At 43.0% G+C, this 63,372-nt stretch overlaps 1 protein-coding gene across 1 annotated transcript; it reads right to left on the bottom strand.

Annotated features, from left to right (window-relative positions):
* Positions 1-2,735: 2,735 nt before the first annotated feature.
* LOC126234709 (glutathione S-transferase 1-like) lies at positions 2,736-23,365 on the bottom strand. Its single transcript, XM_049943455.1, has 6 exons — positions 23,291-23,365; positions 17,277-17,428; positions 14,041-14,099; positions 4,556-4,694; positions 3,305-3,466; positions 2,736-2,876 (listed from the first exon to the last, which is right to left on the bottom strand). The coding sequence occupies exons 2-6, from the start codon at positions 17,418-17,420 to the stop codon at positions 2,736-2,738; spliced, it is 645 nt and encodes a 214-aa protein (XP_049799412.1). The 5' UTR covers positions 17,421-17,428; positions 23,291-23,365.
* Between the last annotated feature and the right edge of the window lie 40,007 nt (positions 23,366-63,372).

Below are 63,372 nucleotides of genomic sequence, written 5' to 3'. Positions count from 1 at the left end.
GCCATCACTATGGCGAGAAACAAAACGTTGAGTATCAGGAGCCGGAATCATCATGGGCAACATACTGAACACAGCCAGCATCAAGTCATTCAGCACTGCTTTATCGCCGTCGCCACTGAAGACTCCTTTGTGGATGAATACTGACTTGTCACGTCTATGCACTATTTGACAGCTGATCGCAGATTTGATATTTTATATAAAACAATGCCAGGTACAGACCGTTTGCGACCACTGCGCTGACTGTAGCCATTTCTTCACAGTATTCTCACGACCCACTCTGCTGAGATATGATGACCTGTGTGTAAGCCACTTCTTAAGTCGCCGAAGTGGCGTCAACTCGAAAGACTTGCACCAGGCGAACGGTCTACCCGGCGGGAGGCCCTAGCCACACGGCATTTCCATTTCAATGTTCACGTTAATTGAGTAATCATCATCCATATGGCAACTGAACTCGTTTACGATGAAAGCCTTAGCGAAGCGAATACCCGCCGCTTTCCAGCAATTATCTATCTGTGTATCTGTGGTGGGTTTCAAAAAAAAATGGTTCAAATTGCTCTGAGTACTATGGGACTTAACATCTGAGGTCCTCAGTCGCCTACAACTTAGAAGTACTTAAACCTAACTAACCTAAGGATATAACACACATCCACGCCCAAGGCAGGATTCGAACCTGCGACCGTGGCGGTCGCGTGGTTCCAGACTGTAGCGCCTAGAACCTCTCCGCCACCCCGGCCGGGCGGGTTTCGATAACGGCAAAGTCTACCGAAGCACCCTCCATCAATGTGCGCGATTGATGCCCGAGATGTAAGCGTCGGATGGCACCACGACGTTATTTAATGGTAATGACACATATTATTCTGGTGCTGTCACGTTTCAGTCTACGCCTGTATTTCACTGTTTCTGTATTGCCTTCTAATATGGCCTCCTCATGATCCATAAACTGTTGAGCTGTCGCTGGCCGCTGTGTGCCCGATGGACCAGCTACGTAATCGATTTGCGCCGTTTCTTCATTTCTTTTTAGACGCTGTAGTATCGGCACTGGACGTTTTCGGATTCTTGGATTCCTTTCGACGCAAGCTTTCGACTTGTGTTTCTATAATTCCGAGCACATTTACGAGTCTTATCAGACGGTATCGTTCATTATTCTGTAATTTTCAGTTCAATATCGATTTCCACTTACATTCAGGCAAATGTTTTTATTATCTCATTTTATATCCTAGCAGTTATCCGCAAGCTCTTCATAATCACAACCTAATCAGTTTCCTAGCTAAATGATTTCCACACTGCAGCAGTTCATAACTTTAGACAAATCTGACTCATAACAATCACGCGCGTTCGTACGATGACGTCACAGGCAAAACAAATACTGCACTACAAACACATGCAGAAATTATGTATCCGTTATAGGCTGAACTGTTCTTTACCCTTTACTAGTCTTCTAGTTATCAACGATTCAAATCTGACGGTATTTCGTCACACAAGAATATTCGACCAACGAGCGGACAGGCGTTTTCATGTCAAAAGTAATTCCGCAGTCACGCGCTGAGGACCACACAATACCGACCGGCCACTCTGCCATACATGTGGTGTCATTTGTAAGTGATTTGGGGAGGGGGGGGGGGATGGAACAGTACACCAGTCTCCTGGTCTTGGTCAGCTTCCAAGATCTTGGAGCTTATATATAACAGTTACGTAGCTTTTTAGGTAGAAACACATCTCATTCCTCAGCAAAGGACAAATCCCTGGCAATGTTCGGGGAATGAGCCCTGGTCTTTCGCGTGGCAGTCAGACACACTGAACACTCATCTATGAACTTGATATTTTTGTCCTAGAGGTGCCATTATTCCGAAAACTATGAATTAGAAACATTTGAGACTATATGAAACTTTTCTAGACTAGTAACGAATATTTAGCTTTGTAAGAACACTATTTTTGATTTGGGATAAAAGAACCATTAATTTTTATTTCAGTTACTATGCAAATTTGTAAACAAATATCAACCAGAAATCAAAACGAAACTAAAGAAAAATGAAAACAACCAGAGAAAACAAATACTAAAAACACCCACATACAAGACAGACACTACAGTGCATACAAACTTAAAAACTGTAGCGCCCATGACATGATTAACAAAAAGAAATGATGAAATTTAATACGCTAAGCCCAATCAACTCACATAACAGCGGATATACTGATGATAAAGGTCTTACACATTGCTGACACAACAAAAAACACACTGTAGTCGTATTTACAAACATCAACAGGCAAACCACACAAACATCAAGCAGCTCGCACATACCAGTTAGAATGTTAAGCATGCAAATCAGTGTATCTTATAATGCCTGCAAAATTAGATATAAAGAACACTTAAGAAGCAGGAAGTATGAAAGTCATTCTACCTTTGTTTATAACTTGATAAAACATAGATATGAACTATCTAACACGGAACTGTATTTGAAAATTATTAAAGTGAACAATTACAAGAGCCTTTCACATACAAAGAGCCCCTTCAATGAATAAGAAAGTAATGCTAATTTCTCTGTATTTAATCACACAAAGGATTTGTCAAATTTTGTTTTGAACGTTGCCATAGCTGACAGAAACAAGGAAGAGATGAGAATCACTGTTTAGATGTAATGGTGCATGTTAATGAAATAATGACGTTACTAGACAGAATTGTTTTAACATTTTTACTATTTTCGCACATACACAAAATTCGTACATATTAAATGCATTTATTTCTGCCTCATTTTCTGCAACGCTTCGCGAAGTTCTTTCAGGTTATCTCCGTATTTTGCGTGAGAACCTTCAACACGTGAAAGCCACAGCTTAATGTTGGGCTGGTTAGTGGGATTAATCCCACACTCTGGATCAAACTAGAAAAAGAGATAACGGTAACAACATCAAAAAGAAAATAACTCATCAATATAATCAAATGGCTTGAATAAATTAACTAATTTTTGTTTCTGGATTTCTCAGGCATTGTATCTGGTGGTGTCAATCTACCATTACGATAATTTAGCTGAGCCAGTTCCAAACACACACTTCAGTCTTTGTAAGATATACAGCGTTGGAAAAATCTCAATTTTTTAAAACCGGAAACATTAAGAAGAGCTACATAAATGTAATACATGGCTTGAAGGAACATAAATTATACTTAATTGATATGATTAAGAAAGCAAAAGTGGAATATTTCCAATAAGTCGTCAGAACAAAATAGCCTTTCGACATTACAATTAAAAAGTTTATGGATCGCTCATATTTTCTTAAGTTTCTGAAAGTAATTTTTATAATTTAACTTTACCTCCAGTGCTGACAAGGAAACTGCGACAGCGTAATCAGCAAGTGTAATATTGTCTCCTGCTAGCCACTGTTTGCCATCCAACATTCGGTTCAGCGTTTCCAGGCTGTCGTTTACTTTTTCAATATTGGCGGGGTCTGACTGTTTGCCATGTAGTTTTGGCAACTGTTGGAGTGAAATTAAAGCATGCAGATGTAAATAATTGCAACGAACTGGCAAGAATATGTCATACAAAAGAGGAAGACATCAAAGGCACGACAACACAATATAGGCCACATCACAGAGACGTGTCCTGGGCTAGATGATTTCTTGCTATACTCAAGGCCCATAAACCTTCGCATCACTAAATAGAAGCAAAGCACACTTAAAAATTATGAACATGATTTATACATCGTTTTAAAATTATGAACATATAAACAGTATTATTCATATAAGTTGTGACGAACAACTGAAACAGGGCATGATGTGTCTTCAATGCAGAGGTTTCCATTGCCTTCTATGTCCTCATTCCGCTAATCATTGCTGATTCTTTCGCTCAGAGTTACGTTACACTGATTACGCGTCGAAATCTTTAAGAACTTAGTGAACTTCTTCCTTGTACACCTACCAACAACAAAATGCACGAATGTTTTGCCAGGATCTAGGATTGTTTACTAATTATTCCTGGATTTTTGACATATATGGAATGCCTGTGAGTGATCGTTGTTAAGGACTGATTAATTAAGACGGTGGGTGACTGGGGGATTTGTTTACAGACATCGCTCATCTCTAAACACTAATTTCTGATTTAATCCCGGTGGTAACTGTCTTCTTAATTCTGAGAAATCGAGAGTGAGAATTAGTGGCAGCTGAAAGCCACGTTTTCATTGTCTTAGGAGTCGGACGTCAGGATGGACATTCCGAATATAAACAACACATACTCATGTACTCAAGTGTACAAGCAAAGCAACCTGGTTAGCATCTTCAAGCAAACATTGTTGACGGGAAAAGCGGTTCTTTGTAACACTATGGGAATTTCTCGACGAGAAATCATAAAGGAAGCAAAACTTGACTCCATCAACGCTAACAGCGTGGTTCCAACAACTGTTTTCAATTTCCTCACTAGCGGAATCAAAATATGCACAGAGATCAAACTATATATATATATATATATATATATATATATATATATATATATATATATATATATATTAGTTAATAAAGAAAAGAGAATTTTTTTTTCATTTGTAAGACGGTTAATGACGTAATACTTACAAGAATACTAGCAATTCTCTGATACAAATCTTGATCAAAAAATAGTCTTTGGTCGACGAGAACACGTTTGTTTACATCCTTCGGGTAGAGAGAATCATCCTTCGCATACTTTGAGACGAGGTACATGGCAATGGCACGGCTGTTAACAAGATACCAAAACATTAGCGACAAACAAGCTCAAACGCGTATTTAACGCTATCACTGTAGATTCTGGCACTTTCTGAGATCAAGGTGTCCGTTTGTTATGAGTATGTGATCCTCTACCGAGTACTGAAATAATTTGGACGAACTTTCTAAAAGTCCAAATTGCACTGAATCATTTTTCTGCGGAAGACTATGGCCCAGTAACGGTATAATATTACAGAAAGTGTCATCCCGAATGCCATCAAGACAGTAAATATTGTTTGAAGCAAAATAAATGTACTACAGAAGTCTTCTTATTACCCGCCTTAGTTGGGAACTAGTATTAGTGTCGCGCAATAAAATTATTTTAATGTTATGTCTATTTGGTTTCTGTTAACTGGTGTACTGATTGTCCTGAATCATTTTGTGAGTTACAAATGACACAGTAACGATTTGGTCTACCACAAAAGTATAATCATAATAAATGAAAAGCACCAGTTTGCTTTTGTTCTATAATATCACTTGTATTGTTAACCGGCTTACAAGGACATCTTTCTCGGTAAATGTCTGAAGATGGCCTTGTAAGCCGAAAACCGGTTAACAATAAAAGTAATATTGTAGAACAAAAGCAAACTGGTGCTTTTCATTTACTATAATGTTGTTCTACCAAGAACCGACGGAAGATTCTGTTAACAGTATAATCATAACATTATAACCATGCTTCCAGAGCTTGTTTTAATTCTGAAATTAACACATGGGGTACATTGTCGGCAGAATTACGAAGTTATTGTCACATAGACCCTTCCATAAGTTTACATGTCAAATATTTAGATATTTAATCTAATTATGATTGTAATTAATCTAAATTCAATTTAATTTTAGCATTTAACATGCACGGCATCTTCATGTTCCTTTTAACGTTTCAGTTGAAACTAGAGTAGTTTTTTATACTGACAGAGTAGAACTAAATTATTATCACCTTACTTTCTCTCTACTGCGAAGGGTATTTACAACTTTCTCTTTGTTCCGTACTTAGGAAAAAAGTGTTCTAATGTCATAGCTTCTACACCTACAGCTATACACATACATCGCGACCCGCCGTACAAGGGCGTGGTAAAGGGTACCCTGTTCCATTACTGGTCATTTCTTTTCGTGTTCCAGAAATAGAGCGAGGGAAAGTGGTTCAAATGGCTCTGAACACTATGGGACTTAACATCTGAGATTATCAGTCCCCTAGAACTTAGAACTACATAAACCTAACTAACCTAAGGACGTCACACACATCCTTGCCCGAGGCAGGATTCGAACCTGCGACCGTAACGGTCGCGCTGTTCCAGACTGTAGCGCCCAGAACCGCTCGGCCACATAGGCCGGCTGCGAGGTAAAAACAACTGTCTTGATGCACCCGTACAAGCCCTAATCTCGCTAATCTTATCTTCATGGTCCTTTCACGAAATGTACGTTGGCGCCAGTAGAATCATTCAGCACTCTACCTCAAATGCCGTTTCTATTAGTTTGCCCAATAGTGTTCCTCGAAAAGAAAATAGTATTCCCGCTAGTGATTACAATTTGAGTCCCCGGAGCAGCTCCGTAATAGTTTCGTGTTGTTCGAAACTACCGGTAACAAATCTAGTAGCCCCCCTCTGAACTGCTTCGATACCTCCTTTAATCTGATCTAGCGCCGATCCCAAACATTCGAACAGTACTCAGCAATAGGTCACGCTTGTGTCCTACATGCGGTCTCATTTACAGGTGAACCACACTTGCTAAAATTCTCCCAGTAAACCGAAGTTGACTAACAAGGGAACCTCCCCATCGCACCCCCCTCAGATTTAGTTATAAGGTGGCACAGTGATAGGCCTTGAAAAACTGAACACAGATCAATCGAGAAAACAGGAAGAAGTTGTGTGGAACTATGAAAAAATAAGCAAAATATACAAACTGAGTAGTCCATGAGGAACATAGGCAACATCAAGGAGAATGTGAGCGAAGAAGCGCCGTGGTCCCGTGGTTAGCGTGAGGAGCTGCGGAAGGAGAGGTCCTGGGTTCAAGACTTCCCTCAAGTGAAAAGTTTACTTTCTTTATTTTCGCAAAGCTATGATCTGTCCGTTCGTTCACTGTAATAAGTTTAGTGTCTGTGTTTGGCGACCGCACCGCACAACCGTGCGATTGTTATTGAAGTCGCGAACTATATTTGTTGGATTCATATTGCCCACGGAATGCATCTCACGTATTTAATGCACTATCGTCGAAAGTAGCGAACAGTCAACTGCCAGCCAGGGAGCCCCGTTAGCATGAATACTCTCTTCCGTGCGCTGTAGTCGACTGACGTCGTGTGTTTCGATCTTTGTTTAGGTGTAGCGTCCCCATACTACGGCGCAGTTACCTCGCATCGGATGGACGGACCGACAGATAATAATTGTCTGAAAATAAAAAATTAAACTTTTCACTCCAGGGAAGACTTGAACTAAGGACCTCTCGTTCCGCAGCTGCTCACGCTAACCACGCGACCACGGCGCTCCTTAGCTCATACTATCCTTGATGTTGCCTATGTTCCTCATGGACTACCCAGTTTGTATATTTTGCTTATTTTTTTCATAGTTCCACACAACTTCTTCCTGTTTTCTCGATTGATCTGTGTTCAGTTTTTCAAGGCCTGTCCACTGTGCCAACTTATAACTAAATCTGAGGGGGCGCGATGGGGAGGTTCCCTTGTAAGCACCTTCCCTACTATAATCCTTACACGCTCATTCCATTTCATGTTGCTTTGCAACGTTACGCCTGACATTTAACGACGTGGCAGTGTCTTGCAGCACACCGCTAATGCAGTACTCGAACCCAATGGATTTGTTTTTCCTACTCATATGGATTAACTTACATTTTTCTGCATTTAGATGTAGCTAACATTCATCATACCAACTAGAACTTTTGTCCAAGTCGTCTTGCATCTACCCATAGGCACTCAACCCCGACACCTGACCCGTACACCACAGTATCATCAGCAAACAGTCTCAGACGACTGCTTACCGTGTCCGACAGACCGTTTATGTATACAGAAAGTAACAGCGGTCCTGTCACATTCCATGGGACACTTCTTGTCACTGATGAACACTCGCCGTCGAGGACAACATACTGGGTTCTGTTACTGAAGAAGTACACTCCTGGAAATGGAAAAAAGAACACATTGACACCGGTGTGTCAGACCCACCATACTTGCTCCGGACACTGCGAGAGGGCTGTACAAGCAATGATCACACGCACGGCACAGCGGACACACCAGGAACCGCGGTGTTGGCCGTCGAATGGCGCTAGCTGCGCAGCATTTGTGCACCGCCGCCGTCAGTGTCAGCCAGTTTGCCGTGGCATACGGAGCTCCATCGCAGTCTTTAACACTGGTAGCATGCCGCGACAGCGTGGACGTGAACCGTATGTGCAGTTGACGGACTTTGAGCGAGGGCGTATAGTGGGCATGCGGGAGGCCGGGTGGACGTACCGCCGAATTGCTCAACACGTGGGGCGTGAGGTCTCCAAAGTACATCGATGTTGTCGCCAGTGGTCGGCGGAAGGTGCACGTGCCCGTCGACCTGGGACCGGACCGCAGCGACGCACGGATGCACGCCAAGACCGTAGGATCCTACGCAGTGCCGTAGGGGACCGCACCGCCACTTCCCAGAAAATTAGGGACACTGTTGCTCCTGGGGTATCGGCGAGGACCATTCGCAACCGTCTCCATGAAGCTGGGCTACGGTCCCGCACACCGTTAGGCCGTCTTCCGCTCACGCTCCAACATCGTGCAGCCCGCCTCCAGTGGTGTCGCGACAGGCGTGAATGGAGGGACGAATGGAGACGTGTCGTCTTCAGCGATGAGAGTCGCTTCTGCCTTGGTGCCAATGATGGTCGTATGCGTGTTTGGCGCCGTGCAGGTGAGCGCCACAATCAGGACTGCATACGACCGAGGCACACAGGGCCAACACCCGGCATCATGGTGTGGGGAGCGATCTCCTACACTGGCCGTACACCACTGGTGATCGTCGAGGGGACACTGAATAGTGCACGGTACATCCAAACCGTCATCGAACCCATCGTTCTACCATTCCTAGACCGGCAAGGGCACCTGCTGTTCCAACGGGACAATGCACGTCCGCATGTATCCCGTGCCACCCAACGTGCTCTAGAAGGTGTAAGTCAACTACCCTGGCCAGCAAGATCTCCGGATCTGTCCCCCATTAAGCATGTTTGGGACTGGATGAAGCGTCGTCTCACGCGGTCTGCACGTCCAGCACGAACGCTGGTCCAACTGAGGCGCCAGGTGGAAATGGCATGGCAAGCCGTTCCACAGGACTACATCCAGCATCTCTACGATCGTCTCCATGGGAGAATAGCAGCCTGCATTGCTGCGAAAGGTGGATATACACTGTACTAGTGCCGACATTGTGCATGCTCTGTTGCCTGTGTCTATGTGCCTGTGGTTCTGTCAGTGTGATCATGTGCTGTATCTGACCCCAGGAATGTGTCAATAAAGTTTCCCCTTCCTGGGACAATGAATTCACGGTGTTCTTATTTCAATTTCCAGGAGTGTATTTGAGCCACTCACGTACCTGGAAATCTTTGTTAAAAGCCGGCCGTGTGGCATCGTCTCAAATGTTTTGCAGAAGCCCAGAAACACGGAATCGCCTGTCGCCCTTGATCCATAGTTAGCAGTATATCATACGAGAAGCTAAGTTTTGGACGGATGGTGCTTTCTCTAACAGTGCTGACTTGTGGACAGAAACTTTTGCCTCTCAAGGAAATGTATAATATTCGAGCTGAGAATATGTTTAATGGATTCTGCAGCAAACCGATGATAAAGATAATAGTCTGTGGTTTTGCGGGTTTTTTCTTTTGCCGTTCGTTTATACAGGAGTCACCTGTGATCTTTTCCAGTGAGTTGAAACTTAGCGCTAAGCGAGAGATTCGCGATAAATGCAAGCTAAGTGAAGGGTCGGTGCTGTAGACTACCCTTTATAAATCCGGAATGAAATTCCATGAAGACCTAGCGACTTCTCTGCTTTCAACTCTTTCAGTTGTTTGTCTACACTATCGATGCTTATTATTATTTCCTCCATGCGTGAGTCTGTGTGACCGTCAAACGATGGTATGTTTGTCCGATTCTCCTGCGTGAACGGTTTCTTAAATGCGAAATTTGAAAATTCGGTTTTGTTTCTGTTATCTTCTGCTGCCACTCCACACTGGTTAACGAGTGACTGGATAGAAGCCTTAGACCTATTTAGCTATTTTACGTAGGACCAGCGTTCTCTCGGGTTCCAGCTACTTCCACAGAGGGGTCCAGAAAAATGTAGACACTCTTTGGTAGTCAATATTAACGGAACAAAATGACATACCGTTACAAATCTCGCACTTGGGGGGAGGTTATTTTATGTGTTCAAAGTGACGCCCATTGGCAGCCAAACGACATCGATGCCGCTGAACAGTTGACCGTACTACGGCTGTCAGTGTTGCTGGTATGTCAGCCGCACAGCACGCCTCGATGGTTTCTCGTAGCTCTTTCAGAGCAGGTGCCTTCTGTTGAGAAACTTCATTTTTCAAGTTCCTCCATAGGTAGAAATCAAGAGGAGTAATGTCCGTGGTCGGTATTTAGTTCCTCCTCTTCGACCTATCCATCGTCCAGGTAGATTTTCGTCCAAGTAGGGTCTGACATCTCTGTGGTATTGAGGCGGAGAGCCAGCTTCTTGTACGTAAAATCTTTCATTTCCGGACACCTCTCGGATAGCAGGTGAAATCGATGTTCGCATCATATCAAGGTACAACTCACCAATTGCGGTAACTTCGAAGAAGAATCGCGCGATGACAGACTACACTAAACGTAACACCTGGTAGATTAACATATTTGTCCAAGTGAACGTGACGATTTTCAGGAACGTAGTACACGCAGTTATTGCGGTGTACAGTGCCGTTCAGTTTGAATTGCGCTCGTCAGATCATATAACCTTTCCTGCAAAGTGTTAATCCTCGCGAAGCGTGCCTTCATACCACTCGCAGTACTCCATCCTTCGATCCGGGTCGTGCTCTTCCATGGCGTGCAGCAGCCTTAGAGTGTACATTTTCCACTTTGCAGCCTTCAGAATTCGTCGTACGCTTGATCAGCTTACCCAGCTTTGCAGTGCATCCTGCTTCATAGATTTATGAGGTGACCTAGCAAAATGTTGCTACACAGCAGCCCTGAAAGGTGGACTTGTTGATTCCTTTGGTCGGCCAGATCTCTCCCTATGCACATCCCGAACGACAAAGTCGGGTTCAGATTGATCCTAAAGGCGATAAATTGTTGTACGAGTTGGTGGCTGAGTTCTGTACACATTACGCCACTGTCGTTGTACCTCCATTATGTTTTCGTACTTCCAGTACCACTTCAGTACGGCCTTTCATTCCTTAAACGACAGTCTTACTTTATTAATTGTTGCACTGTTATCTAGTGGAAAACGCACGCCTGCATATATTGAGAAAACAATGGACTTCGCCACCACGCTAAATTGCAGTTGTATGTCATTTGGTTCCAGAGACATTAACTATCAAAGAGTGTCTACATTTTTCTGGATTCTCTGTATTGCTAAGGTATGAAGGTGGCAGTTGTTGTAAGCTTCGTGCACAAATTTCTGTTTACATTTTCCTCGCGTCGTTTGAGCGTTCTCTTTTGATCCGAGAGTGCAACAGCCTTTGCTTCGTAAGCATTTTTCGAATTTTGTTGTTAAACCACACGGGTCTTTTCCGCCCTTAATCCACGTACTCGGCACATACTTCTCCAGGGTATGATTTACAATCCGTTTAAATTTTGCCCGTAATTCCTCCACATCAATCGCACTGAAACTAAATGATGTCAGTTCATGGTCTAAGTGGCATGATAAAAACTATCTGCTGTCTGTAGCAGAAATACTCTCCAAGCCTTCTTGATCGATTTATTAACTTTAGTAACCAAAATCGCTATGATAAAATCATGGTCAATAATCCTTTTCTGCTTACTGACACCGTCGATTTGATCATGCCTGTTTGTAGCTGCAAGGTCTAAAATATTTCCACTGTGTGTGTGTGGGTTATCGAAGCTATTACTCAAGACAGTAAACCGTATTCAAAAGGACTTGGCAAGCCTGTCTGTACTGAATCCCAGTCTATACCTGGTGGTTAACGTCACTTGCAACTAATATTGCGTAATCTAGGTATTCCAGCACTACTGAATGTGTATTTTCTGTCAATGACTGTAAAACCGGGTGGTCGGTAAAAAATTCAAAAATTAACCTGATTTCACCTAGACCTGTTTAGAGCCGTTATTTGTGACCAGATAACATCACCGCCACAGTCAAATTCGACTTCAGTAGAGACAAAATTTTTGTCAACTGCAATGAACACCGCCCCTGCACCCCGCTCCTATGGCGTCTAATCTGTCTTTTCGACCGCTTAAGGTCTCAGAGCTGTCCGCCTGCTTAGCTGAGTGGTAACGTACTTGCCTCCCATGCAGTGGGCCCGTGTTCGATTCCCGGCCGGGTTGGAGATTTTCTCCGCTCGTGGACTGGATGTTGTGTTGTCCTCATCATCACTTCATCCCTATCACCGGCACACAAGTCGCCCAACGTGGCGTCGACTGATGTAAGACTTGCACTCTGCGGCCGGACTTCCCCGGCTGGGGCCTCCTGGCCAACAATGCCACACGCTCATTTCATTTCATTTCCAAAGCTTTCTACTTCAGGTTTCAGCCAGCTCTTGGTCGCGAGAATAATTTGAGCGCGAGAAGTTTCTTAGAGGGAAGTAAATTTGGGAACTTTGTTGCAAATACTTCGACAATTTACTGATAAAATTTTAACAGTCAAAGTGCCCTTAGACTGATCGACGTCTGTTTTCGCTATCTGGGAGTCGTCTGCCTAACTCCTACCCTAAAAAACCCCCATGTAGACTACACAAGTACTCTGCCACCCGAGTAGCCATCCCTTTGTGTTGTGCATCCCTAACCTATCAAGGGAAGTCCTATAATTCCCCACCTAATACCGCAGATCCAGAAATCTGCAGTCAATACCGTCACAAGAGTCGACAAAACCTTTGGGGAAGACCCTCCACAACCAAAGGACCAAGAGCGACTCTGGGGACAGTGCTGCCAAACTACGAGCTCCGTTTGCACTCCACATGCGAGGCCAACAGCCTTCAGCACCTCCGCCAGCTGCCTGTATAAATTGAGAATGGCCTCAGAACACAAGTGACAGGCGTCATTGGCGCCGACCTGAGCCGCAACTTACAGACAACTGCAGCCCACGCGCCTGATAGCCACAGGAGATGTCTCGTCCACATCTGGGGTGAAGCTCCCCTGCAGTTATACCAAGTGCAGACTGGCTTTCTTTCCGACCCTGAAGGCTGTGCCTCCTCACATCGTGCTGAAGGAGCGGCCACCCGCTCACTCACAGGGTGAATGGGCGAGGCCAGACGGCCAGCCTCCACATTGGCCCTCCGCCCCTAGGGACAAAAATGCTTTACCACCAACCACTGACACTCCTGAGGTCGGATCCACCATGTCGGGTACACAGGGAGGTACCTCGGCGGCAGAACACTTGGGTCAGATTCTCCGCCACCACTGTGTCCCAAGGTAGCAGCCTGAGGACGACTGACCGCATCTAAAAGCACATTCAGCTGTTCGTGACCTGAAGCCACCCCCTCCTGCTTCCGCACAAAGTGTGCACAAATGCTACCCATCCCAGCATTACTAACTTGAGAACTGACTATAAAATGACAGAGACCTAGGCGTGAAACGTGCTAACTTCCTGTCGAGTCACCAGTGGAAGCTGACACCTTATGAACTGTGAAGCAGGTTGTTCAGCAGAAATGTCTGCGCTACAGTCTGCCTGAAAACACTTTACACCTACAAAACACGAGACTAAACCTCTTGTATAGGGGAAAAAACACTCACGAATTTAAGAAATATACTACTAGGAAAACACAGAAGAAGCTTGCCCTTTCCAATAGTGTACTACATTGTTTTCAGAAATCTTTAAAAGAAAAGAGTTTGTAGCTACTCTCCCAATTTACTGATACAGTTTCCATTTCATTATTTTGTGGTATACGAATGTAATTCCTTCTCTTATCGTCAGACAATAATTCATCTAAATCTCGCGATCTCCTACAACCATATGTCATTACTTGCGATGTATTTGCCTACCTGACCAAAGATTCTTCTTTTAATACTAATGCTACAATGTAAATAACACCTCAATATATTTCACAATTCAGAATTATTTTTTATAAACATCTAATTCTCTTCCGAAATAATGCTTTTGTTTTTTCTGCATCTGCATCAGTTATTTGATAACGGTGAACAGATTAATGCTTACATTTCAGTAATGCACAGACCATTATCTTCCAGTGTAGGCACTGTATGTTGCGGATTTTTCTGAAACGATCGAGAAACACAAAATACATCAAACATGACGTTAAGTGTACGTATTTACACTCCTGGAAATGGAAAAAAGAACACATTGACACCGGTGTGTCAGACCCACCATACTTGCTCCGGACACTGCGAGAGGGCTGTACAAGCAATGATCACACGCACGGCACAGCGGACACACCAGGACCCGCGGTGTTGGCCGTCGAATGGCGCTAGCTGCGCAGAATTTGTGCACCGCCGCCGTCAGTGTCAGCCAGTTTGCCGTGGCATACGGAGCTTCATCGCAGTCTTTAACACTGGTAGCATGCCGCGACAGCGTGGACGTGAACCGTATGTGCAGTTGACGGACTTTGAGCGAGGGCGTATAGTGGGCATGCGGGAGGCCGGGTGGACGTACCGCCGAATTGCTCAACACGTGGGGCGTGAGGTCTCCAAAGTACATCGATGTTGTCGCCAGTGGTCGGCGGAAGGTGCACGTGCCCGTCGACCTGGGACCGGACCGCAGCGACGCACGGATGCACGCCAAGACCCTAGGATCCTACGCAGTGCCGTAGGGGACCGCACCGCCACTTCCCAGCAAATTAGGGACACTGTTGCTCCTGGGGTATGGGCGAGGACCATTCGCAACCGTCTCCATGAAGCTGGGCTACGGTCCCGCACACCGTTAGGCCGTCTTCCGCTCACGCCCCAACATCGTGCAGCCCGCCTCCTGTGGTGTCGCGACAGGCGTGAATGGAGGGACGAATGGAGACGTGTCGTCTTCAGCGATGAGAGTCGCTTCTGCCTTGGTGCCAATGATGGTCGTATGCGTGTTTGGCGCCGTGCAGGTGAGCGCCACAATCAGGACTGCATACGACCGAGGCACACAGGGCCAACACCCGGCATCATGGTGTGGGGAGCGATCTCCTACACTGGCCGTACACCACTGGTGATCGTCTAGGGGACACTGAATAGTGCACGGTGCATCCAAACCGTCATCGAACCCATCGTTCTACCATTCCTAGACCGGCAAGGGAACTTGCTGTTCCAACAGGACAATGCTCGTCCGCATGTATCCCGTGCCACCCAACGTGCTCTAGAAGGTGTAAGTCAACTACCCTGGCCAGCAAGATCTCCGGATCTGTCCCCCATTGAGCATGTTTGGGACTGGATGAAGCGTCGTCTCACGCGGTCTGCACGTCCAGCACGAACGCTGGTCCAACTGAGGCGCCAGGTGGAAATGGCATGGCAAGCCGTTCCACAGGACTACATCCAGCATCTCTACGATCGTCTCCATGGGACAATAGCAGCCTGCATTGCTGCGAAAGGTGGATATACACTGTACTAGTGCCGACATTGTGCATGCTCTGTTGCCTGTGTCTATGTGCCTGTGGTTCTGTCAGTGTGATCATGTGATGTATCTGACCCCAGGAATGTGTCAATAAAGTTTCCCCTTCCTGGGACAATGAATTCACGGTGTTCTTATTTCAATTTCCAGGAGTGTATAATGTATGAAACGAGGAAGACAAGAAGTTTTAACTAACAAAGACATCAGTCTGTTTGGTAATTCATGTATATCTTTATATTAAACGACAACATTATGGAAAGGATAGTTGCTATTCACTATGTAGCGAAGATGGTGAGTCGCAAATAGGCACAACAAAAAGACTCAAACAATTAAGCTTTCGGCCAAAAAGGCCTTCATCGGAACGGCGCTGAGAGACTGGTTATGGAAGTGTGAGTTGCGTCTGCGTGAGTGTGTATGTTGTCTAAGTTTGATGAGGGCCTTTTTGGTCGAAAGCTTACTTGTTTGACAGTATTTTTGTTGTGCCTATTTGCGACTCAGCATCTCCGCTATATGCCGAGTAGTAACTATCCTTCTTATAATACTGTCTTTATTCCATCCTGGATTTTCCATTGTTTTGTAGTAAACGAATGCTTCAAAATATGGTGTTAAAAATACAAACTTACAACAAGTGGAAAGATCGAAACTTATAGGAATTGGGGTAACAAGAACCAGTATGCAGGAATTCTAGAAGTGATAATATTGCTGAGTGAATAATAGCTTGGAGAAACACTTTCAGTTCATCAGTAGACTGGCATTGCTTGCCTAACAAACAGGTCTGGACCTGCAGGGTCAAATAAATACCCTTTGTCTTAGGGGGAAGACCTTAAGAAAACTGATAAAAATGCAGGCTGGATTCAAATTCCAGGCCAGCCATTTAGCATTCTAAGTTAGATATACACCAGTATTCCAGGTCAGCCATTTTAAATTCTATACTTAGCACAAACGACCTACTTCCACCGTCTTGATTCTTTACTTCCTGTCAATTTTTACTTAAGACAACAAATCTACTTCCTCACTAATCTCATAGGGGTCAGGTAAATCCCACTGACACAAAAGGGCTGTTTTTGAATTACGTTCCAACTTTTGAATTTCACACTAACTTTTGAATTTCACGCCAACTTTTGAATTTCCTGCTGTATTTGAATTTCCCACCATTTTTTCCAATTTCCCGCAATTTTATATATTGGGCAACTGGCCTTGGTCACAAATCTGGCTTCATCACAAGACGTCATCAGAAATCTATCAACAATGCAAAGGACGCCTGAACCTAATAAGTCTACTTACTCCCATCGTTACAACGGTAATGTCGTGACATATCCGCTTTCAGTATTCAAACAGTAAGTACATCTGTTATCGAGAGACTGTCCGCCTTGATTTGTGCTGTTCTTGAAAGTCATTAAAATGCAAACCACGTGATCTATGTCTGAACACAATTAGAGTGCACCAAAATCAAATTTCTCTCATGGACCCTACAGAAAGCAGCCTACTGGTGTCAAAAACAACGATCACATTGACGGCATCCTATAATGATAACTAAGCATTTTGGATAATTTCTCTTTCTAGAGATCCCTAGTAAGATGGTACAGTAGTGAAACACTGTAGTCATATTTAGGTGATGATCCAAATATAGGTTTTCCAGGAATTCCTAACTCAAATTGGTGGTTCCTATTAAATGGCATCGTCGATTTAACTAGACTTCAACACAAGACTTCGAGTCTTCCTTTTTTCATAGAAAGTAATTTAAGCAGCTTCCTTCTGCATGCACTGTTGTCCTTAAAAGTATGCAAATATATTTTCTTGCACCCTGTAAGTACCGAATTAGGAAAGTTATGTAATAATTAACACATCATTACCTTCAACATTTCAGGTGTCTTCATGTCCTTAAAGACATCCTTTACATCCTCTATCTTGAGATCAACACCGATTACACCAGCAATTAGTCGCACTAGGCGACATGGAGGGCTCACATGAAGGTTGTGAAGAGTCAGTGGAGCCATATTGTCTTCTGAAAAATAAACTGAGCATTAAATAAGTAACTTTTGAAGGAGTAGCCCTTCCCCACCGCAATTTGCAACTTGGTGGACTGTGCATAAACATAAGTATAAAAGAAACATTTCTTACCCTAACAACTTTATTAACAAAACACGAAACATACGGCTAGATGTGGTACAACTTATCCTGAAGAAGCATCACAACTGGTTGGTAATTGTGGATAAATTTTCCGTTTAATTTATGTCAACATATCTTCAGTTTAACAGTCTGAGAAAAGATAATGATCATGATGGTTATATATTAACATTACTGTGGGAGAGCAGTATTATTCTCTTACTTCTAAGCGCTTCCCTAAGATATATTTCAGAAGATGCGTGTGGATTAACAAGCTATCATCCTGCACAGAATGGTCGATGAAAAAAATAGTTAAGCGGCACCTAGACGGTCAATAAAATTCCACAATAATATTGTGCTATTTTTTGATCGTTCCCTTAGACGGCTCGATAATGTCAGTAAATTGTGTAATAGTACTGTGGTTCGGAATGTTGGATGATAGAGACGCTGCTGTGTGAATTGCTCTACTTCACTGCAAGCCGAGGAAAAAGATAGATGAAAAACTGGTTCAAGGAGCGTCAATGGTTACTCACGGAACTTGATGAGAGAATTGAGGTTGAACAAAAAAAAAAAAAAATAATAATAAAATAAAATAAAGGTTATGTGATTTTTTTTGTGTGTTGATGGTCCAACATTTGATACAAGACTGGAAATGGTTTCCCAGCAACAACAAATGAAACAACAAAACATTCCATCAAGTCAGCGTTTATCTGTTACTCTACGACACCTTGCTACTTGTAATTCTTTCGATGACTTTAAATTTACACATGCACTTCCACTTTACATTGTTTCAGACAATTACGGAAACGTGTCATGCAATAATAAGTGCACTTGGGAATTACATAATGTACATACAGAGATAAATATCTGTATACACTTTTATTCGTAAATATGCATCAATAAATTTTTTAAAAAAAATCTTCTGTTGTTGGCTTTTCTTATATTTCCTGAGCAACAAATAATACGATTCATACACTGTTTTTTTTTTTTGTATTCATCTGCCCCAACATTCCAAAATGCCTCAATGATTTATACATTTCGATGTGCTCTGCTGGTTATTCTCTTTTGTCTTGTTTTGAACTCATTTTCTACACAACAACAAACATAACCTAACCGAACCTCTTTGGCGTGTGCAGCACACGAGACTGTTAGCGATATTGTGAACACTGCCCACAGACTGCAGAGTATTTCCAGGCAGCGCAATATTTTTCCAAAGTTTTTGATGTTCTCAGTATTGCTGAGCAATCTCTCAGTCTCACTCCTAGACGGTCAACATTATTGTGAATCCAGAAAATAATGCAAATGTTATTGAGGACCTAAGGGCTGCTTTAGTCAGTTTATGTGCCACTGACATTCCTTTTGATGCATCTAATGAATGTGACAACACTAGACTCTGATGTGTGCACAATTTGTTTTCATGATATGGCATTACAAAGCACAGTCATCTTGTATATACACCGAAGTGCCAAAACATTATGACCACTACCCACTGCGAGACTGTAGTCACCTGTTAGTGCTGCGGGCACCTGACATGGTAAGGAAAATGCTTATGCAAACGTAACACAGACGAATAGGGTATCATTCCAGCAAAAACATGGGCTACAGCATCACAGAAATGGTGAGCCTGGTCGGCTGTTCATTGCACCATGAGCATCTATGGAAAGTGGGTTTATGACGGTGTAAGCACAAGTAGTCTACTAGTAGTCGACCTCCATGCCCCATCACGGAACATGGAGGTCGGAAGGTTGTCCACTCTGCAAAATAGCATCTGATGGCAGAGTACAGTGCTGGTGCAGATACAAGGGGTTCGGGGCAAAACGTTCAGCGCACATTGTTGAACATGGGGCTCAGCAGTAGGTGACCCCTATGTCTTCCCCTTTGTTTACCCAACGTCTTCGTCAGTTACGATGGCAATACGCATCGAGACTGTACCGTGGATCGATGGAAATGTGTCGCTTGTTAGAGGAATCACGTTTCTTGTTACATCAGGTAGACAGTCATGCTAAGATATGTTGTCGTACAGACGAATGGGTCCTCGACACAAGCACCCAATGGAAGACATCTAAAACATTACTGGGCACCAGATTCGTGCCCAGAAACTTCTGTTCCGTAATTTATGAGAATCGCATACCGTGTGAGTGGACATCTGGCACCATCTACGGAATCCTACCAAAGATTTTTCTAGCCTGTGCACTATTGGGTTCGAAAAGACGAGCAACACGGAAGTAAGTAGGTGATCGTAATGTTTGGCTCATCATTATACAATATCCGTAGATACATTTTCAGTTGTATAATGTTGGTGCAGCTCGTGGTCTTGCGGAAGCGTTCTCGCTTCCCGCGCCCGGGGGTTCGATTCCCGGCGTGGTCATGGATTTTTCCTGCCTCGAGATGACTGAGTGTTGTTGTGTCGTCTTCATGATCATCATTCATCCCCATTACGGTCGGAGGAAGGCAATGGCAAACCACCTCCGCTAGGACCTTGCCTAGTACGGCGGTGCGGGTCTCCCGCATCGTCCCCTACGCTTCTCGCTCCTCAGAGTGTGGGTCCTCATCATCATCATCAGCAAAGTTGGTGCATAAGTTCGCAGCATCCGTAAGTTTAATGAACGCAGCAGATACACACAACAGAGATTTTAATCATCAAGATATATTTTCCTTTACTGTTTACAACACTCTGTCAACGTGACTGAATAAATCACATGGTTTTGAGGTGAAGAACGCGCCGACCTATGCTCGGCACGCATTTTCATCTGGAAAGGAAGTTCCCTGAAGCTTGCTCGAGAGAGAGTGGAAAACGTGGAAATCTGAGGGCTCGAGATCAGGCGAATAAAGTGGCTCTCTTTTCCTCTTCACCAGTAACGACACAGGATAGGAATGGTCGGTGTTGTTCACGAGTCGACTGATGACGAGCAAGCAGAGATGCACATGTGGCCACCTGCTGATTTCTCTGATTTGGCTTAGAGCTTGCGGTACCCCATACACCCGATTTTTGAGCCTTCTCCATAGCACTCAGCTATCACACGATGGTGGAATGATCACAGTTCATCCCATTTGCCAGTTCTTGAGCACAATGACGTGGGTCATTGTCGATTAATACGTTTAAACCAAAAAAAAACCCGAAGGTCTTCCTGAATCTGCAGGGTCACTACTGTCAAAACGATCGTTCTTAAGCAAGCATTTTCTTGTCATGCTCTGTCCAATGCATTATCCCCATACAATACGCAAATGTTTAAGGCTGCCTCCGTTGCTGTCATTCCTCTTTTGAACACAAACGGAATAACATGTCGGGAATTTCCTTTCTCCCACTTGTCACTCCATTTTCTAGTGTCCACACGTTCACTCATTATCTCCAGGTGACAAAATGGCAATATGTATACTGAAAAACAAACAGTGAACTACAAATGAAAAATGACAATTGAGAAATAAACCCATAGCAACCGAAATACCAAAGTGAAAACCAAAAGCACTACGATCTTACGCTAGTGCACACACACAGCCGTAGACGTAAGACAGTGAGTGTTAGAAGAGCTGAGCAGAGAAAGCAATTTGATATTTGGTGGCCATGATGGTACTGTAGCTACGAACTTCTAAATCAGTAAGACATTACGTGATCCATTACGGCTGCCAGTCATGTGTAACAAGGTATTTGGCTATTTTAACTCTTAAAATTTTAGTAATCGGTAGACTGACTGCCGCGATAATGAGTATAGTGGGCAGGGGTACTGCAAATGTAGTGTGTGGACAGTAAGGAGGGAATGTGGGTCGCAAGCGGAGTATGCCAGAGATAAGTCCTTGCCGTCACACTGTGTCCTTGGTGGCTCAGATGGATCGCGTGTCTGCACAGGTAAGCAGGGGATCCTGGGGTCGGGTCCTGGTCGGGGCACACAGTTTCAACTATCCACGGTGATGTTTATCAACGCCTGTAAGCAGCTAAAGGTCTGGATTTCATTGTAATTTCGTTCTTCGAGAACTGCAAGATCACCAGTATATATATCCATTCATGCCCATTGTGCATTCCGACGGACTTTGGCAATTCCAGCAGGACAATGCCACACCTCACACGTCCAGAATGGCTCCAGGAACAAGTGTTTTCTGAGTTGAAACACTTCCGCTGTCCACCAAACTCCCCAGACATGAACATTATTGAGCATATCCTGTATGCCTTGCAATGTGCTGATCAGAAGAGATCTCCACTCCCTTGTACTCTTGCGGACTTATGGACAGCCCTGCAGGATTCATGGTGTCAGTTCCCTCCACCACTGCTTCAGACACTAGTCGAGTCCATGCCACGTCGTGTTGCGGCACTTCTGTGTGCTCGCTGGGGCCCTACACGATATTAGGCAGGTGTACCAGTTTCTTTGGCTCTTCAGTGTACATGAAGAGGGCTACGATGACAAAGAATAGGAAGAAGGAGAAGAAGAAAGTTCAGATGACGATTTTCAGGGATTTTATAGGTCAGTTTAAAGGTTTTGTAAACTAAGATTTTTTTTTAGTTTGGCTTTGCAGTCTAATAATAAAAGTGGTAAAAATGTTATCTTAAAAAGAAATTGCTTAAAACTTAGGGTGCGTCTTATAGTTTCTAGCGTCCGTAAAATACGGTATAGTTTTCTTGACGTTTTGGAAATAACGTGAATCGGTCGGATAACGTTTCCTTTGCTTCATTTCGTATGTTCTGAAGCCCTTTCAGTTTTCACTGCTGCAATATCCATTGTTGAAGTTCTAAGCTTTGAATATATTTTTTCGTCGCCGAAAAATATTTTTTCAGTCAGTCACTGTGGACCAGATAACTTTCTACCATGCTGGGCAAATCCAGAACACATATTTTTCACTTATTCTTACAAACACTAAATCATAAATCTCGGAATAATTTCACTTTAACTGATTTTCGAGAACGAAATAGTTAGAGTATACATTCTATATTGACACAGAAGCAGTAATCACCTAATTGTTCACCCACGTTATATACTCTAGGAAAAAAAACAGCGTAAGGTATTTATTGCCTTATATTTTTTCATAACTAAAATTTGCCCTTTGAACCTCAGTAAATAGCAGTTGAAAGTCACTCTGTAACTAAAAAATGGGCGGTTTCTAAAGTGGATGAATTACTACTGTACAGACATTTCTGACGAAACGCAAAACAATTTTTTCTCATTAACAAACCACTACCGGAGATGAACGAAGCGGTAACTGAAAAAAGAGTGAATGGACCACGATCCCAACTCGACACCCATCAGAAACCAGGCACCATACCGGTACCACTTAACCACTGGCACACAAATAAGAATTAGGCAATAAGTACGTTTGAGCCTGAGTGTGTTATGCACTAATTGAATGTCAGTGTTGGTACGGGTACTAATATCATAGTACGACAAGGTGGCTAATTTTATTCGCTCTTGTGCTAACAACATACTATTTGCACACTGTACAACCAAATTGTCTTGGTACAACCGTAGATAAAACGAACTGTTATCAGTTAGACGTTACTAATGCCGTATCACAGCACAGAAGGCCTACTTCACACGGAAAGGAATAAATGGTCTTTAACTGGCCATTGTTAGCGTTTCTCTTCATTAATTGGTGGGAAAAAGCTATCGTCACCACGATTTTCATAGTTAATAGCAGAACAATCCGGAGTTGATTCTATTGTCTTTAAAATTATAGATTCGACTTACAACACCATCTTTCATCTGGGTTACCAGTACATTACATAAAATGACTGACGAAACATGTAGCAGTATACCAAGACCTACTGTTTTTCTACCTGCAAATGATTGTCGCACGGAATACGTACTGAGAGCGTTAAAATCAATCTACAACAGACCCGCACACGCTACTCCATCTGCAGTAACTACAAGCAAAGTAAAAATAATGGGGTACTGAGCTCTCAGCATATCACCGTCGATTTCACCACTCCCCTTCCACGCTCACTCTCTTTCGGTAAAACTGTACTGGTCTGTCATCTATTGACGACTGGTAACACTACTTCGTCCGCTAAGTGTGGGGTTTTCTGTAACGACGTACCGTCAAGGTCTTTGGCGGGAAGTGGTCCAGTGTTAGTAGTAGAATTGGGCAACACGATTCTTTTTCCCGATTCGATTCCTACGATTCAATCTCACATTGTGAATCGATTCCTACGATTCGTTCACGAATCTTTCACGATTCATTCTAGTCTGCAATGGCACGATTCTTACGGAATGCAAGATGGCAGGACAGGTCTAAAATTGTCAATGGGGTTAGAATCGAACAGTGTCATGATAAGATATGCCAGAAAGAGTTTATTTACGAGTAAACATGCATATGACGTTACAAGTGTGATTCTCGATTTATACGTGTAATGCCGTAATTGTTGAAATGTCACGTTTGATTTGCTTGCATCTATTGTTTTATTTCAGTATGCCAGGAAAGAGGAGTCGATTTGTGCGGAAGGTGGAGCAAAATTACGTGGTATGCCAGGTTGTTTGTGTGGCTTGAACGCACCTAACTACAGACGTCTGTTTTATAGTAACAAAATCTAGCAGTTAGGCAGACGTGATTTGGCTCATATCATCCTAAGTTGTTCTGTGCTAAGATGTCTTTCCAAGTCCACATCACCCTTGTAATTCATAACTCAGCTGACAGCCCTCCCACACCGCAAATTTAGCTTAACTTTCATTTCTTCTAAATACGAAGCATAGGTATTTTGCTTTTAATTTGTCAGAGAACTTGCCGTTGTCACTACTATTTACGTGAGAAGACGACATACTTCTAAACAATAGGATTCAATCGTATACAGCGACATTACTTCACTAATATTTAATATGAATCTGAACAGCATAACATTCTAAAACTCGAACTGGAAATTATTAATTAAAAAGCTTTTGTTTAAAGACGGTATTACGCGGCGATCCGCCAAGAAAGGTATTGGTTAGAGTGCCTACATTCTCTCTCTATAGGCTCTGTAATATTGGTCTGGTGCGACAGCCATTTACTGGCGGCACTGGTGGAACTAACAGAATTAGCAAATTAGCGGTGAAGTAATGTCGCTGTATACGATTGTATCCTACACTTTAGAATTATGTCGTCTTCTCACGTAAATAGTAGTGGCAGAAGCAAGTTCTCAGACAAATTAAAAGCAAAATACCTATGCTTTGTATTTCGACGAAACAAAAGTTAAGCTAAATTCGCAGTGTGTGAGGGCTGACAGTTGCTTTATTGTGAAATATAAGGTGCTGTGGAATTGGAAAGAGCACAGAAAAACGTAGGATGATACGAATCTGCGCATGTGCACTATATAGGGATAGTAAATGGGAAATGCCTTTACGCTCGTTCCCGTCAGCCACCGCCAATAGTCAGCTTGGTTTTCAGGATCAGTGTTGCCAACTCTGAAAAATCCGAGTCGCTAGATTAAATATCACAGTCGCTAGAAAGTCGCTAAAACTGATTTTACTAGGGGTATACTGAAAATTTCGTGCTGTGAATGGTGCAATAAGCCAGTGGGGGAGGGGGGGGGGCTAATAAAATATCAATAAAAATTGTCTCATACGTAATTGCTATATTGTCTTAATTAAATGACACATCGCTTGCATGCAACAACATTCATATAAAATACCCTAACGTTTAATTAAACATGTTATCATAATTGACACAACACATAAATTGTTGTTTCAATCACAGTAGTCAAATATACCAGAAATATACAACTATACTTGTAACAAAAGAAAGCAAGAACTCAAATTAGGTTACAAAATTTATACATACCTGTATGTGAGCTATTCATCGTCGTCACTCAGATGATCGAATAACTCTTCCGTTTCATGCTTTGAGAGAACTGTAGTTGATGTAGAGGGTTGAACGTCGCTCAAAAGATGATATTGCAATTCAACTGGTTTTGTCGCAAAAAAGTAACTTTTGTTCGTTCCAATAAGCTCCAATACGTCTGACGGTATGTCAAAAGTGCACAATCTTTATTTTGTTTCTTCAGCTGGTCTCTCAATATGATCAAAGCATTAATTGTCTTTATCGATAATCTGTTACGATGTTTAGTTTTTATAATGGTCATAGAACTGAATATTCTTTCCACTTCTGCATTTGAATGCGGTAGGCATAGAACAGTCATTGCTAGCTTCGAAATCAAAGAAAAAGGATTCTTCCCTGAGGCATTTTTTACTGCGAAACCTCACTCCAAAATCGAACTGTGTTAGTAGTGTTATTCCACCTAATGAAGTTGATATTATGCCATTCTTGCAGCATACCGTCTATGAAATCGCCAATAAAAAACAATTATTTGGCTAAATCCTCTACAACATTATTTTTATTCACTTTTAGTGTTTCTTCAACATTCAGCATTGACGTTTTTTTCAGGATCCTAACGTTACTTGGCAGTCTTTGTCGAATTTCTTTTATCAGTTTCAGACTAAACTGTATGCATCTCTTCTTCAAATAAACGTTATTTTCTTCAGACAAACTTGACTCAGACAACTTCTGTTCAAACATAAAGCCATGGTTCGGATTTGCGTACATACATTTGCGTGGAACAGGTGTTAACAACAAATCAACGATTGGAAAAACTATGTTTTGTCCGAGTGACTGCATGAGAAATACAAGTGTATCTAGTAATTTAGTGAGGTCATTGTCTTCTCCTTCAAAAGCTTTTATTGCTATTTGTACGTCTTTTAAAGCATGTTTAAGGTAAAACATGTAAAGATGATTTGAGTCGTCACAATACATCTTGTACAAAAGATCGGCAGTGTAACAATTGTCTTGAACCATGGCAAGTGAAAAATGTAGCTTTAGTTCTTCTCACTGCTGCAGAATTCTTCGTATTGCTGGTTCAATTGAAAGCCAACGTGTTGCACAGACCTTCAAAATTTTTAGTGGCTTTTTTCCACAATTTATTGTCTCATAAACCTTTTTATATTCCTCTTGTCTTTTGGGTGAAATGGAGAATCATTTGTAGGTTTCCCGTACAAGAAACTCTATGTTTCTAGGTATGGTATTCACTGAGGCGTGCGAAACTGCAAGCTGAAGAGAGTGACAAATGCAATGGATCAATACCAAATGCTTCAAACCATATTCTCTCACCGAGCGAGGTGACACAGTGGTTAGACACTGGACTCGCATTCGGGAGGACGACGGTTCAGTCCCGCGTCCGGCCATCCTGATTTAGGTTTACCGTGATTTCCCTAAATCGATTCAGGTTCCTTTGAAAGGGCACGGCCGACTTCCTTCCCCATCCTTCCCTAATCCGATGAGACCGATGACCTCGCTGCCTGGTCACCTTCCTCAAAATAACCCAACCCCATATTCTCTCTTGAGTTGTTCGAAAAGCCCATTGTTTATTCCAACCATTGCAGAAGCATTATCAGTGCCAATTCCTACCATATTAGCGATTGGAAATTTGAGATCTTTCAAAGAATTCACAAGAACAGCAGCCAGATTTCTTGCATCTGCAGTTTCTGCTACAGCGAGTTTGAGAAATGCTGATCTAATTTGTTTGGTTGTTTACACTATAGTACCGTATAACGATACCTAGCATTTTAGATATTGATATATCTGTGGATTCATCTATTAGTACACTGTATTTTTGGTTACCTATATCTTCCACCAATGATTGTGTAAAATATGGAGCCAAAACTACAGTTATAATTATAGTGCAGTTTGTACGATGTAATTGCATGTTATTAGCGCCCTCAACAGCGGAAAACACCTTCTTGCACAGTATTCCTAAATGATCTACAGCTAAAATAGAACAATGTTCAGCAATAAATAAAGAAAGGGCGACTTCTGCTCTACTTCCTATTCTAACTGTAGTTTTCGGAAGAATTTTCACAGGTAAGGTGGTTTGTGTTTTTTTTAAATCAATTTTTTGTTTATGCTTAATAGTTTTCGAATGCTTTCTAATATCACACAATTTAGCATAACACTCTGTTGCACATACTTGACATCTTGCCTTGGATAAGTCTCCAACGACTGGTTTCAGCCACCCATTGAATTCAGGTTCTGCTTCCCATGCATCCCGTTATTTTTGAGGGTACTGCTTCTTCTTCTGCGGTAAATCCATTATGTAAGCCACCACAACATAAGTTTCACCAATTTATAATCACTGAAAATACATTAAAACTCAGGCGAACTAGATGTCATGAAACAATCTACTCACTCGGTAACTCGATTTCAGTCGTATTGTTCATTGTTTAAAATGTAATAATCTCTGAGATACCCCCACCGAATTGTTCTTGCGTTACCACTGTGAATGAGTTATAATTTGACTGCGAGTTAACATTTCGAAAAATTAGAGGTTGCTGGACAGAAATGTATTTTATTATACTTAATATTACGTATGTTTTTTGTCGATTCGAAAAATAAAGGGAGTTCAAAAGTTGAAGAATTTTAGATCGATACGCTATCGACGATAACAAGCTAGTGGGTAATGAATAATGAATTGTTCTATAGTCAAGGTTTTCTTACTCTGTAGGCAAATCCCACATTCAGGTTTACTAAATGCTGAACAATGCTACATGATCTGCTAAGAACTTAATTTAACTTAGTAAATCTAGAACAAAGTCAGTGTAGTACTCATTCTATATTTAAAATCTTAGTTTTGTTAATGAAAATACTGGCCCAAAATAATTTTGATTTGTACTTCAAAAGTCGTCAGTACTCCAAAAGTCGCCAGATAAGGCGCTAAAAAATTTTTGGCGCTAAAAAGTTTTTTTTGTCGCTAAGACGAAGGCAAAAGTCGCCATTTCTAGCGACAAAGTCGCTAAATTGGCAACACTGTACACAATTAATATTATGGCCCACGAACTTAGTTTGTTCGTTCCGAGCTTCCTTTGTTCACACGCCTCCTCCACTTGACTGCCATCTGGCGGTCGTAATCATTCGGCACGACTCGGCATGATTCGGAAGTTGCCTTCGAAGCATAGCCTACTAAGAATCGATGAATCGTTGGAACTTGGAATCGTCACGACTCGGAAACACGCAATCGTTCTTACGATTCTTTTGAACGACGATTCGTCCGTATCACGATTCGATTCTTACGATTCTTTATTTAGAGTCGCCACAACTCTAGTGAAGGTACCGATAGATGTCTCTATCGACACGGTACTGTTTGCACGATGTTACTGTATTCCCACACAGAGGTAGCCCTCACATCAATGAGGTAAAGCAGAAACTCAATGCATCTTCAAGTGATACCTCAGTTACAGTTTTGGAAACTGTTTCTGGTTCCTTACAGTCAGCCTTCCAACACGAGTTCCACATACGTGTCATAAAATCTATGGTAACTATTAGCTGCCCACTAGCAAACGGCTGTGTTGTGATGTTTCCATAACTGCAACTCTCATGGCTCTGTGTCTCAGTCAGAAACTGCCTGCTTCCCAATCAAAATTTGCAACGGCTTTAAGCCTTTGTTTTCCACTTACCGCTTCAAACACCTCTGGCGACGATTTGTTAGTGTGAAAAAGACCAAACCGCGCCCACATACGAAGCCGACTTTAAATTGAGTCAGCTCTAAGGTCGGAAGAAGGCACAGGCATAAGTGATGCAATCTAACCTGTGTTCATTCATTACTTTGTCCTCTGCATCAAGGACGTATATAGGATTTTGTCATAGAGGGAGGGGGGGGGGCGATTTGTTAAAGCGGACTTTAAAAGGTCTCATTATTTTCATTTATTCTGAAAACACATTTATATATTTTTTTTTAATTTTATGTATATAATTTGCTTTCGGACTGCCTTCATGCAAAGTGTTTGGCCTATAAAATTGAGCAAGAAAAGCTTTTCTGAAAAAAAGTGTAACACATACTCTCAACGGTAAGTAAGAAATGCCCAAATGAACAATTAAATATTTCTTTATTTTATTCTATAGCCAAACGAATTATAATTCTGATATAACGTATTACCTCTTTCATGCCAAAATACAGTTCCTTCTTCTAATATAATATTTACTATCACTTCCCCCAATCTTGTAAATTGCGCGCTAACGGGCGGAGTCATAGTGTGGCTCGGACAACATTTCACTCATTCTAAGCAAACCAGCACTCTTCTCGTAGCACTGTTCTATCACTGTGAACTACGTCCAGCTGCCACTGTGTCCCTCTCTTTCTCTTTCTCTTACACTTCTATCGTCTCCTTTGTTCTTCCTAAACCACAACCTTGTCTGCACTATCATCCAGTATTTATTACTATTCCGTTTCTCTCCCACTGCTACTGTCTCCTTCTCTCTCAGCATAAAACGACTCGGACCGGACTTTACACGTACAAAAATTTTGCATTTGCTTCAGTACTACAACATGGGATTCCCATAACAATTCTGACGATAAAGGAGACGATTTCAGCATATTTCCCCGTGCCATGTTACTTTATCCTCACCCAGGATTTTTAGTGTGTATTTTACATCTACAAGTACAGTATCCCGCAAATGGATAATTTTCGTGGTTTTTAGAAATCTGGCTCTTAGGAATAAACAGTAAAAATTACATCCATTTGCTGTGCATAGCCATCTTGGAATCTGGGGCTCGGTTTTGGTACCCAAAAACTACTCGTATATGTTTGGGGGTGATTCACGATCCCCGCTAAAGATTTTTGAAAACGGGAAGATGACATTTCTAGATAAATGCTTACAGAATATAAAGTTATGATTTGACCAATTTGTTGCGATTATTTATTGTTTACATTTCTTCTTACACCTGATTTAGCGTGGGTATTTGACGTGTATATGTATGGCAACTATGAACCTTTGTATCTCGGAAACGGATGAAGATTTCAACGAAATTTTCAAGACTGGGATCTTAGGAATATATCTGTAAATATTTCAGCCATTTTCCATGAATGGCCGTCTTCGAATCTGCGGCCCTGTTTCGGTACGAAAAACTGGGGTTAAAAAAAAACAGGTTTTTCGGATTTTCTATGAAACGCCCATGAACTAACAGTGTCCCCTTAAGCCCCTTAAGATCCACCGTATAGCACAGCAAATACAAAAAGAACCAACAATGTGCTCCATTTGCAAAATGTCTCTAAGCACTACGGGACTTAACATCTGAGGTCATTAGTCCCCTACACTTAGAACTACTCAAACCTAACTAACCTAAGGACATCACACACACCCATGCCCGAGGAAGGATTCGAACCGGCGACCGTAGCAGCAGCGCGGTTCTGGACTGAAGCACCTAGAACCACTCGGCCACACCGGCCGGCTCCATTTGCCTAAGCGCCTGTAGTGTAGGATAGTGACACTAAGACGATCCTTCTGTTGGGTATACAAACGGTCCCTTGCACAAAGACTATCCTAAACAAGTGATCCTACCATTCTATCAACAACAGAACCCGGGGTATGAGCCGCGAAAGAATCCTGTTTTTTTTTTTTTATTTTATTTTATTGGAGTTTCGAAACATGTTAGGTAGAGCATGCTGTCGCATGCGTACCGACTTATCATATGGCTTTTAGTGCTGGGAGTCTCCAAGAAGATATTTTGTTCGCCTTTTGTGCAGCTCTTTTCATTTACACAGTGAGGCTGCATCTATAAGAGAATTGCAATCTGTCAGAAAAGAAAGCAGTTCTGAACGAGTTGGCTATGGCCAATAGTAAGGGACCAATACCGGCATTCACTTAAACTGAAAATGGGAAACCACAGAAACCTATATTCAAGGTTGCCGACCAATGGATCCGAACCATCTCGCCACCAGAATCCAGCGGTAGCAGGCTCTGCGCCTCAGCACACAGATTTCTCCTGATCGTTGGAGAATTTAGAAAAGCTGGTCGTTGTACATTGCTTTAAAATAAAACAAATACTTCATCAGGTTACCCTCCATTCAGAGCCTGTTGCACGCAGCGACTGTTATATTGACTTGTAAATAATAGATTTCAGCTATCAGTCGTCCTTTTGAGATTTTATTGGCAGATCTATATTTCAGCTAGAAACTAGCCATTCTCAATGCACTATCATTTTTGATCAATGCATGTAATGCCTGATGTAACTCTTCAGGCTTTCCCGGCGATCTAATGACATCTTGGGTTGTCGGGTGTTCTGCCGGATATCAGCGTCGTACTTGCACGATATTTCGGTCACGTAGCTCGTAACCTTCATCAGGTGCGACCTGAGACTGCTCCTCGAGTGGACCTGGTCCAGTATTTATGCCTATGGCCTTCCCCCTCCACCAACGGCTGCAGGCGCTTCCTCTGTGGTCCGCGCCCATTCCCTGCGATCTGCTGGGGCGTTGCTGCTCCGTTTTCCGTCCGCTGCGGTTCTAGGTGTTCCCTCTGCGGTCCGCGCCCACCAAACCCGCTCCTGGGGGTCACCGTCACTTGTACATACGTGTCTGCCCTGACCCGTGTTGGGAGCAGGCTAAGCATACACTGCTGTTCCTGCATAATCCTGTATCTATGGAGTGGCTTCCTCACGGTACGAATTGGCCTGAGGTGTTTACTTCGGTGGAGTTGTCCTCTCTCTGCCACGAGACATTAAACTCTTAACGAGTCAGGCCAGCGTGTGGTTGGCCTGTGGTGAATAGGATGACCCAAGTCCGCTAATGAGCCTATTGTCGGACTGTACAGTCCGCTCATAGAAGAGCCGCGCCGATTGTTTAAATCGGTCGCGGAGGAAGGGGATGCCGGTTTGGCGGTGTAGCCGAGCGGTCGAATAGAGCCTCGGTAGGCGCAGAGCGAGCTTGAGCGCCCTGTCTGCACCCTCTGCAGCTTGTTGATGTGTGTGTCGGCTGCGTTGCCCCACACCACGGCCGCATATTCCAGCACTGGACGAACCAGCGACAGGTACAGCGTGATGCCGTGGTGGGGAGGCAAGGCAGACGACGGGTTGAGCAGAGGGTACAGAAAGCGTAGGCGCCCTATTGCTCTGCACCTGACGTCCTCGATGTGGGCCTTCCACGTTAGCTTCTGGTCGAGAATGACTCCCAGGTAGCGGCCAGTCCTGCTCCATGGCACGGGGCTTCCCATGACGGTGACTGGCGGAAGATCTGGAGGCAGTGGTCTTCGTGTGAACACCACTGCCTGGCTCTTCGCCGCATTCTGTTTCAGGCGCCACTTGGTCGACCATGCACCAAGGGCCTCACATCCACGCTGGAGCCGGCGGCGCATCTCGACTCCCTTCATACTCCGCACGAATAGCGCCGTGTCGTCGGCGTAGAGTGCCAACTTCACTGGCGCCACGCGCGGCCGCTCCTGGGGGTTTCATCTACGGTCTGGGGTACCAAGCGTTCTCCCTGCGGTACGCGCCCGTTCACCACGACCTGTTGGAGCGCTGCGGCTCTGGATGTTCCCTCTGCGGTCCGCCCCCACCAGTCCCACTTCCGCAGAGGGAACATCCAGAGCCGCAGTGGACGAAAAACGGAGCGGCAACGCTCCAACAGGTCGTGGTGAGCGGGCGCGTACCGCAGGGGGAACGCTTGGTACCCCAGACCGTAGATGAAACCCCCAGGAGCGGGTTTGGTGGGCGCGGACCGCAGAGGGAACACCTAGAACCGCAGCGGACGGAAAACGGAGCAGCAACGCCCCAGCAGGTCGCAGGGAATGGGCGCGGACCACAGAGGAAGCGCCTGCAGCCGTTGGTGGAGGGGGAAGGCCATAGGCATAAATACTGGACCAGGTCCACTCGAGGAGCAGTCTCAGGTCGCACCTGATGAAGGTTACGAGCTGATATCCGGCAGAACACCCGACAACCCAAGATGTCATGTAATGCCTGTTGGTCACGCTTCATCCACAGTTCATTGAATTCAATGAAAATGATAGTTCATTGAGAATGGGTAGTTTCTAGCTGAAATCTAGATCTGCCAATAAAATTTCAAAAAGAGGACTGATAGCTGAAATTTATTATTTACAAGATAAAACAAAAAGGCAACACAACAAAAGAAGGAATTCTAATAATGTATATTCTTCCTTTAATTGTGCATGTCTGATAACGTAATAGTGCACAAATGCATGCATATTTTAGGATTTTATTGTCCGTGGAATTCTTGGACGAAAGGTGGGGAGGGAGAGATGCAGGGCGCAGTCGGCTCGGATGAACTGAAGCAGCCCATTGATTTTTTTTTTTTAAGAAATGAACGAGCTATGTAATGTGCTATCATCACACAGCCCTTCTGCTCTACACAAATCCCTCCCCATCGTTCCGTACCGAAAATGCTTTTCATATCTGAGTACCCAGGTGATCAGGTTGGCCGATATTTTGCCATTTCGGCTACTAATGATAGAATTTTGAACAAATTTTTTAAAGATATGCTGTCATCGATGTTTGGACGATATTTTCTTTGATAAATACGATATTTGGGCGACACAGGCAACTCCAAGAGTATTTTTATGCAGTGATTTTAATGTAATGTAATTCTGTTTACATCTCCGCTGTCGTGTGAAGTACCGAATTATTGCAACCGCAAAGTTCCACCAGGCTCCAGATAACGGCTCCAATTCTAACGTTAAAGAGATGTAGACAAATAATTAGGCTATTATAGTGGTGCGTACATATTTTTAAAGTATGGTAACGCTAGTGGACGAATCAAAATCGGTTTTCCTCTTCTCTCCTCTGACAAACTTATTCATAACCAGCCGGGGTACCCTGTTTACCTCAGATTGTGCTGTTTACTTGTCCTCGTCCGCGCTTCTCATACCTAGCGTGAGTTCGCAATCTTTTATTATTCTCGTTTATTGTGAACTTAAACGTGGTTCGAGCTATTCCTCTGTTTCGTTTTTTTTTTCCTGTTCTTTATGTTTTCGCCGTTCTCAATCAGCACTGGCAAAATCTCCCCCTCTTTTATGTTTGTGCGTTGTCTAAAATATAAATCAGATCAACCTTTTATTAACAAATACATTGAGTACCCTTCACACTTCATTTTCGATTTACATTCAGTCACAGTAACGTTTTGTCTACTCACACTCCACTGTTTGTTTTGATCCACTCACTGCACTATTTTTTCAGTTCCTCCTTTCACCACTCACAAGAAGCTGACGTCCGAAACCACGATGGGTCTTGCTTAATATGCCTCTACCAATGAGTATCCCCACCAGTGGCGAATTCCAAAACATACCAAAATGGCTTCGAATGGTACACAGCGTTCTAAAACATTCCACTACATTCAATTATCTGGGATGTTCCGAAATGTCCCCGAACATTCTGGAAACTTTCCGAATGTTTCAGACTCCTCCCGAACATTCCAGAACATCCCGGATCATTGTGGAACATTCTGGTATGTTATGGAATGTTCTAGAATACCTTTAGAATGTTCTGGAATATTCTAGAATACTCTGGAATGTTCTAGAAATCTCTAGAGGGCGAAACTTCCTAGCCCTTGTATCTTCAAAAGCACGCCCTTCAGTTACAAACGGGAACCTTCCTCATGGATGGGGGATAAAGAGCTGCCACACCATATAACTCCCTTGATCGTACCGCAACTCGCTTCTAAGTTTTAGCAGCATGCATATTGCATACTTACTTTTTTATTGCAGGTTCCCATTTGAAATTTTAAAGTTGCCTCCCGCCCACTTGCCTTCGTACACTTGAGTTTAACTAAGAGCATGTTCTTTATAATGCTGTTCCTTTGTTTTCCTGCTGAATAAAAAACAAAATTTTACAGACGCACGTTGTTCGTAAGAAGTAGCGAGTTTCTCATCTCACGTCTGCACTTGAAACATCCCCATAGAAAAATTAAGAATGACTGTGCTGGTAAACCACTTACGTTATTTGATTTTCAAACAACTGAGCAAAACTGAACGTTCTCAGACATTTTTCTCTTCTCTTCACTTATTCCGATCATCACGAAACTGACACACAATACTTTTTTTTTAGCGCAGCGCAATCTGACTTTCAATAATCCCTACAAAAGAATGGTCCTGACTAACAATAACCTATACCTTTCATGTATCACTTACCTCACAAAAATCTTCGTTACTCGAACTACTGCAATACAGCGAGCGCCAATACTGCCAGCTAAATAAACGATTCTAACTACTGAAGGCACTAACTACTGATAGGCATAGTTAGCAAATGAAAGATTTTGGTAGAGAACAAACAATGTGTGGTATCACCGCCAGACACCACACTTGCTAGGTGGTAGCCTTTAAATCGGCCGCGGTCCGTTAGTATACGTCGGACCCGCGTGTCGCCACTATCAGTGATTGCAGACCGAGCGCCGCCACACGGCAGGTCTAGAGAGACTTCCTAGCACTCGCCCCAGTTGTACAGCCGACTTTACTAGCGATGGTTCACTGACAAATTACGCTCTCATTTGCCGAGACGATAGTTAGCATAGCCTTCAGCTACGTCATTTGCTACGACCTAGCAAGGCGCCATTATCATTTGCTATTTATCTTGTGATGCATGTACCGTCAGACCGATGTTCACCAATTATGGATTAAAGTTAAGTATTCCAGAAGCTACGTACTATTTTTGCTACTAAAAGACCCTGACCTGTTCCAGACCTCACGCCAGCCTGCGTGAGCTTAAACGCGTGCCCTTCGGCCTCCCGTCCTAGTGGATTGGCTGTCTTGCCAGTCCACAAAACAATGTATTTACCTTAATGGCGTTCAAAGGTCATTATATATATATATATATATATATATATATATATATATATATATATATATATATATATATCAGTTCATGAAATCAGTCTTACAAATTTAATTTTTCTGACGGACACACGTCCAGATCGTCCGCTCTCAAAATTCTGCCATCTCTCTCCTCACATCCACCACCGCTGGCAGCTCACCTTCAACTGCGCAACGCTACGCGCTGTTCACATCCAACTGCCCAACACTACAATAGCGAATATTCCAAGAATGCCAACCAGCCACAGACTGCACACAGCAGTCATTGATCTTCATACAGAGCGCTACGTGGCGTTACCAACATAAAAACCTAAACATCCTACTTACACACTGTACGCACACTCCCGTAACTATCAGAGATACAACACTAGTCGCTGTCGAATGACGTCGCCTGGTGGATACAGGGAATTTTGCATGTGGTATACACATCATAAACAAGCCTATTTTCCATAACTGTCACATAACATTACCCCTTTTACAGGACTTTACCATGTATGACTAATGGATATCAGACTATTAGATCCTTTTCCAAAGAGTTTTCTAGCTGTTAGAATGAAACGCAGTAAAAATGGAACAATACTGTATCTAGGACCTCTTCTGTACCAAGTTCATTAAGTTGTTTGTCTAATGGATTTACGGTCGCCAGCCTTTCTAGGCAAAGAAAAGTTTAAGTTTCACAAAAGCGGAAAAAATAAATTTGCCTACTTTCCAGCTGTTCCCTAACATAACTTCACAAATAACACAGGAATCTTTTAGTTACTACGTCTACATACATATATAGTTTTGATCCAGAAAACCACGAACTTTCAATCATCACTATGTGCTAAAAATATTTGGCCAGGGGGGACTTGCATGTTTGTATTAGGTATACTCAACAAATTAAATACTTAAATATTCTAATAGCGTAATACATTTAAATTCATTAAGACACCTTATTTATGCCTCTCTCTTAAGTAATGGTCAGTCAAAAGACAAAGGTAGTATTTTTATGCAACCCTGCTTCAGTGTTACTGAGCCACATAAGCAATTATCTTTTCACAACTCTTTGTACTTTAATCAATTTCATTCATAACTTTAAAAAATCTACGTTTACTCTACTCAGAACTTACATTTTCGAAACCTCAGTATTTATGCACGACAGGTGCGCCTTCTAAGTCAAACTTATTTACTCACTTTCACTTTACTTACTACACAAAGAGTGTAAGAATATCAAAATCGTTAAATTTGTCAGAAAACTTCTATTTGAGTACTTACGCAAAATTTCACTTTCAGATATTTATTCACAGATGAAAATTAGTGCTTGTAGATACAGAATAAGGCAATCAAATGCTTTCATAACAGTTTTACTCGGAATAATCAAACATCAGCAAAGGACCCTATATAGGTTAATCAGTAGGAATAAAATAACAGGGTGAACCAAATTTTGTGTTTAAGAGAATAATTATTCAAAAAATTTAATTTTCAGGTAACTGTTCACACTTCTACAATTCTAATTATACGGTTCATAACCTGTTGGGCGTTATCGTTGGGTGCGGCGGACAGTAAAGGCAGCTGCACTACCCATGGTACGGCATACAAGTTTTTTGAAGAGTGGACTAATTAATTCTTCTTGGCGTCGTTTTAAGTTCATAACGTAGCCCAACAACCTGTGCTAAAGCCATAATAATTCTGCAGTTTTTATACGAGGCTATTGTGCAACAATTTCCAGGTCAAGGCATCGCCTGCTTCGTCTGAGTGTTGCCTTCTTCACTACTACATACAGACTGTCTCTTTTGGTTCCCGCTCGCTCTACAGGTAGCGCATCCCAAACCCAAGCCACCTTTTACACTTCCTATAGTATTTTCCGTACAATACAAAAGGATTCCATCTTTTACATGACACATATCCTACTCATGGATTCTAATTGTGTACCATTTTATACAAATGACAACTAACACAAATATATAAGATTACATATACGAACAATTTCATTTCATTAAACCATGACAAAATATTATTTAGTAAATTATACATTTCGAGTATTTCTTTATAGAAGCTACAAACATACATTAGTAAAGCACTCTAACATCCCGTAGATCACACTTTCCATACAATCTTTGCATATCACAATTATATTATGACAAATTTTAAAGGCAAAAGCTGTTCATAAATCATATTACTGATTGAATAATAGTGTTATAGCTGGAATATAGACTAAGGTCAGCAGTGATTATGTATGTGGTAAACAATCGTCATGGATGGGTGATTATGCCGGATGCCGATAGTAGCCATGGTTAATGTGAGTTTTGGGAGAAAGATGGCGAGGATGAGGTGCTCAGTTGGAGCATTTGCGAGCGGTTAGGAAAGGGGGGGGGGTCGTGTTGAAGTACTATTTAGGAGATGTTCGATGGCTACTCCCTCACGGGCAGTGTTATTCTTATTATCTGTGTCATGTGGAGTCGTGGGGTTGGAGAAACGTCTCGTTGAGGTGGAGGGCATGGATTTCGTAATGTGAGAGATAAGAGGATATTTATTGGAGTGGAGGAATGGGTATTTTGGAATAGAATGAAGTATGTGTGCTGCGCCACTTTCAGTCAAACAGGGAGGTGTTTGAGGGCTGGGTTTAACTGAATGTTTCCAAGTGATCAAAAATGAAATGGGCTCTGTTTTGGGAATAGGCTACGTGTGTATTGAAATGGAAGCGGTGCGGTGGCAACGGTTATTCGCTGTAGGATGTGAGGTCTTTCATGGGGATGGATACATATTTTGGAGGACTAAGGTTATGAAACGGATGATGTTTCCGTGGTGGGAGGAGGACAGACGGAGTTGTTTGTGTGGAGTGGTGTATCAGCTGAGCCTAAGTGGATGGTGAGTTCAGATTTTTAGGGAGGAGTCTTGGATTTGGGGAAGCAAGTAGGGTGAGAATGGTCGCACGTTTTGCAGGTAGGTGAGGATTTTACATGTGAGCATTGCTTTGTGCAGGTGGTATTGCTTGCAGTGAGGACAGGGAGGGTGCGATTTTGCATTTTTCGGTAAAGTGGTCATTATGCTGGAGCATCGCTCACACTGACACGCTTGTGTAGTTGTTAGAGATGCTCCTACACGATGCTTCCTGCAGTAAATAAAGATCCCATTTTTTTCTTAGTTTGTTTAAGGCGTCAGGTGATTCTGAGAATACTCTTAGTAAGAAACGCGGTCCATTATCAATCTGAATGCTTAGTGGTTGGATCTGAGCACTATGGGACTTAACATCTGTGGTCAGCAGTCCCCTAGAACTTAGAAATACTTAAACCTAACTGACCTAAGGACATCACACACATCCATGCCCGAGGCAGGATTCGAACCTGCGACCGTAGCGGTCACGCGGTTCCAGACTGAAGCGCCTAGAACCGCACGGCCACACCGGCCGGCAATGCTTAGTGCCTTCCACATATTTGCACCTGATTGCGAGTTCAGTTCACTTTAAATTTCATAGTCCGTGTACTCAGTATCAATCTTTTAGGTTGCTGCTGTGAACGTTGGGGTTCGGCGTGGGGGCTGTGGTCGTTTTGGCGGAGGGTTTGTGACAGTCGCTGTGGTTCCAATGCCTCCAAGAGGGGTAATCCGGAATAGGGATAAATGGGAATGTGTGCCGTTTATTTTGATGATGATGGAGCCTTCCATAGGGATGAATTACTGGACTTGTAATGCTGATAGATGCCATTGATGGCGTCTGAGGGGTGTTTTAGGGGTTAGCAATTGGAGGTCTTATGCGTTTGATAAAAAGGAAGAGGAAGGTACTAGTTTCTGAGGTTGTGGAATGATTTCAGCCTGCATGTCGCCAGTGTCAGAAAAAAATAGCTCGGCCCTTTGGTTTCACCCTGACGCTAGTTTCTGCTGGGCCTTTCATTAGTTTTTAACGTAAGTGTCGGTGTGGAAGGGAGGTTGTGGGATGACTAGGGGTAGAGAATGTTGACCTATAGATATCGTTGCAGGGATTGTAGCTGGTGTTGTTGCTGGCAGCGTTGGGCTGCTTTTGGCTATTGTGTGGCTACTGCTGTTGCTGGCGATGCTGTGGCTGATGCTGTTGGGGATTGTGATGCTGGTGCTGCAATTTACGGCGGTGAAGGTACTGTTGAATAGGTAGCTGGTGTTGCCGTTACTGTTGTTGAAGTACTGTGGAAAGATCCTTCTAAAGTCAAATGCCGGTTCTCTAAATGTTCTCAATAGCGTTTCTCGAAAATAACGTTCCCTTCCCCCCAGTGTTCCCATTTGAGTTCCTGAAGCATCTCCTTAACACTTACGTGTTGTTCGAGCCTACCGGTAACAAATCTAGCCACCCGCCTCTGAATTGCTTCGATGTGTTCCTTCAATCCGACCTGGCACGGATCCCAAACAATCGAGCAGTACTGAAGAAAAGGTGGCACCAGTGGTCTACATGCGATCTCCTTTACAAGTGAACCACTCTTTCCTAAAAGTCCCCCAATAAACCGAAGTGACCATTTTCCTTTCCTAGCACAGTTTTCACATGTTTGTTCCACCTCATACCGCTTTGCAACGTTAGGTTGCGAGGTGCCGGGGCTAGTAGTGTATTTATCACTAAATTCTACTAGAATCCACATGTGTAAATCATGCTCTAAGCCCCCCCTATTCTAACTCCGACTTTTGCTGTTGCACAAGGATAAAACAAATACGCGAACTGACTCTAATCAACCCTGCTAGTGGAGTAGAAGAGAGTTTGGCACCTGCAATAATTTAATTTGATAAATAAGTTAAATAAACAAAGGTTACATTAGCATAGTGAGGAATGATAGGGTTGCTCTATTGATTAACAGAAAGAAAGTTCTGTCCAAAATAACAATATGATTTATTAAGATTAAACGCAGAATAGTAAAAGAGACACAGGAAATATAAAACATCAAATTGGCTAAAATTGGAGATTCATACAAACACAGTAAAGGTGAAGTTGTCCCTAACTTAGATCGTGAGGTTTAAGACGAAGTGGTATGTGGAGCCAATTCCTTTCCACTCAAATCTCAAGAGAGACACACAGCTAACCCAATAGTAATTGCTGCTACTCGAAACTGAACAAAGTTAGAAAAGGATGAACAGGCGCGCTCTGCTGAGCTCTGATTATCACCTAGGAAAATCCCTATCTGCCGGTGCTGCGGACGTACATTACCAACAGTCTTCTTATCTCCCAGAACACGATCTGGCGTACCGCAGGCGAGGGCTGGTTGCTCCGACGTCCTCGACCGAAAGGCGACTGCCGACTACCCAGAGCACCCGCACAGGCCGAACACCGAACATTCCCGCCCCCACGACAGTGGCCGTGGTTACGTTCCAATCAGCAACTCGAAAACCGGCGGAAATTCCACTCCATTGCCGGAGCACTACCATTCCACCAATGGAGATTCTTGGCGCCAATTTTTGTGCTGATTTTGCAGAAAGTGCGGGAATTTTCCCGCCACAACTGCGTGGGTACACAAGTCATTCCCACGCCTCGCTGGTAGCCCGCCAGAAAGTGTTTTCGCAAAGTTTCTCTGAAGTAACGGAACCTCTAGCCCAGCCGCTACTTCACACCCCAGCGGGCGTGTCTCTTGACAATGTCGGCGTCTGAAAAGCATTCACTCGACTGCCTCACACACGTCGGCTTAACTCTCTCCAGTTCCACAGAGCCCGCCTGTCACCGGCCCACCCGGGTGACGAGAGACGCTGCGTGGGAAGTACGCGTGTTAAGGAAAAGCAACCCTCCACCGCATGCAACTAGAGAGGAGAATCGTAAGATAGAAATATGAGAGGGGGCTCATGCCACCTCTCATTGCCCCTACGCCATTTTAGATTGTAATTGGTGAGCGGTTGGCTCACTTAGGAGCAAGGTAGTGAGTCAATCGCCCAAGAACAATCTTACAAAGTGACTCCACATACCGCACTCTATAAAAAAGATCATTGCAACTGAAAAATGCAACTCATAGAGGGAGGATTATTTATGATGTAGCCAACTTCACCTTCTTAATATGGAACACTAACACTCACATCACACATCCATACCCAGGGAGCCCCTTCCCAAACACCGATTCACGCAGACATTCACTCTCTAAATATGGCCCGGGCATCTGAGCCAAATATGGAGCAGTTTATTCTTTACAATCAGAGTTGGAGTGCTCCGCAATTAAATGCCCAAGATGTTACAACAATTTTAATCATTAAACTAACCTGAACTCACTCACACATGATACTATATAAGTTAACAATCTCTTTGTGAGCTTTCAGAATCTAATTACAACCTCCGATTCATTCTGTCTCCCTGCAGCAAGAATAACCTTTACAAAATGTTCCCTGAACTGATGGTCCATTCACAATGACAGTGGTGGTATCTGCTTCAGTTTATGGGGACTTCAGGCACACTGTTTGCATACACACAACAATAAACACAAAATACAAAAAAAACATGGTGTGGAGAACAATACAGTAATCTGTAATAAGAATTACAGTGTAAAACACAAACGCATACAAGGTATGACATACATTACCAAAACAACATAAGAGAAAGAAATTTAAGAAAAAAAACAAGGTTCATGGGGCATCAAATTGTGCGTGCACATTGCACAAAGTTCACGACTGTGCTGAGAATGAGGCACTAAATCACATTGTTAGAAATATCCGTGGCACTTCACTGATTCCACTGTACTGACATCACATAAGGCTAAACGTCGGTTGTAGTTGCTACGTTGTGGCAACAGCAATAGGGAGTTCTGGAGTGTCTGCAGTACGCTGTTGAGATTGTAGTCAGACCCACGCATATGATCACGGCCGTATGGTAGGAAGACACAGTGATAGGCTCTCCTCACGTCGATTAATTGTCTCTGAGGTCTACTCGTTGGGATACATCACTAGTCTAGGTCTCTTCTCTCGCTGGACAGAACTTTATGTTTCCCAATACTGCAGTTCGACGAGGGATGATGGCACGTGGAGTGACTCCACAAGTGTGTGAGGTCATCCATACAGGATCGAACTAGGAGTGACTATTGTTAAAAACTGCTCTCTAATAGAGAGGAGAAGTAAGACATGAGACCATACATTTGTTAGTGTGGCACGATACTGCTTTGTGTATGCAGATCGGCCAATGCTAGTGAGTTGTAAAAACCCAAACAGGTGAGTATAGAGCGTCCCTTTCTGTCCTGAGGCACATGAGGCGCAGGTTCTGACACGATATGTGATCTTCTTCGTGTACTCACGACAACGTGGTCTGCCGCAGGGAATCCCTCCAAGCGGCTGCCGCGTCCGGAGAGCTAGCAGGCTGTCGCGTGTCAGGGTCAACGGCCAGCCCCACTTTCGCTTGTGGCGGGGCAAGGGTCCCGTGTAATCCCTCAGGTAGGCAGCCGGGTGACTGTCAGCGTGTAGGACGGGACGCTCGCCCTCTAGCAGGTAGCCGAAGACCTCTTGTTTTTGCGCTGGCTGGCCTCTGCATTGCCACGTTCCTCGTCATCTGTACAATTCTTACAAAAGTCTTATGCCTAACTTTTTCCCATGACCTTCTATGTTATAATAAATTTACCTAATGAAACATTGATGGTCTGTCATTTCAGACACTCTTATTTTACTTTTATAGTTATTAATCTATGGCAATCATTATAACATCTAATCTAGACATGGAAATAATTTATTTTGATATACGTGTAGAGACCGATCTCAGTAAGTACATGGTGTGTGATAACTGATGCTTTGTAATGGATGAACAACTAAATGTGCGGGCCCGCACTAATATTACTATTAATTATATAGATCGACAGTAGACATGCTTCAAGAATTAACTACCATATCCCAACGATCTACATTCTACGTCGTTTAATTAAATTATGTTGTTATGCAGGTCTAAGTTTTACTGTGCTATAAAGAACATGCAACTACGCTACTTTCGCTCGCCCGTCGTCCCTCCATCTCGGGTCTGTGGTTTGGTGACCTGAAAAATAGCAACTCAACAGGCGCGCGCCACACTTGTGGTAGAAAACCCCCACAATATTAATCTAGTTATTGTTAAATCCTACAGTTTAACTTATCCTAGTATCGTACTTTCCCTTTTATTTATTTATTTATTTTATTTATTTATTTATTTATTTATTTATTTATTTATTTATTTTTTTATTTACCTTATACAATACCCTTACATAGTTCCTGTTACGCTGAGATGTCTTGCTGCTCGCCGCTATTGACGACAGTGATGTGCGCGCCGTACGACATGACCTCCGAGTTTTCATTACGCCTCACTGAAACTCCAGAGACTGGGTTAGCCATGGCTATACACGACAATAAATTTATAGTTGCAACTTCCTTCTCTATGTGAAGCGGTTTTCGCGATCGAAGTACATCTTTCCAGAAGCAATGTAATATGACCAAGCCAGGACTGGTTCCTGTTGAGGATTCAGACACCCAACACACGCCAGCTACACAGTATGTCACGAATATCCAAGTACAATTCCTTGGTGATTCATCTGTGACAAAAACGAGCAGCACGCTAAATCCCCAACCAGCACATTAGCATGGTAGGCTTTTATGCCCTCATTTCTCTCGTCTAGGGCACCATTAGAGTCAAATGCTCACAGGTTCACCCCGACTTGCAAGACAACGATACCGGCGCAGCTCTGCAAAAACTATACTGCCCATATTCACCCTCGAAATCGCGCAATATACCACAATCGTGCAGTGCACTGACGCGTGCCTGCAAGCATTGGTATGAACGTCTCACGAACTGGTTGTGGCCGCTATGGAGCGTATCACGACTTCTCAGAACGCTTCTAAGAGCACGTTCTTGTATGCGCCCGTTTGTGCGACGTCTCGTCACTCATCCTTATCCCTTAACATGGACACCAGATAGGAAAGGACAAAAACATTGCTCATGAAAAGGTAGTGTCTCCTACTCCATCGACATTGGAGATCGCAAACATAAACAAAAAGAGGATAGCAGCAGTAAATTCTTATGCAAGACAACGCAGCGTGTTAATACTTTAGCAATCTTAATCTATTAATGTAACGATTATTGTTCCCCGAACAAAGGTTCATATATTTGCCTATTCTACTATGTACATTTCTTACACTACTACTATTCTACGAACTCCTTTATGTGAGATATGTGGTGGAGTCCTATGGACTTCTTTCCTTTCAGCGTCTCCAATTCATAAGCATTGTGGTGAGCTGCTCTCCTTATACGGTACGGGCCGTTGTAAACAGAATAGAATTTTTGGCATTTCATTTTTTGTTTGTTCGAAAGTCGGAAAGACTTAACGAGCACCTTTTGTCCAACTTGGAAGTGTCGTAGACGAGCTCCCCTGTCGGCACGTCTCTTCCTGACCTCTGCTGCAGCCCGTATCCTCTTGAGAGCCAAATCCACTATGGCTTGGTGCTGCGTTCGCGCCCTTGGTGGGAAGTTTACGACCTTGGTTATCAAGTCCTTAGGAATCCAGTTTTTTAGTACTGTAATGGGTGCCAATTTTGTTATCCCATGGGGTGCCTCATTGATCACCTCCTGGAAGTCTTTAAGGAAAACGTCCCATGTCGTGTGCTGTTTGTTACAGTACAACCGGCACAAGTTTCCGAGTTCTTTAATAACCCGTTCTGCAGCATTCGAGCTCGGATGGTGTGAAGATATAAAAATGGGATCAATTTTACATCGACGCAACGTCTCCTTCCATGTTTTTGACTTAAACTGTGGCCCGTTATCAGAAATGATTCTACTCACATGACCAACCTGTGGTAGGAAATCCCGGATGAGGGCTCGTGATACAGTTCGTCCTGTCGCCCTCTTCAGTGGCGTAAAGGTAACGTATTTGGACGTTAGTTCAACAAACACTAATACGTAAGTATATCCTCTTCTTGTTCTTGGCAAAGGTCCCATCAAATCTGTTGCTGCTAATTGTCTTAATTTGGTCGGTACGATTGGGTATAATGGTGCCTGCATGCTCACAGTGGTGTGCTTAGCCTTTTGGCAGTCTTTACACACCGACAGTACCCTCCGAATTCGACGCTCCATGTTTCGAAAGTAACACATGGTCCTTAGCTTGAGATTGCACTTGCGTGGTCCGAAGTGTCCATAGCTAAGGTGAGTATGCCATATAACCTTGTTTATTAGGTGTTCAGGGATGCATACCCCCCATTCAGTGTCATTGGTATAATTTCGGTGGAAAATTATGCCTTTACGCAAGAGGTAGAACTGCCTGATGGTGGCGTGTCTTCTGTCTATCCATTTCTGCTTCAATAACACTAGGGCAGGGTCCTTGTCTTGCTCCTTCTTGATGTCCTGCATACTACAGGTAATAAAATTCTCAAAGGCTACTTTCTGCATATAGTAAAGGCAGTAGTGATTTTCCTCTAGATCTTCTTCCATGTTGTGCTCAAATCCGATCGGTGACCGTGATAAGGCGTCTGCAATAATGTTCTGACTGCCGGGGATATATTCTATCGAAAAGTTGTACTGCTGTAGATATGATGCCCACCTCATGAGCCGCCTGTGATTAAGCTTTGCAGTCATCAAGAACTCGAGTGCCTTGTGGTCTGTGTAGACTTTCGTCTGGCGACCAAACAGAAGGTATCTGAATTTTTCAAACGCCCATACAATAGCCAGCGCCTCTAACTCGGTTACTGAGTAATTCCTCTCACTCTTGGCTAGTACTCTGCTAGCAAACGCAATTGTCATCCACACCCTGTTTCCTTCATGTACATAGTCTTGGAACACCATGACACCCAGACCGGAGTATGAACTGTCCGTTACTATGCAAAGCTCTTCAGCTAAATTAGGGTGTGATAGGATGGGTGCTTGTAATAATGCGAATTTTAATGTTTTCCATTCGGATTCGGCCGCCTCATCCCATTCCCAAGGAATCTTCTTTCCTGTAAGTTGATGCAACCGAGGACTGCTCTGAGTTTTGGCATGTATAAAGCGGTTGTAAAAATTTATGATCCCCAAGAACCCCCTTAACTGCTTCTTTGTCGTAGGAATGGGAAACTTTTCAATCGCTTCGATCTTTTCGGGATTTGGCGCAATGCCCTCACCCGTGATGATATGTCCTAGAAATTTCACAGAGGACGTCCCAAAATTCGATTTTTCGATATTGATAGTCACACCGTATTCCTTGAATGTCGCTAGGAGTTCACCGAGGACCGCATTGTGCTCTCCCCAAGATTTCTCCGCGATCAGCAAATCGTCCACATAGCTGGTGACATGACGTTTCAAATTATCGCTTAGTATGCCGTCCAGCCCCCGAATGAATGCGGCAGATGAAACGTTCAAACCAAATGGTAGACGACGAAACCGGTAACATCTTCCAAATGCTAAAAAGGCTGTGTACTGTCTGCAATTTGGATGGAGCTCGATCTGCCAGAAACTCGATTTTAGATCAACTGATGAGAAGATTGATATTCCATGGAAGTTTTGTAAGAGTTCCTCTAATCGTTCCGGTCTGTCTGTTTCGGGTTCTATTATGGTATTAATTTGTCGCGAGTCCAAGACTAAACGAATACTACCATCTGCCTTCTCGACTACTCTTAACGGGTTATTATAGGCTGAAGCCGTAGGTTCTATTATTCCTTCACTCAGCATTCGCGTAATTTCAGCTGCTACTTTCTGTCGATATGCCAAGGGGATTGGATAGGGTGGCACACGAAACTGGTTGTGCGGACGTACACGAAATTCATATTGGAAGTTCTTTATTGATCCTGTCTTGGGAAGGAAGACCTCCGCATGTTCTACTAGTAATTTATGAAGTTCTTTGCGGTGTTCGCCCCTTATATTCTTTATTGCTTCCACTTTTTCTCCTATTTTCTCCTTTATTTCTCCCATTATTCCGACTTCATTCTCATCCGTGTCCTCTCCCCTATCCGCAACGTCGTCCTGTTCTTCCTTTCTGTCTTTCAGACACGCATAGTTTATCCGAACACAGTTAGACGGTAGTTGAGCTGGGATCAGCTGATCGTCGAACTTAATGTGGACGGGATTCCCTTTCCTCAAAACCACTTCACCTCGTCCTAGATCAACTATCGCTTCATGTTCATTTAGGAAGTCCGTTCCTATTATCATGTCGATCGCCAGATTTGGCACGATCCTGAAGTTAGACTCTATTTTGTGTCCTTGGCAGGAGAATTCCAGTCTTGTTTGTTGGGTGACCTCCGTACATTTACCCGCTAATGCCCCTTTTATTTTGGTTTTCTTAACCGATAGGACAGGCCAGTCCATCTCCTGAGAGCACCTCTTGTATGCTGCCTCAGATATTGCTGTTATGTAGCTTCCACTATCTATTATCGCATTCAGACTCTTTTCAGCTATTGCTACTGTGATAAGAGGCTGCCGATCATGTCGAGGAGTTGCTTTATGTTCCTCGAGCAGGATTTCTGACAAATCTTCGTAATGTATCATCCGTAGTTGGCCAGGTCCGAGATTACGTGCGAAATTCCGGCGGCCTGTGTTCGCACTAGTCTGGCGTCAATCCCTAGTTAGGCTCCCCCTCCTCTGACGTGCATTAGGATTTGCGGGTCTGGTTTCAATCTCCTGGTTCCACCGTTGTCCTTGGTTTCGCTCTCTCCAATTACGGTCGCTTTGCCGTTCGTTATTCCTTCTATCCCAGATTCCTTGTCTAGATTGACCCTGCTCCCTGACGTTCTGGTTTCCGTGTCTTTGGTTTCCATAACCTTGAATAGCGTAACCTTGACTTCCGTAACCCTGGTTTCCTAACTGACCAGTGCGATTATGCAATCTGCTGTCGTCTTCTGTTCCTGGCCGGTGGTATTTGTTACTTTGCCCCTTCTTCCTGTCCTTTGCGTCTTGTTTATCAAAGACTACTTCGAGTTCGCGCAATAGAATCTTGAATGCTTCTATGTCAGCTCCACACTTGCCGACAAGTGTCTGTTGGTACCTAACTGGCAATTTGGAAAAGCAAAATTTAATGATTTCTCCGTTACTATACGGACTATCTAAAAATTGATTCTTCTTGAGTAAATCATCAAGAAATTTGGTTGCGCTCCTATGCCCGGACACTTCCAGTTCAGGACAAAATATTATTTCCTCTTTAATCCTATCTTGCGTTTCCTTTGACCAGTAGGTCCGCAGGAATGCACCAACAAATTCCTGATAAGTCCGACACGTCACTGCCACACCCCGCATCTTTTCCGCGGCTTGGCCTTCGATGTGTCCACACATGAATTCTAATTTTGCCTGGGTTGGCCATGATGCCGGTAATGAATTTGTAAACTGCATCACCCAGCTCTTCGGATGCATCGACCCTCCATTTTCTTTGAACTTCTGGAATTTCAGTATCGACAGGAAGTGATTGTGATCAAAATCCTGTCTGATCCTCGCACTGGTGTTGTCACTCGTTTCCGATACTTGCACGTCTGCGGAGTGTCCTGATCTATCTTGCTGATAACTGTGATGTGCTACGTCTGTATCACAGTGGAAGTGGCATTCAGCATTCACTCTTCTAAGTGGGCTGCAATTATTGGAGCTATTACTCGCTGTTTCTGCGTGTGCATTGTTTGTTCCGCACGCTGTCACTGGGCTAGAGCACGGCGGGCTTTTCCTCGGAGACACAATCCTGTGTGCTCCATCATTGGTATCCGAACGCGCAGTGCTCGTGTGCCCATTTCGCTCTAGTTTTGCTATCCGACTCTCTACTTCTTTCATTCGTTTCGTGATGTTCGTAACCGCAATATTACCTTGAGTCTTTAAGGCCGCTAGGGATTTCGAGTGGACTTGTGTCGCACGTCGCAAGCGCCCTGCGAGTTTAGAAGTTACTCTTGCGATTTTCATTGCCCCTGTTGCTGCAGTTTTGGCTAGGCCTGCTACTTTTTGTGCTACCATTGACATTTGTTTTGCTTCTCCACATTCTTTCTTTATTGTTAATAATTCCCCACGAATTGCCCCTATATGCGAGATTATTGCCTCAGTGTCCCTCTTACGCTGTTCGTCAGCTTCTTCCTTCTCCTTCTTACGTTGTTTCTCCTCTTCTTCCTTCTCCTTCTTACGTTGTTTCTCCTCTTCTTCCTTCTCCTTCTTACGTTGTTCGTCAGCTTCTTCCTTCTCCTTCTTACGTTGTTTCTCCTCTTCTTCCTTCTCCCTCTTACGCTGTTCGTCAGCTTCTTCCTTCTCCTTCTTACGTTGTTTCTCCTCTTCTTCCTTCTCCCTCTTACGCTGTTCGTCAGCTTCTTCCTGCTTCTTACGCTGTTCGTCAGCTTCTTCTTTCATTGATCGTAGGAAGCTCAGTATTGGGTTTACGTCATCTTCTTGATCCTCTTCAAACATGGGCGATGTAACTCTGGACACCTGGGCGCTAGAGCTCTGACGTGACCGAGCTGGCCTCTGTCTGCACTCGTTCGTTTGACTATAAACTTCTGCTACCGTCTCGACCTGTGTGCCTGTCTCTGTTTCATCCTCTACTTCACTATCATAATCACGGCCGCAACGCTGCTCTGAGATCGCGTCCAAATCACCTTCCTCATCAATGCCCCTGGCGTCCTGTCCTGCTAAAAATGTGCCCATCTCATCTCCGAACCTATTCCCGTCAGTAAACTGCCCCTTATCCATTATGCTATCCTCTTTTGTTTTAGCTTCGCCCGATAATAGTCGTGCCTTACTTCTCGTTATCATTCATAAAAACAAATTCATCTAAAATGCACAATAAAATTAATCTACTCCATATATTTTTTTACACATAAACATAAAATTTCAACAACGCTGTTCCAACGCTGTAATCACAAACACAATTTGATGTGGTACAGAAACCGCACACAAATCCGACAAAGTGCGATGCGGTACAGACACCACATCAGCGAAACACAAAAAAAACAATGAACAAAAAATATATACACTGAAAACAAAAACTGTAGTCATGCGCCGCTACTTAAAACTAAACGCGGAACTACCAAAAAAAAAACTTGGGTATTAATCATTAAAAAAAATAGAGAGAAAAAAAATTGAATGTTCCTACTAAGAATCCTGTTTGTTTATCAGAGATTCACAGGAAAGATCCTGGCAGGGTCGCCATATTATGCGAGGTGCCGGGGCTAGTAGTGTATTTATCACTAAATTCTACTAGAATCCACATGTGTAAATCATGCTCTAAGCCCCCCTATTCTAACTCCGACTTTTGCTGTTGCACAAGGATAAAACAAATACGCGAACTGACTCTAATCAACCCTGCTAGTGGAGTAGAAGAGAGTTTGGCACCTGCAATAATTTAATTTGATAAATAAGTTAAATAAACAAAGGTTACATTAGCATAGTGAGGAATGATAGGGTTGCTCTATTGATTAACAGAAAGAAAGTTCTGTCCAAAATAACAATATGATTTATTAAGATTAAACGCAGAATAGTAAAAGAGACACAGGAAATATAAAACATCAAATTGGCTAAAATTGGAGATTCATACAAACACAGTAAAGGTGAAGTTGTCCCTAACTTAGATCGTGAGGTTTAAGACGAAGTGGTATGTGGAGCCAATTCCTTTCCACTCAAATCTCAAGAGAGACACACAGCTAACCCAATAGTAATTGCTGCTACTCGAAACTGAACAAAGTTAGAAAAGGATGAACAGGCGCGCTCTGCTGAGCTCTGATTATCACCTAGGAAAATCCCTATCTGCCGGTGCTGCGGACGTACATTACCAACAGTCTTCTTATCTCCCAGAACACGATCTGGCGTACCGCAGGCGAGGGCTGGTTGCTCCGACGTCCTCGACCGAAAGGCGACTGCCGACTACCCAGAGCACCCGCACAGGCCGAACACCGAACATTCCCGCCCCCACGACAGTGGCCGTGGTTACGTTCCAATCAGCAACTCGAAAACCGGCGGAAATTCCACTCCATTGCCGGAGCACTACCATTCCACCAATGGAGATTCTTGGCGCCAATTTTTGTGCTGATTTTGCAGAAAGTGCGGGAATTTTCCCGCCACAACTGCGTGGGTACACAAGTCATTCCCACGCCTCGCTGGTAGCCCGCCAGAAAGTGTTTTCGCAAAGTTTCTCTGAAGTAACGGAACCTCTAGCCCAGCCGCTACTTCACACCCCAGCGGGCGTGTCTCTTGACAATGTCGGCGTCTGAAAAGCATTCACTCGACTGCCTCACACACGTCGGCTTAACTCTCTCCAGTTCCACAGAGCCCGCCTGTCACCGGCCCACCCGGGTGACGAGAGACGCTGCGTGGGAAGTACGCGTGTTAAGGAAAAGCAACCCTCCACCGCATGCAACTAGAGAGGAGAATCGTAAGATAGAAATATGAGAGGGGGCTCATGCCACCTCTCAAGGTCCAGATATAGAAACGACTTCACTGTGTCAAGCAGGGCACTAATAATATTGTATCCGAACGTTACAGGTTTCTTCTTCGTACTCATACGCATTAACCTACGTTTTTCCACATTTAGAGCTATCTACAGTTCATCACACCAACGGGAAATTTAATCTATGTCGCCTTGTATCTTTCTGCAGTCACTCAACTTCGACACCTTACTACACAACGCGATTTCGTCAGCAAACAACCGCAGATTTCGGCCCACCTTGTCAGCCATCAATTAGTTAGGTTACATGAAGGAAATGCTCCAATACAGTATATTGTCCAAACCATTTCATAGACTCAAACGTAAATTATAGAGTAAAGCTACAAATAAATTGAAGACGTTTAAAGGGATGGAGGAAAAAAGCACACTTGAATACTGTAAACAAGTCTTGGAACGAGGTGAAACCCGAAGACAAAAATTTAGTGAATTAGAAAACCATTTATACCAACAATTTATGCAATCCAGAAATGAATTAAGTGCAGTGCATGGTACGGATTACAAATTTGGGGATTGGATTATTGTAAACGAATCGGTCTGGTCTTTAAGGCTTCACCTCATTGGTAATTCACTTTCAAAACGATATACAAAATTACGAGCAGGAAGATAACCAAATATGTAAGGAAAAACTACGCCAATAAACTTGTAGACTGTTCCGTGGCGTTTTTTGCTGGAATTAATGTCAAATTCCAACAGTATGAAAACATATATCTCATCAACACAGATCATTTCGGTTTTAACTATGAAATGAAATCGAACCGCACGTTATGTTAGTTAGAGAAGACGACAGTAAACGTAGTATAGAGCAGCTGCATGCCACTTCCCACAATTATACAATATGCTCTTGACAAAGAAGAATTTATTTTACCTAAATTTTACTTTTGTTTGCAAGAAAAAAACGTGTATTTGGACCGCAAGTTTGGCAACAGGTGAATAGGGTACTTGTGCTAACCCCAAATATCATTGTCAATTGTACCGTAAAATGGAGACAAGACTAGTGAAAGACTTTAACGAACGTATGATTGATCCTTGTGCGAACTAATATTTTGCTTTATTCCTTGACAGTTACACAGGACAGGAGGATCGGATATTGTACAATTTTGGCATGGGACTAGACTTGATTACCACTCCTCCAGGTTGTACACCTCTCGTGCAACCGTTAGATGTGTTTGGGTTTAGCGAAGTGAAATACTTTGTATAAAGACCCTGTTGTTGTTGTTGTGGTCTTCAGTCCTGAGACTGGTTTGATGCAGCTCTCCATGCTACTCTATCCTCTGCAAGCTTCTTCATCTCCCAGTACCTACTGCAACCTACATCCTTCTGAATCTTCTTAGTGTATTCAACTCTTGGTCTCCCCCTACGATTTTTACCCTCCACGCTGCCCTCCAATACTAAATTGGTGATCCCTTGATGCCTCAGAACATGTCCTACCAACCGATCCCTTCTTCTGGTCAAGTTGTGCCACAAACTTCTCTTCTCCCCAATCCTATACAATACTTCCTCATTAGTTATGTGATCTACCCATCTAATCTTCAGCATTCTTCTGTAGCACCACATTTCGAAAGCTTCTATTCTCTTCTTGTCCAAACTATTTACCGTCCATGTTTCACTACCATACATGGCTACAATCCATACAAATACTTTCAGAAATGACTTCTTGACACTTAAATCTATACTCGATGTTAACAAATTTCTCTTCTTCAGAAACGCTTTCCTTGCCATTGCCAGTCTACATTTTATATCCTCTCTACTTCGACCATCAGTTATTTTGCTCCCCAAGTAGCAAAACTCCTTTACTACTTTAAGTGTCTCATTTCCTAATCTAATACCCTCAACATCACCCGACTTAATTCGACTACATTCCATTATCCTCGTTTTGTTTTTGTTGATGTTCATCTTATATCCTCCCTTCAAGACAACATCCATTCCGTTCAACTGCTCTTCCAAGTCCTTTGCTGTCTCTGACAGAATTACAATGTCATCGGCGAACCTCAATGTTTTTATTTCTTCTCCATGGATTTTAATACCTACTCCGAATTTTTCTTTTGTTTCCTTTACTGCTTGCTCAATATACAGATTGAATAATATCGGGGAGAGGCTACAACCCTGTCTTACTCCCTTCCAAACCACTGCTTCCCTTTCATGTTCCTCGACTCTTATAACTGCCATCTGGTTTCTGTACAAATTGTAAATAGCCTTTCGCTCCCTGTATTTTACCCCTGCCACCTTTAGAATTTGAAAGAGAGTATTCCAGTCAACATTGTCAAAAGCTTTCTCTAAGTCTACAAATGCTAGAAACGTAGATTTGCCTTTCCTTAATCTTTCTTCTAAGATAAGTCGTAAGGTCAGTATTGCCTCACGTGTTCCAGTATTTCTACGGAATCCAAACTGATCTTCCCCGAGGTCGGCTTCTACTAGTTTTTCCATTCGTCTGTAAAGAATTCGTGTTAGTATTTTGCAGCTGTGGCTTATTAAACTGATTGTTCGGTAATTTTCACATCTGTCAACACCTGCTTTCTTTGGGATTGGAAGTATTATATTCTTCTTGAAGTCTGAGGGTATTTCGCCTGTTTTATACATCTTGCTCACCAGATGGTAGAGTTTTGTCATGACTGGCTCTCCGAAGGCCATCAGTAGTTCTAATGGAATGTTGTCGACTCCCGGCGCCTTGTTTCGACTCAGGTCTTTCAGTGCTCTGTCAAACTCTTCACGCAGTATCTTATCTCCCATTTCACCTTCATCTACATCCTCTTCCATTTCCATAATATTGCCCTCAAGTACATCGCCCTTGTATAGACCCTCTATATACTCCTTCCACATTTCTGCTTTCCCTTCTTTGCTTAGAACTGGGTTTCCATCTGAGCTCTTGATGTTCATACAAGTGGTTCTCTTATCTCCAAAGGTCTGTTTAATTTTCCTGTAGGCAGTATCTATCTTACCCCTAGTGAGATAAGCCTCTACATCCTTACATTTGTCCTCTAGCCATCCCTGCTTAGCTATTTTGCACTTCCTGTCGATCTCAGTTTTTAGACGTTTGTATTCCTTTTTGCCTGCTTCATTTACTGCATTTTTATATTTTCTCCTCTCATCAATTAAATTCAATATTTCTTCTGTTACCCAAGGATTTCTACTAGCCCTCGTCTTTTTACCTACTTGATCCTCTGCTGCCTTCACTACTTCATCCCTCAAAGCTACCCATTCTTCTTCTACTGTATTTCTTTCCCCCATTCCTGTCAATTGTTCCCTTATGCTCTCCCTGAAACTCTGTACAACCTCTGGTTCTTTCAGTTTATCCAGGTCCCATCTCCTTAAATTCCCAAATTTTTGCAGTTTCTTCAGTTTTAATCTACAGGTCATAACCAATAAATTGTGGTCAGAGTCCACATCTGCCCCTGGAAATGTCTTACAATTTAAAACCTGGTTCCTAAATCTCTGTCTTACCATTATATTATCTATCTGATACCTTTTAGTATCTCCAGGGTTCTTCCATGTATACAACCTTCTATCATGATTCTTAAACCAAGTGTTAGCTATGATTAAGTTGTGCTCTGTGCAAAATTCTATCAGGCGGCTTCCTCTTTCATTTCTTAGCCCCAATCCATATTCACCTACTACGTTTCCTTCTCTCCCTTTTCCTACACTCGAATTCCAGTCACCCATGACTATTAAATTTTCGTCTCCCTTCACTATCTGAATAATTTCTTTTATTTCATCATACATTTCTTCAATTTCTTCGTCATCTGCGGAGCTAGTTGGCATATAAACTTGTACTACTGTAGGAGGTGTGGGCTTCGTATCTATCTTGACCACAATAATGCGTTCACTATGCTGTTTGTAGTAGCTAACCCGCAGTCCTATTTTTTTATTTATTGTTAAACCTACTCCTGCATTACCCCTATTTGATTTTGTATTTATAGCCCTGTAATCACCTGACCAAAAGTCTTGTTCCTCCTGCCACCGAACTTCACTAATTCCAACTATATCTAACTTTAATCTATCCATTTCCCTTTTTAAATTTTCTAACCTACCTGCCCGATTAAGGGATCTGGCATTCCACGCTCCGATCCGTAGAACGCCAGTTTTCTTTCTCCTGATAATGACATCCTCTTGAGTAGTCCCCGCCCGGAGATCCGAATGGGGGACTATTTACCTCCGGAATATTTTACCCAAGAGGACGCCATCATCATTTAATCATACAGTAAAGCTGCATGCCCTAAGGTTTTGTAAAACTCGACGGTACACCCATCAGTATTGTTTACATGGTCGTATCAAAGTCCAGGCTCCCACACAAAACAAACTGCACTCTCCGAAATTCCAGGGCATGTTCGTATTTGCTTGGACATATGCAGGATTTGATGATATGCATGTGGAAAACTTCAAACCGTTAAAAGCTTATTTTCTAGGAGAGCCCGGGGAAAACTATGTGATTATGAAACTATTCTCTTCATTTATTGCAGCTTATGTGACAAACTATTATGTTTTCACCATTTCTTTGGGAGTGACCACATTCACATTCATACGCATACCTAAATCAGACAACGAGACATATCTCATACACTCACCATGCGTACGAGTTAGGTGCGACGATAAGAGATTCCTATCATATGACACACATACTGTCACCAATGTTGTGTACGACACACTACACGAGTTTTTCGGTGGAGGATTCGGTTGAGTTGTCGCCTTGTCATGAAACGTCTGCGGTGCCCATACGAGAACCACTTTCTTTTGGCTGCTCATAGAGTGGTTGTGCGGATTCAGCTTCCATTATACGTTCCTTCCTTACACCTCGCTGTTGCAAACGGACGTTACACCACTACAAAGACACAAATTTGAACAGAGCGAAGAGGCACGTCAGTGACAGGACGGACAGTTCACAATTTTGTGAAAAAAAAGATGGGGAACGAGGAAGGCTTGAACATGGATCTCCCACTTTGCAGTGCACCGTCGTGCCCATTTATGTTCGAGGCCACGGTTCTGTCATTTGGCTCGATTTTGCACGTCTTGAGCTTGAACTGTTCTCTGTTTCTATTTTGCTTCCTTTTACACATTTCATTACATGTCTTTCCTTTTTCGTGCTTGATCTGAGTTCAGTTTTTAACGGGATATCCACTGGGCGATCTTACCGTTAAATGTGAGGAGGATGCGATGGGGAGTTTCCCTTGTCATTAAGATATGCAACACACTTTTTTTCTGAAAGCAAGATGGTTGTAACATCACAATAGGTATCGTTACATGATTAAAAAAATGAGTGATGCAACTAATTAATGTCAGCCCCAATAACTGCATGCCTGTAGAAGCAAAATGGGTCTACACATTTCTTTTTCATACTTATGTGCACGTCCTGTGTCCTGATTTCCATTTTTCACCTTTCCTGTAAGTGTGTGGTCAAGTGTGAATGATTTGAATGCAGTAGCAGGCGACCAGAGAAGTGGTGGCTTTCATAATCTCCTACCAACCTAAACGGTGTCGGTGGAAGGTAAAGAGCAGGAAGAGAAGGGCTTCGCCAAAGATGAGTAAAGCAGAACGTTTTTCTAGCAGAGGTTGGTCATGGGCCTCCCCACCACCCCGGGCCGTTCGGAGAGAGCTCCCCGCGACAGTTACAGGTGGAGTTGTTCTGAAGACAGGTAAGCGACCAGACGTTCACTCAGAACGACTGTGTCGAACAAGGGACAAAAGGTATTTGAATATGTTAATAATAATTTGTTAATCTCAACAGTTTATTTTCCTAGCTATTTTTTAATTACCATTTAGGTTCTGGTTACAGTTGCTGGTACGTTAATCAGTGTCATAATAGTGTGATTTCCGCTAGGCGCGACCACGCGGTCTATAGATTCAAAGCGCATCCGAAGCCCTAAAAGTTACTGTCTGTCATATTATTTTATTTGTGCGGGTCATTTTAAATTATCAATAAAACTGTACCGAGCGTATATTCGGCAAGATGAATCGTTTGATTCCAAGCTCTTCACGCAAAGATATACAGCCACCAAAATCCTGCTCGATGCCAGCCACGAGGTGCATAGAATTCTGCCCACTAATAAATGCTGTCGACATTTTGTTTGTCGTGTGAATTAGTGCATGTGAATGTCTGTGTTACAAACTTGAGCAGTGATCACGTGCTCCCCAGATTTTCCCACCCCACAGGACTCTACAGATTAGGGCCAACGTGGCTTGTTATTGTCTTATGAGAAAGCCATAGGATCGTATATAAATGTACCAGGAATGTTTTGTCCATCTACTAAATACAAAAAGATTACTGTTAACATTCGAAATATTAGTGGAAAAAAAATATTTTATCATTTGAAGCTATTTCCTTGATCGTTAATTTATTTTCAATACATCTGAAAATAGTGTCACATTTGTAGTATTGATGATTACGCTCCTAAAATCCAAAGTGCTTGGCTCAAGTTTAGCCAACAGTACGTAGCTTTCTCTGACTGCCCCATAGAATACCATAGCGTTGTCCGTTGTGACCTTAATAAATTCAATCAATGAAGGAATTGCTCATAAAGTTTAGATGGGCCTAAATCTATTTCAAATAAGGGGCAAAACTATTCAGAGAAGGTTATGTCGCCAAAGAAAAATAAGAGCGAACGTGGACAGGATATGCCATGATAGCAGGCTGGAACAAAAGAAATAATAATAATCAAAAGAAGCTCCTGTTAATGAAAGTAAGTAACCCTCCATAGGCTCCCACTCAATGAATAGTAAGATGCCAGTGGTGAGTCACATGGTTTTCTTCAAGATTTCAGTACACCACATTATTCCCCGATTTTCTGTTACAATACTGTAATTTTCAACATTATGTCTGTACAATGTGTTACGACGTAAAGTCAAGCGCCGGCACACTAGTTGGGAACGAAAGAGACGGCTGTGAGAAGAGATCAGCCAATGGCACGCTGACCGGACATCCCTCCAAGACGACAACACGACAGCAGCCGTCACTACGTGAAGAGTATAAGCGCCTCGACCGACTGGTGACGCCACATTTCAATAGCAGCTTCAAGATTACCCACTTGGATAGCAGCGTCAACGTTAAGCACTTTGATAGCAGTTCAGGAAAGATTTTGTCAGTTAGAGATCAGCAGTCACTGCAAAGACTTATTATTCCGTATGTCACCCTTTGCTTGCGACACATGCGTGTAATTGCCAAAGTTAAGTATTGTATCTGTTATTATTGTAATAAAACTCGTTAGTACGACTTGTTTGATTGTTTGTCTAGCGAACGAAGTACGCAGGCTTCCTAGACAATAGAGGGTTGAGACGAGGCTGGGTGAAATATTGGTGAAGAGGTGAACGAATACCATAGCGACAACCCAGAGCCTGGCTGCCACAGATTTTGTTTTGTTGTGGGCTTTTGTGTTTTGCTGGTGCCTTAATTCTGCCTTATCTTTTCTTTGCAGGCGTGTTTACATTTTTTAACAGTGTCTCTTATAGTGTTTTATCTATTCATTGTTTTCAGGTGCGCGTTGCAGAAATTTTCTTTGCTTGCGTCCTTATTTTTCTTGCTTGCATTGTCTGTTTATTGCATTTGCCTTTACCGAAACGAACAACCCACCTCTCCCTCGGCTTGCTCAGGCGCCTCAGCAGCAAGCGAGAGATAAAACACAGCTAATACAGACGTTTCAATTTGAGATGCAGCAGATTGCATCCCTTCTCAGTATGGTACAGCAGTTACTCGTGAACCAAACGAACACTGCGCAACAGGCAACAACTGTAGCTCCGAGTACCATACTGCCTTTTCGCCAGTTTATCGAAAAATAAGAGGAATGTCTCGATTGGTTGCAAAAGTATGAATCCCACATCATTGCTCACAAAGCACCATGTACTGTGAAACCACATTACTTTTTGTCAATGGTAGAAAGTGCAGTTTTTTGCTCATTCAGAAATTGTTCCCTAACATCACTCTGAGTGAACGTTCCTATGATCAGATTGTAGTTCTCTTACTATTATAATCAACAAGTGAATGTGGTGGCAGCTAGGTAGCAATTCTTTCGTTGCAAGAAAAGGTCAGAACAAACATATCGAGAGTTGGTAACAGATTTGCAGGGTATGATGAGGAAATGCAAATTCAAATGTGTTTGTGGTGCTTTATATTCAGACATTATTGAGCATGACGCAATCGTGTACAACGTAACTGATGTCAAACTTAGAGAACAGATATTTGAAACAGTCATATCCATTATTTCAGCACGTAGTGCAGATTCTTTGATCAGTATGAATCACGTGCGTAACGGCCGATAAATCTGAGCAGCCACCAATTACTCACGTTGACTGGGCCAGTAGGCAGCAGCAGCATGTGCGCGCCATGCCGCGTAAACAGTTCTCTAAACAGGCGAACAGAATTAAGTCATGCTCCCGGCGCTATTCATCGCACAAGCGCCAAGATTGCCCGTCCAGACAAGCACAGTTTTACGCTTGTGGCAAGAAAGGTTACGTACGAGGGCAGTTCAATAAGTAATGCAACACTTTTTTTTCTCGGCCAATTTTGGTTGAAAAAACCGGAAATTTCTTGTGGAATATTTTCAAACATTCCCGCTTCGTCTCGTATAGTTTCATTGACTTCCGACAGGTGGCAGCGCTGTACGGAGCTGTTAAAATGGCGTCTGTAACGGATGTGCGTTGCAAACAACGGGCAGTGATCGAGTTTCTTTTGGCGGAAAACCAGGGCATCTCAGATATTCATAGGCGCTTGCAGAATGTCTACGGTGATCTGGTAGTGGACAAAAGCACGGTGAGTCGGTGGGCAAAGCGTGTGTCATCATCGCCGCAAGGTCAAGCAAGACTGTCTGATCTCCCGCGTGCGGGCCGGTCGTGCACAGCTGTGACTCCTGCAATGGCGGAGCGTGCGAACACACTCGTTCGAGATGATCGACGGATCACCATCAAACAACTCAGTGCTCAACTTGACATCTCTGTTGGTAGTGCTGTCACAATTGTTCACCAGTTGGGAAATTTAAAGGTTTGTTCCCGCTGGGTCCCTCGTTGTCTAACCGAACACCATAAAGAGCAAAGGAGAACCATCTGTGCGGAATTGCTTGCTCGTCATGTGGCTGAGGGTGACAATTTCTTGTCAAAGATTGTTACAGGCGATGAAACATGGGTTCATCACTTCGAACCTGAAACAAAACGGCAATCAATGGAGTGGCGCCACACCCACTCCCCTACCAAGAAAAAGTTTAAAGCCATACCCTCAGCCGGTAAAGTCATGGTTACAGTCTTCTGGGACGCTGAAGGGGTTATTCTGTTCGATGTCCTTCCCCATGGTCAAACTATCAACTCTGAAGTGTATTGTGCTACTCTTCAGAAATTGAAGAAACGACTTCAGCGTGTTCGTAGGCACAAAAATCAGAACGAACTTCTCCTTCTTCATGACAACGCAAGACCTCACACAAGTCTTCGCACCCGAGAGGAGCTCACAAAACTTCAGTGGACTGTTCTTCCTCATGCACCCTACAGCCCCGATCTCGCACCGTCGGATTTCCATATGTTTGGCCCAATGAAGGACGCAATCCGTGGGACGCACTACGCGGATGATGAAGAAGTTATTGATGCAGTACGACGTTGGCTCCGACATCGACCAGTGGAATGGTACCGTGCAGGCATACAGGCCCTCATTTCAAGGTGGCGTAAGGCCGTAGCATTGAATGGAGATTACGTTGAAAAATAGTGTTGTGTAGCTAAAAGATTGGGGAATCACCTGGTGTATTTCAATGCTGAATAAAACAACCCCTGTTTCAGAAAAAAAATGTGTTGCATTACTTATTGAACTGCCCTCGTACTATCCGTACGTTTGCAACAGAACAAACGTAAGAATTCTGCCCACTCACAAAAATCTAGTCACAAGGCCCATGTAATCAATGCAGTATATTCAAAGCCTGCTGCAGGCATTATCAAAACTAGAAAGCAGACAGTTTCTTCAGTGCTACGCCAGTCCAACAAACTATTTGTTCATTTGCATCTTAGTGGAAAACATGTGAAATTTCAGTTGGACACGGGTGTCTCTGGTAAATTGCTGAATGGTAACACATATGAACTGTTAGACTCCCCACGCCTGTCTAAAACTAACACGCACCTGACGGCTGATAATGGACAAGACATTCTCGTTCTGTATCGCACGCATTCGTTAACTCGCATTCGTGAACTGTGACTTTCACTATGCTACAATCACGCGACTGTGAGAACATATTTGACCTTGATTCGTTTGCCTTGTTTGGCTTTCAAATTCAGGACAATCAGTTTTCAGTGACTGCATTCAATGCCGAAGACAGGATTCCCTGAACACTTTTCTGAAGGTTTAGGCAAGGCTAACAATTTTGTTGCACATATTACTACGAAAGACAATGCTCAGTCGAAATTTTATCGGGCCAGAATTGTTCCGATTGCATTACGGGACAAAGTGACTGTTGAACTTAAATAATTCCAAAATAGGGAGCTATTGCACCCATACACTAGTTAATGGGCAAGTCCACTGGTTTTGCTCCCCAAACTTTCACATTACAGTCGCCACTGTGTTGACTAAGTATACAGTCAGCCCACAATCTGTGATTGATATGTACCCATTGCCACGGCCAGAGGATGTCATGGACAGATTAGGCACCGGTCACTACTTTTCAAAAACTGACTTGCGCGATGCATATCTTCAAATACCACTAGATGAAGAATCTCAAACTGTGTGTGCTGTTAACACTCATTTGGGCTTGTTTAAATATTTGCGTTTGCCTTTTAACAGTGCTTCCCCACCCGCCATTTTCCAACAGTATTTGGAACAGCTGACTGCTCAAGTACCAAACTGTTCAAACAATTTGGACGATATTGTCGTAGCAGGTCATACACCTCAAGAACACATTGCAGATCCGTGTGCTTCGTTTCATGTGCTATCTGATGTAGGACTAAATGGTAGACTGGATAAGTGTGATTTTTTTCTAAACCTGAGTTGCAGTATCTTGATCATGTCATAAACAGTGAAGGTGTACATCCTCTTCAGTCACATTTGTTAGCCATACGTGACCTGCCAGTTAATCACAATGTCACAGAA

The sequence above is a fragment of the Schistocerca nitens genome, chromosome 2 (assembly GCF_023898315.1).
Source record: "Schistocerca nitens isolate TAMUIC-IGC-003100 chromosome 2, iqSchNite1.1, whole genome shotgun sequence".
In the NCBI taxonomy this organism is placed as follows: Eukaryota; Metazoa; Arthropoda; class Insecta; order Orthoptera; family Acrididae; genus Schistocerca; species Schistocerca nitens.
The sequence above is the reverse complement of the archived record's forward strand: the minus strand, read 5'-3'. Positions and strand labels throughout refer to the sequence as shown.

Excerpts from the sequence above, each read along its gene's own strand:
- LOC126234709 (XM_049943455.1), bottom strand. The coding sequence starts at position 17,420 with ATGGCTCCACTGACTCTTCACAACCTTCATGTGAGCCCTCCATGTCGC. Across the intron at positions 14,100-17,276 it reads AGACACCTGAAATGTTGAAG|AAAAATCCGCAACATACAGT; the intron begins GTAATGATGTGT and ends CGATCGTTTCAG. Across the intron at positions 2,877-3,304 it reads TTTCCTTGTCAGCACTGGAG|TTTGATCCAGAGTGTGGGAT; the intron begins GTAAAGTTAAAT and ends CTCTTTTTCTAG.